This window comes from Camellia sinensis, chromosome 3 (genome assembly GCF_055761805.1).
Source record: "Camellia sinensis isolate YWXY chromosome 3, ASM5576180v1, whole genome shotgun sequence".
Taxonomy (NCBI): Eukaryota; Viridiplantae; Streptophyta; class Magnoliopsida; order Ericales; family Theaceae; genus Camellia; species Camellia sinensis.
In genome coordinates, this window is record NC_138963.1 from 212,218,925 (window position 1) to 212,291,013 (window position 72,089).

At 35.7% G+C, this 72,089-nt stretch overlaps 2 protein-coding genes and 1 long non-coding RNA gene across 7 annotated transcripts in view; all 3 read right to left on the minus strand.

The window, feature by feature from the left end:
- Nucleotides 1-34,750: 34,750 nt before the first annotated feature.
- Nucleotides 34,751-37,741, minus strand: LOC114319604 (zinc finger protein GAI-ASSOCIATED FACTOR 1). 2 transcript variants are annotated; one of them, XM_028266628.2, is made up of 4 exons: nucleotides 37,113-37,741; nucleotides 36,646-37,042; nucleotides 36,343-36,542; nucleotides 34,751-35,699 (listed from the first exon to the last, which is right to left on the minus strand). In XM_028266628.2, exons 1-4 carry the CDS (start codon nucleotides 37,246-37,248, stop codon nucleotides 34,870-34,872), a joined length of 1,563 nt encoding a protein of 520 aa, XP_028122429.2. In that variant the 5' UTR covers nucleotides 37,249-37,741; the 3' UTR covers nucleotides 34,751-34,869. The 2 variants fall into 2 exon arrangements, with proteins under 2 accessions (XP_028122429.2, XP_028122430.2); XM_028266629.2 differs by having other exon boundaries at nucleotides 34,751-35,696; nucleotides 37,113-37,736.
- A 17,590-nt stretch (nucleotides 37,742-55,331) lies between these two features.
- On the minus strand, nucleotides 55,332-56,375 carry LOC145821271 (uncharacterized). The gene is made up of 2 exons (XR_014363296.1): nucleotides 56,201-56,375; nucleotides 55,332-55,635 (listed from the first exon to the last, which is right to left on the minus strand). It is a non-coding gene; the product is annotated as an uncharacterized LOC145821271 (long non-coding RNA).
- A 9,872-nt stretch (nucleotides 56,376-66,247) lies between these two features.
- The window catches only part of LOC114319605 (alpha-1,6-mannosyl-glycoprotein 2-beta-N-acetylglucosaminyltransferase), a 12,703-nt gene continuing 6,861 nt past the window's right edge, over nucleotides 66,248-72,089 (minus strand). For all 4 annotated transcript variants that reach the window (XM_082922175.1, XM_082922177.1, XM_082922174.1 and 1 more), the window contains 5 exons: nucleotides 70,897-70,990; nucleotides 69,727-69,799; nucleotides 68,172-68,345; nucleotides 67,951-68,073; nucleotides 66,248-66,897 (listed from right to left, as the gene is read on the minus strand). In XM_082922175.1, coding sequence (XP_082778301.1) covers nucleotides 66,736-66,897; nucleotides 67,951-68,073; nucleotides 68,172-68,345; nucleotides 69,727-69,799; nucleotides 70,897-70,990 — 626 coding nt within the window. In that variant the 3' untranslated portion in view covers nucleotides 66,248-66,735. The remainder of the gene's footprint in view (nucleotides 66,898-67,950; nucleotides 68,074-68,171; nucleotides 68,346-69,726; nucleotides 69,800-70,896; nucleotides 70,991-72,089) is intronic.

A 72,089-nucleotide genomic window follows, 5' to 3' on the forward strand; every position in this document is an offset into this window, starting at 1 on the left:
GAGAGATAAGAAGAGATTAAGGAGAGATTGAAGGCTATAGCTTGAATTGATCAAAGAATGTGCAAGTACCTAGCTAATTGAAGACTCTAGGTAAGGATTTAAGACTTAATTATGACTTTTAACCATCGAGTAGATCATTTCAAGAAGAATTTGTGATTATGTACAAGAGTTGGACCATAGATGATGAATTTAGAGTTAATTCATACATGCATGCTTAGTTTAGTTTAATTTCATCATTTTGAACATGATTCACATCATCCATGTTTGAATTATCATGTTTTGAACCTTGAATTCATAGTTTGAAAAGGGATTTCTTACATGCATGGAGCTTTTGAGCTCAATTTACAAGTTTCATGAGTTTTGGAGCAAAGAGACTGAAAAGTTTTGCATGCATGTACATTTTCTTACAAATTGAGCATGATTTCCATGAATCCTCTCTTGCATGTTTGAAATTCATCTTCATTCATCTTCATTTGGGGAAATCATCAAGTTTCAAGTTGTTTTGTGGTGTTTGATCATGTTTTGAGAAGTTTGATACAAGAAAAATTCATGCATGTTGTGTTCATAAACATTCTTGAAGTTTAAGTTGAAATTAGGAACTTTTGGCAAACCCTTGGGCCATGATTTTATGAAATGATCCTAAATTCTTCATGTTTTACAAGTTTACTATGTTATTTCAAGTTTTGGGGCCCAAGAGATGTGTTTTGAAGGTTAGAATTTGAGTTTTGAGCTTGAAGGTGCAATCTGGAAATTCCAGAATTTGCATCTACGCTCAAGCGTGGGAGTTCACGCTCGAGCGACCAATCTGAGTGCGTGCACTCCGCTCGAGCGACCAAAAGTCTGCTCGAGCGTGAATTGAAAGCTCCTAAAAGTTTCATGTCTTTTATAGATCGCTCGAGCGAAGGAATGTGCGCTCGAGCGACCATTCACATTTTGCATGTCCGCTCGAGCGAGGAAAGCTACGCTCGAGTGTACACCTTATTTTCAGAAATTTTGCCTAAGTGTTCCAAGGCATGTTTTGGCATCCTCATTGCATCTTAGGCATTCCTAAGCCTTAATTAAACCATAGTAATGAGGTTATGGATTAGAAACACACTAAGGAAAGAATGTACTAAGTTCCAAGACTGCAAGTGTAGACGTCCTCGAACGTGCCGGAAGGGAATCCCATTTTGTTTATTTGGGCTCACTACAGTTCAGGACTTAATGTCACGGTCCTGTATCTAATCTCACAGAGTGCAATACAAGACCGATGAATCATCAAAGAGTCCAAATCCGGCAAATCGTTTTGAAAAACTGATTTTTAGAAAGAAGTGCCAAACATGGACTGCTTTGCCAGATACAGAATCGCCACCTAAATATTTTATTTTGGGGGAATTTAGGAAACCCTGACTCGTGCCTAAGGCCACGTGTCCGTCATCACCAAAGTTGCCTCGGCTCGGGAACTTGGGTACGATTGGAGAAGGTCAGCTATGAGCACCCCCGCTCGCCCGATCAAAGATCGGCTACTACTAAACATGATATCTTGTTTTTGAAAACACATGTGTTCTTATTCCTGTTAATTAGCTAGAATTACTATGTGATGCGCACAGCAAAACAAGTATAGACTAGATCGCCTAATTTGGAACAACGCATTGCATATCCGTTTGTTCGGAAAAATGGTTTGAGTTTTGCTACTCGCAAGTAGGCTAAAATACGGATTTCAATGAATCGTCCCAATTCAAGCAATCCAATCTTCACCCACAGGTATTCAGGCAGTTACATCACATACGCAAATAGCCTCATGGAAAGCATACTGTCATGGCAACACTCACACACATGCAAGGATGCTAAAGCGTAAATGTTTACCTAGTACTCCAAGCCAAAACAGAAACTAGTTAGTAATCAAATGCATGATCCTAGTTCATGTTAAGATGGCTAATGCAACACATGCAAAATGCAACTAGAAATAGGCTCGGCTATTCTAAGATGTCATGTGAAATGCAACTTGATACATGTATTCAAATTGGAATTGAAATACAATGTAGTTAGCATGATGCGCCAAGCCCAGTGCATGCAATACGAATGAATGTGTGCAAACATGTTATCATAAGTATGCTAATTGAAACGTGCCCTAAAACTAACCATTGTAAGCGGTTAAATAAAAGGGAGAAAGACGTGGGGTTAGAAGACATGTATCACACACACACACGCTTATTACATAATTTGCCTTCTCTCGAAGGGACCGAAAGAATAATACAAATTAACTAACTAACAAGCTAATTAATTATTACACAACACTTAACTAATTAAATGAATTAATTAAGCTAAGAAAGCAGTAAAGAGGCCTCGGGAAGAGGGATGAATGCATGCATGTTCGGTTTCACTCGGAAATCCATTGCCATACTCATGCCGCCTCTGTTTACACTGCTCTGCACTTCTGAAAATTGCACAAGTCTCCAGAATGTTTCTGAACCACCTTCTGAGCACTGTGGAAGGTCACCGGCCAAAAGGCAAGGCCACCAGCCATGGGAAACTGGTCATCGACCATGTGTGAGGCTCTCAGCCAACAATTCATAGCCGGCCGGCACTGAAGATAGCCGACCAGCCATCTCTTCCTGCAGAATCCTGTTTTGCTACAGCAGAAGGCAAACAGAGCATGGTAATGCATTTTCAAAGCAATGTTTGCACAACCACCCTCCTTATCATGTTTAAGACTCAAAGGAGTATGGTTTTTGACCCTCGGACCATCAATCACGCATTTTAATGCATGATGGCCAAAAAAGCCAAGTGTGCAACTCAATATGGAATGAAATGCACAAAACACATAAAGGGCCCCAACCTCTATCATGATTGATCAAGAGGCAAGAGATGCACACACAATGCAATGCAACCTAGGCAAGCAAGCAAGCAAGCATGCAAATAGCTCAAGTGTGCAACAAATCTAATGCAACATGAGCATGTTAACATGCAATATGCAATAGGCGTACAACCTAAACATGTGGGCATGTATAGCATGCAACAACATGCAAAATGAAACAAGCATGCAACAACATGGTGAGATGGACTTACACTAACATGGGTAGCTCTCAAGCATGCCAAAATCAGTGGCCAAATGTATTGGGATAGTGGCTCGGAATGCACAAAGATGAAGCTCATGCAATGGTCCATAAATGAGGCATACAAGTACAACTCTCAAACGCATTTAAAGAGTGATAAATGCATGTGCATGACCATGAAACATGGACTAAAATTACACTACAAATGATGCCAAATCATTGAAATAGGCCAAGTAATGCATACTAAATGACTCAATACACAAAGCTTACAAGCAAGATTGAACCAAAGCTATGCAAAACAAGTCATGGGTGACCAAGACAACCAAAATCAGACCTCAAGCATACCAAAACATAGATAAAATCTTCTTGAAGTCAAGCCAAAAGCATGCTAAAAAGACATGTCACAACATGACGCATGTTAGGCTATTTCATGGGATTGCATGGCAAGTGTATGGAGCATGCAAGGGCTAACCAAACCAAACCTAAACAAAGGTATGACATGATAAAATAAGCCTAAGAACATGCTGAAATGGACACAACATAGGCTAAAATGAGATGCTACTTCAAGGAGCATACAAAGCTAGTGTGTGTGATTTATACTACAAGTGTATGAGGCATGCAAGGGCCAACCAAACCAAGCAAAAACAGATCTAAGGCCTGTTAAAACTACACCAAAAATCTACTAAGATGGCCCAAAAACAAGCTAGAAACACATGCTCAAACATGAGACATACAAGACTAGTTTGCAAAATTTACACTACAAGTGTATAAACCATGCATGGAATGACCAAGATGGGCAAAAATAGTGGCATATGATAGAAAAATAACCACAAATATCAGCTAAGACATGGCCAACATGAACTTAACAAAGGTGCTCACATATGAGGCAAATATGACAAGTATTGAAGACAACAAGGAGAGGGGATGGACCTCAAAACACCACCCCCGCCACTGAAATCCCTCTGGATTTTAGTGGTGAGAAGGCCAATACAAGGTGGTCCCGAAGCTCACAAAAAGGCACAAAAATGAGGCCAAATAAGGCCGAAGAGGGGGTAAACAATCCCAAACACAAAAGTGATCTTAAACAAACTTCAAAAGCATGCAAAAACAGAACTTTTATCAGTTATAAGTTAAGCTCAAAACAGCATGCAAGATAGGCTAAAAGTGTGTGCAAAAATGGGGTATAAAGAGGGTAGTTCTCACCCTTGATGCACAGCTGCAAAACCAGCAGGTTCTTGGGCCAAGAACCAACTCTTTAACCTCTGAAAATGACCTCCAAGAACCTTAGATGAATGGTGGAGGTGTGTGGCTATGAGGTGTGGTGTAATAGGCCAAGAACTAGACCCTTTGAACCTAAAATATAGAGATATAAAGAGAGATATATCTTGGAGCGTTAAACAAATTTTTGGAACCTCTCTAAAGGAGAGGGAGGCCCTCTCTTATAGAGAAACAAGAGGGTTCAAGCTTCTTGGAGAAGCTAAAGAGGTTCAAGCTTCTTCAAGAAGCTAAAAAGGTTCAAGCTTCTTGGAGAAGCTAAAAAGGTTCAAACGGTTCAAGCTTCCTCAAGAAGCTAAAACAAAGGTTCAAAAGGTTCAAGCTTCCTCAAAAAGCTTAAAACAAGGGTTCAAAAGGTTCAAGCTCCCTCAAGAAGCTAAAACAAATGGTGCAAATCCTTCATACACGTGTATGGAGGGCAGGGTCTGTGCCACCTGGCACTAAATATCTGCATAAAGCAGATGAATAGGGTTCGACCAGCAGAAAAGGCCGATCGACCAACACAAAGGGCCGGCCGACTAAATACATTGCCGACCGGCCATCACTCTTGGCTGGTAGCAATAAAACAGGGCCGGTGGCCTCAGGCTATGGCCGGTGATGTGTGGGGATAGCCAACAAGCCATTTCCCGCTCTCAAGTGCAAAGACCACAAGTCCTTAGTCCAACCAAGCACAAAACAAATAAGTCAAGAGATCTTGAGGCAAGGCGCACGACCGAGACCTTCGAGAATTCAAGACGAACACGAACATGGATGATCATCGAGTGTTAAAACGATGACGTCCAAATCTTGAGGACGGTCAAAAATGGGGTGTCTACAGCAAGTGTGTGTGTTTTAGGCAATTTGATAAGAAAGAATAAGAACTAGTGTAATGTAAGCTAAACCGTGTTGGCCGTGTACATGTGTAATGATAAGACATGCTTGTGTTATGTATTTTGTGATTGTAGGTCAAGACTCGAGGGTTGATTGACCATTGCAGGAAACCACTGTGAGTAACGTTATTGTAAAGATACGTTCATATGAATTACGTTCCAAATGAAATATGATAGGTTCTGATTTCTGAAATGATATCTGTTTTCGTGAACGAACATTCCATGTTTGAAATCTATTATGGCATCTATAGATAGTCCCAAGTCATGGGGGACGGCATGAAAATATGGGTCCATGACATACATGTGATTATGAGATCTCGTTAGCCACTTCATTGTGGTGATATGTGTTTAATCGGTATCCAGAATCGATTACTCTAGTCGGAAGACGTTCTGTGATGTGTTCTATGGGATGTACCATTATTATGTTCTGATATGAAAATGATTATGCTCTGGTCTATTTTCTGCTTATGATATATTCGGATTTCGTTTACTAACCCTTTTACCTTAATGTTATTCATTGGGCTTTAGCTCATTGTGTGTATATATATATAGGTGAACATTCTGGAGCCCGTGCCTGAAGGCTTTTGTCTGGATCTGTGTTCTGTTGTCAGCCAACCCTTGCGCCTCACGTGGAGGTTCCTGGAGTGTCTCAAGTGTTTAAGTTATGTTGTTTCTGTATATCTTAGACTGGTTTGTTCTGTTGGCTGTACTTAAGATACTCTATGTGTGTGGGTATAATGTATGAATGACTTTTGATTATGTATATAAAGTTTTTAAATATTCCGTTTCATATAAGTCAACACAGCTCATTGGACAATTGTATTTATGTATTAGCTTCCGCTAGCCCCTTAATTTTGTTACTCTGTTTAGAGGCCTTCGGTAATCCAAGGATTACTGGCCGGTTACGATGCTAAACCTATAGGGGTGGGTTTGGGTTGTGACAATCTATCAACAATAACCCAAATTGAGTCCATATCTTTACTGGAGCGAGGTAAACCAACAGTGAAATCTATAGTGATATGTTCCCATTTTCACTCCGGTATTGGTAAGGGTTGCAATAAGCCTGCGGGTCGTTGATGTTCAGCTTTAACTTTTTGGTAATGAAGACATTTCGATACAAAATCAGCGATCTCTTTCTTCATTCCCGGCCACCAGAAATTCAGTTTCAAGTCTTGGTACATTTTCGTATTTCCTAGATGGATAGACAATTTCGAATTGTGGCCCTCTTGCAGAATTCTTCTTTTCAGCTCAGAATCATTCGGTACACACAACCTTCCCTGGAATTTCAACACATTGTTCTCAAATTTAAATCTGGCCTCGGTTTGAACTCCCGTTCATTAATGACCTTTTTCAAAAAGTCATCATGTTGCTGTTTCTCTTTAATCTCCTCAATCAGTGCCGGTTGAGCAGAAATAACGACTAAGGTTCCACCTTGTTCACGCAAAACAAGTTCAACCTCAAATTTTTCAAGGTCACATAGCAATTATTTCTGCCCGATAAGTAAATAGGCTAAATTTCCAACTGATTTCCAACTCAGTGCATCGGCAACGGTGTTAGCTTTCCCCGGATGGTACAAAATTTGCAAGTCGTAATCTTTTATCAGTTCTAACCATCTCCGCTGCCTCATGTTCAATTCTTTCTCTGTGAAGAAATATTTCAAGCTCTTGTGATCTGTATACACTTCACATGTTGCCCCATAAAGGTAGTGACGCCAGATTTTCAATGCAAACATTACTACAGCAAGTTCTAAGTCGTGGGTCGGATAATTTTTCTCATGCGGTCTCAGTTGTCGAGAAGCATATGCAATAAGTTTACCATTCTGCATTAAGACACATCCCAAACCCTTATAAGAAGCATCACTAAAAACAGTAAATCCATCCGTACCTGAGGGTAAGGTGAGAATCGGTGCAGTCACAAGTCGAGTCTTTAACTCTTGAAAGGCTGATTCTCTCTGATCGGCCCAGTCAAATGATATCTCCTTTTGAGTCAACTGAGTCAATGGTAGGGCAATTTTGGAGAAGTCTTTCACAAACCTTCAGTAGTACCCGGCTAAGCCTAGGAAGCTTCGAACTTCAGTAACATTAGTCGGTCTAGGCCAATTCACCACTGCTTCAATTTTCTGCGGGTCAACTGTAATGCCATCCTTACTAATCACATATCCCAAAAACATAACATTATTAAGCCAAAATTCACACTTCGTCAGTTTTGCATATAGTTTCTGTTCTCTTAAGGTCTATAAGGCAATGTTCAAATGACGTTCATGTTCTTCCTTGCTTTTGGAATAAATCAAAATGTCATCTATGAATACAACTACAAATTCATCGAGGAATGGTTTGAAAATTCTATTCATAAGGTCCACAAATGCAGCAGGTGCATTAGTAACTCCGAAAGACATAACAAGGAATTCGTAATGTCCATACCGCGTTCGAAAGGCAGTCTTTTCAATGTCCTTTGGTTTGACTTTCAACTGGTGGTATCCGGATCTAAGGTCAATTTTAGAAAAGACTTGAGCACCCTGTAACTGGTCAAACAAATCGTCAATTCGAGGCAATGGATATTTGTTTTTCACTGTTACCTTGTTCAGTTCACGGTAGTCAATGTAGAGTCTCAATGAGCTGTCTTTCTTCTTTACAAACAAAACTAGAGCGCCCCATGGCGAAGTACTAGGCCTGATGAACTTCTTATCTAACAGTTCCTACAGCTGAATTTTCAATTCTTTCAGTTCGGTAGGTGCCATTCTGTACGGAGCTTTGGAAACTAGTTGTGTACCCGGAATCACATCAATGGTGAACTCAATGTTCCTATCAATCAAATCCCTTGGCAAATCATCTGAAAAAACATCTGGGAATCCTCTGACTATAGGAATACTGTCCACATTAGCTTTAGCATCAGTAGGTACAGTCAATATGCAACACAAATACCCTTTACACCCCTTTTTAATCAGTTTAAATGTTTTCATGGATGAAATTAGGTATGGGGGAGGTACTACACCCATTCCACTAAACACAAATTCAGGCAATCTAGGTGGACGGAAAACAACTTGTTTTGTTACACAGTCTATGGTAGCATGATATTTTGTTAACCAGTCAATTCCCAATATTACATCAAAATGGTCGATGTTCAAAGGCAGTAAATCAATATACAAATGCACATCTCCAACAATAATCTCACATGCAGGGTACATATAAGAACAAGTCATGGATTCCCCAACGGGTGAAGATACAACTAACAAATAGTTCATGGGTTCCAATGGTCTATTCAATTTCTGTGAAAAAGCATGCGAAACATATGAATGCATAGACCCTGAATCAATCAGAACATAAGCATTTTGAGCACAGATTGAGAGTATACCTGACACAACGGTCTCGGTATTCTGCACATCTCCAGGTACGAGTGCAAATACCCGGCCTTGCCTTACAGGCTCCTTTCCAGTAGCTCTGGGGTTGGGTTTCGGTGGAGCAGTTGATGCTACGGCGCTAGCTGTAGCTTTACTATTGCCTTGAGAAGTGGAAGGGCAATCTTTGACCATGTGGCCCACCTTGCCACACCTGTAACAAGCACTAGAGATTTTATAGCATACCCCTTTGTGTCTCTTGCCACACTCTGAACAGGGCGGTATGGAATTGTTACCCTGGCTAGAACTGTTTGAAGACCCAGTGTTTTGCTTCTTGTTCAATGAATTGTTCCGGCCTTTCTTAAACTTAAAGCCCCGTCGCTTACCGCGCCACTCAGTTGCTGGTGTTTCAGTCTGTTTCAATGCTTCAATATTCGACTCGGCCATTATTGCTCGGTCAAGAACATCCACATACTTAAGTAATTTTAGGACGTTGATTCGGTCCAGTATCTCGACATTAAGCCCGCCCTCAAACTTTCTGGCCTTTTTATGATCTGTATCCACCATGTGTGGTGCATATCGGGCAAGTTCAGTAAACTTTGATTCATACTCTGGTACTGCCATGGTACCCTGCTTTAACTGTTCAAATTCAATTACTTTACGATCCCTGACACACTGAGGAAAATATTTCTCAAAGAAGGCTCCCTTAAACTGAGCCCAAGTCATAACATTGTCGGTGTCACGAAAAAGCATCCACCACCGTCTGGCCTCTTCCTGTAAAGTAAAGGTAGCCAGCAATACCTTGTGTGCCTCAGAACACGGAAACACTTCAAACAACTTCTCCGTTTCTAGCACCCATGCTTCGGCCTTTAATGGTTCCAGGCCTCCTTGGAAGAATGGTGGTTTCATTTTGCTGAACTTCTGTGTCAAAGAAATTATGTCATCATTAACATTTGGTTCCGACTGTACAGGAGGAGGTGGGGGCTGTTGGTTCTGTTGCTGTCTTAAAGCTTCAGTCAACAGTTCAACTGTTCTTTCTAATCTTGCCATTCTGGCATCACATGATTCTATTTCATCGGCATTCCTTGCATTGTCCATTTCACTATATGCAATACAGTAATAATAAACATAGGAATTGCTTACTTAAACACATTAGCACATTAGTACATATATTCATGCCATGGCCACACACACTTTTTCAATGCTTATGCAATGCCTTAATCACTTCTCTAGGACATCCTAAAGCTCATTGGACACGTGTGTGCGGTATAACTCGTGGTATGATATCGCTCTGATACCACTCTGTCACGACCCAAATCCGTCCCTATGGGTTTAGCACCATAACCGGCCAGTAATCGGTGATTACCAAAGGCCTGCTTAACAGTAAAGACAGTTATACAGAGTAAGGGGCTGGCGGAAGCCAAAACAGTAAATAAAAGGTGTCCAATGAGTTGTGACATTCTGAATGCAAAAAGACTTTCCTGAACATATTCACATTCATAAGCAAAACATATATACACCATATGTACAAGCATTCAGGTTAGGGACCAAATCCCTACCACAACAGTACAGTGCAAGTCTTAACATTTATTACAGAACAAATGCAAGAGGGGAAATCTAAAACGGCCCAAAGCAGCCATGGCTTGAAACGACTTGGAACCTCGCAGCGAGGCACAACGGTTGGCTTGACAAAACGAGAGCTAACCCGACACTCCTAGCTCCGGTCCAGTGCCTGGATACCTACATATATATATAAACAGTGAGCTAAAGCCCAGTGAATAACAGTTGTGTAAAGTGGTTAAGAATGAATGTCCTTTCAGTAATAAACAGTCATATTAGTCATTTAGAAACCATAGCAGTCATATGTGGTACATCCAATAGCAAAACAGTACAGTAGGTCTTAACAGATCGAACAGTCAGTTGATGGCCATCATAACAGTAAACAGTAGTGGTTCCAAACATGGGAACCGACAAAGATCTCTGTGACAGTAGCAGTAACAGTGCAGTAACAGTAAATTGCTATGGATGCCACGGTTGCAGTTTACAAATAGGACAAACATTCATTCATTAAACCATAACGATTCAGTATGCAGAACAGTTGATCATTCAGAAAAATAATCATAATTGGACATATCTTTACAACATTGTTATTCACAGAATACTGGGCTATAAGTAGCTAATGAGCGTCCTCGAATGCCAACCCTACACAATTACAGAATGAACACACACTAAGTTACACACTTAGGAATCAACAACTTAGTCCCTATCTTGACTCGGTGTGGTTCTACATCAATAACCTCATTAAGATGCCTTAAACTAGGCCTAGGAATGCCTAGGATGAAATGAGGATGCAAAGATGTACTTTAAAATACTTTTCAAAATTTTCAGAGAATAGGGGTCTCGCTCGAGCGTGGATTTCTACGCTCGAGCGGACATGCAGACAAAGGAGCTCTGCTCGAACATGACTTCCTTCACTCGAGCGGACTGTAAACTCCATGAAAAGTATTGGATGCATGCAATTCACGCTCGACGGATGCTTGACCTCCGCTCGAGTGTGAGACTCAAGTCCTCGCTCGAGTGTGAACTCTCTCGCTCGAGCGGACTGTAAAACACAAGAACTTTTGGATACATGCATTTCACGCTCGAGCGCAACTTTTCACACTCGAGCGGAAGTGCACGACTCAGAGGGTATGCTCGAGCGTGAAGTCCTACCCTCGAGCGTGGGTCCAAAATCTGGAATTTTCAGACTCATCCCCAAGCACAAAACTCAAGCATTTAAGCCTCAAACTCGATCCTTTTGGACTAATTTTCTGGAAAAACACTTTAAACCCATAATATAACATGTTTTATAAATCAATTTTACAATCAAAGCCTAAAGGTGAGTCAATTAAACACCAATTTCGAAGAAGTTTTCATGAATTATGTAAAAACATAACATGCATGAACTCTTATGAACTCTAGTGCTCTAAAACTTGATCAAATGCAAGATTAAGCTCAAGAACAAAGTGAATTCAAGGGCCTCAACTGAAATATACACATGCATGGAAGAAATTCATGCTAAACAACCTCAAAATACAAGAACATATACATGCATGCATGAATTCACCTTCAACCTCAACTCCTCAAACCAATTCTTGACTTTAAACTCTAAATTACCATGGACCATGCAAGATACAACTCAAATTCACAAATGAGAGGGTGAAATCTCTACCTTAGGTCTTGAATTCAAGGTATAAAAGCTCAATTTTGCAAATGCTCTTCAATTCTGCTAAAATTTCCAAGCAAAGCTCTTGATGAACTCTATTTTCTCCTACCTCTCTCTCTCCCACAGTTTGGCCTAAGAAAAGGATGAGATGGTGGTGCAACAATTGATATGAATCACACTCCAAACAAAGCTTCTAAAGTGGCCCACTAAGTGGCAATTTGGTAAATAACTTGAACTAATGCGATTCAACATTATTTAATCTAATTTGATCATTCCAAATCAATTTTAAATTAAACCTACCATAAAATCACAGAAATTCTAACTAGCATAAAATACCAATCAATTTCTGAATCGGCCGCCGATAAGGCCTCCAATTCGCTATTCAAAATTAAAACATGAACTGGTCAATTAAGTAATCAAACATATAGAAATGCGTTTAAAACAGCATACTCATGCAATCAATTCGGAATTTCAGTCAGATCAATCACTTATCATGCTTAATCACAGATTAGCACTAATTAGAGGTGAGGGTTGTCACACATAATATGATCAAATTCACCCACAAGGTTCACATTATTCCGTAATAACAAAATTCACATACAAAACAGAATTGAGAGACAAACAAGCACAGAATCCCAAATTAAATCCAAACACCCCAAAGAAAACATGAAAATCAGGTCTTTAATAAATAAATTTTGAATATTACTAACTAAAAAGAAAACATTAAGTCCAACATCCAAATAGATATCTGCAAAAGAATTCACCTCAAATCAAATTTACCTACAAATCAAATCTCAATTAAATCCAAAAATAAAACTAACTAGACCACTTCAACCAAACCCATTTTTTGCAATCAACACCAAATTAAATTAAACAAATCATAACAACCCTAGAGCAAGATTCAAAAAGGGGGAAATAGAGAAAGGGGGACAGAGAGGGAGAGAAAGTGGCTAAGGTATATAGAGCGAGAAACATAGAGAAATACATACCGTGAGTGAAAGAGAGAGAGACCGAGAGTGAGAGAGTACCAGTGAGGCGAGCGATGATTACGATGGTGAGCGGCGTTGGTGGTCTGAGCTACACTGAGGTGATGTGATGTAGGGTGAGGTTTGGTGGTCAAATATGTGTGAGAAAAAGAACCGATTGCTGTATCTGCTTCTATAGGGGCCAATATATTTTTATTTCCCTCTAAAATATTTAGCAACTAAACCATTTATTGATGAGAAAATTATTTCTTCACCAAAGATAAAAATATTGGCCACAAAAATAGTTTTGTCACTAAATGATATTAAAATATTAAAAATTATTGGTGACAAAAATATATTCGTCATTAATAATTTTATAATTGGTGACCGATTTTCTCCTCACCAAAAGTCTTAAAATTTTGACACCCCCCGAAAAAATTAGTAGGAAAATCTTCGGTGACAAAAATATATATAAATAATGACCAAAAATAATTTCGTACCTAATTTTTTTATTATGTATTTAGATTGGTGACAAAATTTTATTTTTGTCTCTAAAAATGGTATATTTGGAGACGAAATATTATTTTCGTCATTAAAAGGTACGTATTTCGTGACAAAATTTATTTTCGTCATTAGTCTTCGTCTCTAAAGGCTATTTTTGTTATGGTGAAGTGTTGGAAGGAGGAGGAGAAAGATGAAGATTTATCGAAATGAAATTAATAGGAACAAAAGGCGGAGGTTGAGATGGGATAGAAGGAGAAAGAGACTGAAATGGATCAGACTGTGTTGGTCTAGAACAAGTCTAATATAGCGATCCTGATTTAGACCCGACCCATTTATTGCCTTTAAATCTGGGAAACCATATCCATAGCGGTCGTTCTTCTTTCTTTTCATGTTTGGTTTTGCTTCTAGGGTCGACACCATGGGCTCTTGGGGTTAACACCACCTTACTGTCTTACTCTTAGTGTCTCTACTGGTTTTTGGAGTCGACATTAGTCTTCCTAAGGTCAACACCACCTCGTTGTTGTGTGTTGGGTGTGGCTACTGATTTTTGGGGTCGATATTACGAGTTTGGGGGTCGATCATCTTATCTATTGCAAACACCACTACCTTGGGTGTCAACCCCTGCGACTTATTTCCAGAATTTGGGTTAGGCTTGGGCCCTACTTTTGGGGGTTTTTGACTTATTATTTTCATTGACTTTAGGGTTATTATTCTACCACTATAAATAGGCCTCAAACACACTTTTCTCATTTATTTCTTCTCTCTCTCTCTGTCTCTCTCTTGAAACTTAACTTTTCTCACATAGATCTTCAGATCTACGTAGTTAGAGACATCTTTTCACCTTAGTCCTTTGAGAAAGGTTGTAGATCTCATCAAGGACTTTCTTTTGATCCAAGAGTTTCGTGGTTTCGTTGACTTTGAGTTTTCCCGAGTTTTTCTCTTCATTTCTTGAGGTAAAGATTACTTTGACTATTTTTATGATTTTTAACTTAGTTATTTGTCTCTCTAAACAAGATTGTGATTTGGGGATTTTTGGATAAAAATCTAGGGTTTTGGTTTTGAAATCAAAAGAGGGATTTTTCAAAATGGGTTCTTGTATATGGTTATGGCCTTATAAAAATGGTTGGGTTGTGATAAATGGTGAATTTTATCCATGGAAATTAATTTTTAAAGAAATGGGGGTTTTCGCCCTAAATTCTGAAAAATTAATTTTTGTAAAGAGAAATGGAATTGATGCTGGTTTTATGGAATTAGAACAATGATGATGATGGGAATGGAGTTGGATATGAGTTATCACTCCTAATTGGAAATGTTGGAAAGTATATATGTGCTGAAATTTATTATATGTTTAGAGATATCTATTTTGGACTATTAGTGGAGGATAGTTATGATTATTATAGAAATTGCATGAGAACTAAGTAAATCAAAACTAATTTTCTCATCCATTATATTGAGCATTGTAACATATTTAACACACTGAAAATGGTTATTGTTTTGAGAAAAAATGGTGAATACCTTGGTGAATATGGGTAGGAGTGTAGTTGTGGTATTATGTTGGCCTAAGTGTACTTGGTGAAAGTTTAAAAATCTACGCAGTTAGGTGTCAAACTTTCTGATTAATATCGGTAAAAATGACAATTTAGTAGTGCTTATAGCCTATTTGCAGACACATCCTAGAGATTCCCAGTGTTGTATCCACTATCCTGTTTTCTCTTGAAAATGAATTGAGTGCATGAATTGTGATATAAACTTGGCATTGCATGGTTTTGAAAAGAGATATAAAATATTTTGACACGAGCATTACAAATGCATTCACCTTATAACTCTATTAAGATTCATACACTGTGTTAAAGTATCTTTATTGTGCTTTGGCTCACCCTATTTGGAAAAACCATTTTCAGGTGTTGATGATATGCCTCCGCTAAGGCAATAGCTTGGGAGGATTTGGAACAAGAGCTTCATTTTGTTTATTTGTTATATTTGTTTTGTACAAGCCTAAGGCTTTATTTGTATTGAGTTTAATCTCACTTTTGTTGTAACCAAGTATTATCTTGGAAAGTTGTAAGCCTTTAGAGTATTTCTTATTTGTTTTAAATCTTATTTCATATCTTTAATATGTAACACGTGCTATAAATTCAGGGTTAGGACTTATGAATGTATAACTGCATGTGCTACCTTTTATACCACGGAATTATATGAAATAAAAGGTCACTTATTTCATAAAACTATATTTACACATTGTTATTATTTATTAATATTGTAGATAGTTTATTGTAATTATTTTGGGGCGTTACATTTAAACTATGGCAGAATAAGGTTGGGGAAAAAAAAGCAGATATGGATCAAAAGGTAGTTAAGGAAAAGACTGAACTGGGGTAGAAGTAGACTATTCTGATATACTCAGTATACTGAAAAAAAAAGCCTAGAGAAAGTAGGAAAAAGACTAGACTAGGACAGAGAGGTATGGGCCAAAGGAGCTTACCAAACGAAAGCTTGTAAGTCAGACAAATAAGATATATGAGAGCCAGAAACAGAAGATGCAAAGGGGAAAATGGACTCTTCAAATCTGAAATGCCTAGAAAGAAGAATATGACCTATAAGAGGATTTAAACACCTATAACCCTTAACAGTAGGATGATAACCAAGAAAGACATGAGGTATGGATTTAGGGGCTAATTTGTAAAAAGAATATGGTTTAAGCCATAGGAAACAAAGACAACCAAAGACTTTTAAGAGAGAATAGTCAGGTGGTTGATGGAAAAGTTTCTCAAAATGAGAACAATTAGAAATGGCAACACTAGGCAATTGATTAATTAAAAAGGTAGCAACAGCCACAACATCAAACCAGAATATAAGGGGCATAACAGACTGATTTAGAAGTACAATTGCAGTCTCAGTGATATGAAGATGTTTCCTTTCTGCGAGACCATTTTGAGATGGTGTATGGGGACAAATGGATAAGAAGACTGATACTGAATGTCATGTGTAGTCATAAACTTGGTTATGGAATGATTACGAAATTCTCTACCTCCATCAGATCTCACTAATTTGAGAGAGTAACCAAATTGTTTTTCAACAAACACTTTAAATTCAGTAAATTTGGCATATACTTCACTTTTATAAACCAAAGGATAAAGCCATGTAAATCGACTAAAATCATCAATAAGCACAACATAATACTTGTAACTAGAGGAAGAACAAACAAGAGGGCCCCAAAAATCTGTGTGTATTAAAGCTAGTGGTTAATCAACAGTAGAACTAGAAAGTTTAAATGGTAATCGATGAGATTTAAACGTAGCATAATCAACACTAGAAATGGGAGTTTTATTAGAAGATAACGACAAACACTTCTTCAGCAATTGAAACTTAAAAATAGATGAATGTCCTAATTTTTTGTGCTATGTATTAGCAGAAACAACAGAGGAGACAGTAGAATTATGCAAAACATAACGGGAAGCATGTGGTGAAGTAGACAATGAATGAACAGGAAAATGATATAAGCCATTAGTATGATATCCTTTATGTAAAATAGGCTTGGAAAGATTGTTCTGAATAGAAAAGGAAGATTTATCAAAAATAATGGAGCAATTATCATCTTTAGCTCGTTGTTGAACATAAACTAGATTAGAATAAATAGAAGTCACATGCAACACTTTATTCAAACGAAAAGAATGGTGAGGAGTAGAAGTATGCCTTGACCAGTATGATGAATGGTAAGAGAAGAACCATTACCAATGGTGACCTAGTCAGAACCAAAGTATGGCTGATAGGAAGTTAGGTGATGCAAATCATGAGTAATATGATCTGATGTTGTAGAGTTAATAAACCAAGGTGGAGAACCATGAGAAACAGCCTCATCAGAAGTAGAGGCAACAAAAGCTCGAGATATATGAGGAGCAAAAAAAGATTGAGAGGAAGATAATTGCAGAGAAGATTGTGATGGTTGAAATTAAGCATTCAACCAATGCCAACATTCAAGAGCTGAATGATTATGTTTACCACAAATTTGACAAATTATAGCAAAACCAAACTTTCCTCAACCTTGAGAAGATTGAAATCTACCACGAAAGTAAGCAGATCTACCAAAAATAGGCCTATGGCCTCTAGAATATCCTTTTGATTCTTGGCGAGAGAAACCTTTACTAGAGTGTAGACACTCCATTTTTTACCGTCATCAAGACTTGGTTGTGCTTGCAGGTACATCCAACCACAAGTTCGATTGTTCGTCGAGTACTCGACTTTCGCGACGGAATGTCACAGGTTTGAACTATCCAAACCCTATATCCTTTCTGCCCCATTTTTAGACCATGTGTTAGCCCTTTCTTCATGCTTCTTTTGAGGCATTGCCGGCCACTGTTTGGCACTGCTGGCCATGCACTTTACCCTGCCTGTTATTGGTGAAGCCTGCCGGCCATCAATGAGGCACTGTCGGCCACCTCTGATGGCCTGCAGAGCCCTTTGTTTCAGTAGATTTCACGCCAGATCTTTTGAGCCAGCTGGTTCTCACTCATCCCTTCTCCATGTACGTGTATGGAGGGATGAGGCCCTTTCCAAGCTTGTTTAACAAGCTTGGCTTTGCATTTCTCTATATAAGGAGAGCCTCTCCCTCCCTTACAGAGATTCAGCATATTTTGAAGAGATATATCTCTATATATATATATATTTTTCATTCTCTCTCTATATTGTTGTTGGTTTTGTGCCTTAAAGTCTATTTTCCTCTCACTTTTGCACTACAACACATAGTGATACACCACCACCTTTGGGCTGAGGTTCTTAAGAGTGTTGTTTGAGCTCTGAAAATTGGTTTTTGACCCCTGAAGTTGCTGGTTTCGAAGTTGAGCTTCAAGGGTGAGTATATTCCCCTTTTTAGCATTTATTTGTATCTCATTTTGGCCATCCTTGCATATTGTTTTAGGCCTTTCTTTCAACTAAAAATTTTTTTGTATCTAAGTGCTTTTGTTGATTGTTTAAGGCCTCTTTGGTGTTTAGGGTGTTTAACCCTCTTGTGTGCCTTGTTTGGCCTTGTTTTGTGCCATGCCTTAAGGCCTTTGAGTTAGTCTTTGTTTGACCTTTTAGCCACTGAAATCCAATGGATTTTCAATGGTAGGCATGTGGTTTTGAGGCCTCAAATCAGAGGGGGTGATCCCCTCTCTTTTTGTTTTTGTTTGCTTGAGTTATTGGCCTATCAAAGGAGCATGTATCCCTTTACTTTGGAGGCTTAGTTCAGGCACTTTTTTGGTGACTTTTAGGACCTGCCTTAACTCTGTCTAAAGCTGGTTTGGTTGTCTCTTGAGTGGCTCATGTACTTGTAGTGCAAATCTTGCTTACTAGCCTTGTATGCATGTTATTTTGGCTCATCATTCTAGCATATTTTGGCTATGCTCTAGCATGATTTTATTCATATTTTGGGCTGTTCTAGGAATGTTTTGGGCTGCCATGGTCATATGACTCATGTTTAGTATAGCTATAGAGCAAATGCTTTGACTAGCCTTGAGTTTTAAGGGAGCTTACATGCTTAACTTGTGATGTTTGCATGCTTTAGCATCTTTTGAAGTGTTATATCAGTGCATATTTCATGGTCATACACTCGCCTTTGTCATGCTTTCAATGCCTTGAAGAGTCAGTGTTTATGCCTCATGGATAGATCATTGTGTATACCTCTACACTTAGGTCTTTGGGATGCCATCTCAGTAGGTTTTTGGGCTTATTTTGACATGATGTAACTCTATTTTATGTTGTCCAAGTCAAGCCATGTTTGGTTTTAATAGGTGTAGAGTAATACCCCTTTGTAGCCTTGCATGCTCCATGTTTTCGGCCTTTTGTTCTAGCGTGTAATGGCTAGGTTCAAGCATGTTTTTAGACTCACCTTGACCTGCCTTTGGGACTGTTTTTGATGCCCTTGCCCCTTTGAGGCTTGCTTTGCATGGCCATGGCTTAAGTTCCTTTGCTAGTTTCGAGCTTTGAGCTCTCTTGCTTACTATGTCTGTCTCGCCAGGGTGGTTTGGCACCATTATATGCAGGTTTTCAGAACTTATGGTGCTCTCACATATCCGCCATGTCACTCTTTAAGTGTGTTTAGGAGTCGCATCTCTGTGCTTTGATCCTTGAGCCAATTGACATGCATGTTTACCTTGCCTTTTCATGCTTTTCATATCATCATTTCAGCACTAATGGCCACTGATTTGGGGCATGACTGAGGTTTACCCCTTTTGGTTTAAGTCCATTTGGCATGTTCACTTGCATGTTGCTTATATGCTTATTTTGCTTTGCATTGAGTATGCATATCCCAAACGTTGCTAAATTATCCTTGTAGCATTGCATTGTGCATGCATGCATTAACATTGTTCGCATATCATTAGCTTTGTTAAGTTAATCATATTACATTGCATTGAGTATGCCATGTAGTTGCATGTTTGCATGCTTAAGTCATATTGCATGTTTACCATGCTTGTGTTGCATTGTTGTTTGGATTAAGTATTAATCCGAGTACGAGAAACGAGGGACGTTTCATACTTCGAGTGATGAAACGTGCCTCAATTTTCGGTCGCTGACGCTCTTGATCATGCATGATAGAGTTCTAGGCATTTATGTATTTCTTGTGCATTCATTTTACATTGATTTGCACAAGTTGAATATTTGGCCATCATGCATCGAGATGCGTGATTGATGGTCTTGGATCTGATTATGTCTCTCTCTTGATGTTTCGAGGTGATATTGGGTGGCATAGTGCGTACATATCCTTGGGAGACCCTCCATTTCCTTTGTTTTGTGCTCTGTTGCAGCTTGGTGTCACAGCACACCAGTGGCCGGCAGCCTCTCATCCTTGGCTGGCACCCCCTCATCCTTGGCCGGCAGTGTGCACTCTTGGCCGGCTGGGTGGTCGGCAGAAGCTCCTCATGGTCGGTAAGCCACTGGTGCACTCCCCAGCATGTTTTTGGTAAGATCCAGCAGCTAGTTCTCAAGGACACCTTGAAGACAGAGCCTCTAAAGAGCATTTGGAGAGCTTTTGAGACGGGAACCGAGCATGCATCTTCTACTTCTTCGAGCAGAGCTGGGGCATTTTATTTTAAATGCTTTACTTGTTAGTTAGCTTTAATTTGTAATTTAATTAGTTAATTTGTTAATTAATTAAGTGTTGTAATAATTAGTAAGTAGATTGCTTATTATTCAATTTGGTTGTGTAATAATTAATTTGATTGTTAGTTAGTCAATTAGTTGGTTTGTATTATTTATTCGGACCCTCCGTCGAGAGGGCGAATTTTGTAATAAGTGTGCGTGCGTGTGTGCATGTCTTCCAACCCCGCGTCTTTCTCCCTTTTACTTACCCGCTTTCAACGGTTAGTTTAGGGCATTTTTTCAATTAGCATACTTATGCTTCGCATGTTTGCATCCATTCATTTGTCTTGCATACACCGGGCTCGGCGCATCACACTAATTGCATTGTATTTCAATTTCAAGTTGAATACATGTATCGAATTGTTGCATTTCATATGCCATCTTAGAATAGCCGAGCCTATTTTAGATGCATTTTCGCATGTGTTGCATTAGCCATCTTAACATGAACTAGGATCATGCATTGATTACTAACTAGTTCTTTGTTTTGGCTCGAAGTACACTGTGAGTGTTTACGCTTTAGCATACCGCATGTGTGTTATTGTTCGCCATGAAAGCATGCTTACCATGAGGCTAACTGCTTATGTGATATAACTACCTAAATGCCTGTGAATGAAGGTTGGATTACTTAAATTGGAACAATTCATTGAAATCCTTGATTTAGCCTATTTGCGAGTAGCAAACTTCAAACTGTTTTCAAACAAACAAATATGCAATATTTTGTTCCAACTTAGGCGATCTAGTCTATACTTGTATGTTGTGCGCATCACATAGTAATTCTAGGCTTAATAACCGAAATAAGAGCACATGTGTTTTCAAAAACAAGATATCATGCTTAGTACAGGCCGATCCATTAATCGGGCGAGCGGGGGTGCTCATTGAGTGACCTTCCCCTCTCGTACCCAAGTTCCCGAGTTGAGGCAACTTTGGTGATGACGGACACGTGGCCTTAGGCACAAGTCAGGGTTTCCTAAATTTCCCCCAAAACAAAATATTTAGGTGGCGACTCTGTATCTGGCAAAGCAGTCCATATTTGGCACTTCTTTATAAAAATCAGTTTTCCAAAACGATTTGTCAGATTTGGACTCTTTGGTGATTTATCGGTCTAGCATTGCACTTTGCAAGGTTAGATTCAGAACCATGACATTGAGTCCGAACTGTAGTAGTCCAATGAACAAAACGGGATTTTCTCGAGATGTGCGGGCGCGTCTACAATATGCATGAAAGCCTTTTAAAGAACTAGACTAATTCAATGTAGCATAAGCAACAGTTAAATCAGATGTGTACTTTAGTTTCCCTTTAATGTGAATGGCTTCAGAACACAATAAGTAAGAGAGTTCTTCCATTGAAATACTCTCTAATCGAGTGCGAATAGCTATTTTAACAACATCATATTCACTAGGAAGTCCATTCAAAGCTATAGGAACAACATTTTCATCATCAACATAAGAAAAAGCTAGACTTAATTAATCAGCAATACTCTTTATCTGGCTCAAATAAATTTCCATAGGCTCTGTTTTCTTCAAAATTGAACTCAATCTGTTTTTAAGATGATGGATATGCGGTTGTGATAATGATGTGAATTTCTTATCAAGAAACTGACAAACTTAAGTACTAGTTTGAAGATGAATCACAGATGTGAAGATAACAGGAGATAATGTAGCTGTAATACAACTCAATAGATGAGCATCTAACGACCGCCATTGAAAAGCCTCAGGATTTGGAACTTCGACTCTAGATGAGTTGCGAATCTTCTCGCTAGGTGTAGACACCCCATTTTTGACCGTCCTTAAGACTTGGACGTCATCATTTGAACACTCAGTGATCATCCCTGTTCGTTTTCGTCTTGAGTTCCCGGAGGTCTCGGCTACGCGCCCTACCTCAGGATCTCTCGACTCGACTGTTTTGTGTCTGGTTTTGCACCAAACACTTGTTGTTTTGCTTCTGAGGGTGAGAAGTAGCTTGTAGGCCATCCCCACTCCTCACCGGCCATGGCTTGAGGCCACCGGCCTTGTATCCTTGCCACCGGCCATTAGTGATGGTCGGTCGGCACTATTGATGGTCGGTCGGCTACTGTTTTTGATCAATCGGCCACTTTTCCTGGCCGAGACCTTTTCTTGAGGGAGCTTGCCCCTTTTGAACCTTTTTTTAGCTTCTTGAGGAAGCTTGAACCTTTTTAGCTTCTCCAAGAAGCTTGAACCTTTTTAGCTTCTCCAACAAGCTTGACCCTTTTTTTAGCTTCTTAAGGAAGCTTGAACCTTTTTAGCTTCTCCAAGAAGCTTGACCCTTTTTTAGCTTCTCCAAGAAGCTTAAACCTCTTGTCCCATTTGTCTAGCTTCTCCAAGAAGCTTGGCCCTTTTGCTCCAAGCTTCTAAGAGAAGCATAGCTTTTTTGCTCGAAGCTTCTAAGAGAAGCTTTGCCCCTTTGGTTTCTCTATAAAAAGAGGGCCTCTCCTCCCCTTTAGAGGGTTAGAAAAAGCTGATATATATCACATATATATCACTCCCTCTCTATATCTCCCTCTCTCTCTACATTTGGGTGGGTTAGAGGGTCCAAAAGGGTCTTGTTCTTGGCCTATTGCACACCACTTCATAGCCACACACCTCCATCATCACTTGGAGGTTCTTGGAGCTTGTTTTCAGAGGTTGAGGGTTGCATTTTTGGGTCTAAAGGCTGCTGGTTCTTGCTGGTCTTCAAAGGTAACCCCTTTTCCCTTTTTATTCCCCGTTTTTGCACACTCATTTAGCCTGTCTTGCTTGCTGATTTGGGCTTTGTGTATAACATAAAAAAGTTCTGTTTTTTTTTTTTTTTAAGATACTTCATTAAGGTCACTTTTGTGTTTGGGGTCGTTTACCCCCTCTTAGGCCTTGTTTGGCCCCATTTTGTGCTTTTTTTGGTGAGCTTCAGGACCACTTTGTTTGGGCCTCCTCACCACTGAAATCTTGAGGAATTTCAGTGGTGAGGATGGTGGTTTAAGGTCCTAAGAAGGAGAGGGCCATCCCCTCTCCTTATTGTCTTGTTTACTTGCATTTTTGGCCTTACAAAGGAGCCCATATTTGCATGCCTTCAAAGCTTGGTTCAGGCCATTTTTGGGGACTTTTAGGACTTGGCTAGACCCTATCTAGGGCTGGTTTGGTCCCCTTGGGTGTCCCTCTTGCATGTGAAGAACAACCCCTTGCATGGCTTTTCAAAGGAGCACCTCATTCTTGCATGTATTGGACATATTTCAGTGGGTATTTGGTCATATTTTGGCATGCCTTAGATCTGTTTTTGCTTGGTTTAATGGTCCCTTGCATGCACCTTATACTTGCCTTGCATTCCTTTATTTTGCCTAGAAAGGCATCTTGCATTTGGACCACCATGCTTGCATGTTTTGGCTTAGCTTTGTGAAGTTTTTAGTCATGTTTTAACATGTTTAAGTTCTTTTTGGTGTCGTTTTGGTCATGCTTGCCATGCTTTGTATAGCCTCTTTGCATTCTAGCTTGTTAGCCTTGGGTGTGTGGGTCACTAGCATGCTTTACTTGGCTTGTTCTCATGATTTGGCATCATTGGAGACCATATTTCAGTCCATGTTCCATGCTTGCGTACTTGCATTTTCCATACCTTTCATGCTTTGGAGAGTTGATGGCTTACGCTCCATGTTTAGGCCTTTGTGCATGCATGCTTGTGTGTGTGTTTTCATGCCTTTGTTGCATCATTTTGGCCGCTGATTTTGGCATGCTTGAGAGCTACCTATATTGGTTTAAGTCCATTTTTGCATGATGTTGCGTGCTTGTCTTGCATATTGTAACATCCTTGCTCCATTTTGCATGATTGTTGCATGCTATACATATTCACATGTTCATGTTGCATTCTTAACTTCCATGCCTACGTTGCATAGCATTTTGCATGCATGCCTTGCATCTTGAATCACCATGATAGAGGTAGGGCTTTATGTGTTTATTTGGTTTGCATGTCTTTGAAATCAAAATGCACAACTTGGTTTTTTGGGCCATCACGCATTGAAACGCGCGATTGGTGGTCCGAGAATCGAGTACCATCCCCCTTTGACTCATAAACATGATAAGGGGTGTGTTGGTGCACACATTTGCTTGAAATGCATTGCCATGCCATGTTTTGCCCTCTGCCGCTGTCAAAACAAGTTCTGCAGGAAGCTTTGGCCGGCCGGCCATCTATACTGCCGACCGGCCATCCATTGTTGGCCGATGGATTTACAGATGGTCGATGACCATCCGGACATGGCCGGTGGTGTTCTGTCTTAGCCGATGGTGTTCCACAGTGTCCATAGAGTGGTCCCTGAGACTTGTGCAATTTTCAGAGGAGCAGAGCAGGAAAAACAGAGGCAAACTTGTGCATGGCATTGGATTTCTGAGCAAACCCGAGCACGCGCGCATTGGATCCTCTTCCTGAAGCCTTTACTGCTTTCCATAGTTTAGTTAATTTGTTAATTAATTAAGTGGTCTGTAATAATTAATTTGTATATTCTTTTGGTCCCTCCGGGTGAGGGCTAACTTGTAATAAGTGTGGGTGCGTGTGTGCATGTCTTCCAACTCCCGCTTCTTTCTCTTTTTTACTTATCTGCTTTTGATGGTTAGTATTAGGTCATATTTGATTTAGCATACCTTATGCTATGCATGCGTGCATCCATACATTTGTCTTGCATGCACCGGGCTCGGCGCATCATACTAACTGCATTGTATTTCAATTCCAAGTTGAATACGTGTTAGTTGTAGCATCATCATATGTCATCCATAGATCAGCCGAGCCTATTATAGCTGCATCTTGCATGTGTTGCATTAGCCATCTTAACATGAACTAGGATCATGCATATGATTACTAACTAGTTTCTGTTTTGGCTTGGAGTACTCAGTGAGCATTTATGTTTTAGCATCCTTGCATGCGTGTGAGTGTTGCCATGACAGCATTCTTACCATGAGGCTACTTGCTTATGTGATATAACTGTTTGAATGCCTGTGGGTGGAGGTTGAATTACCTAAATTGGAATAATGTATTAAAACTGTGAGTTGTAAGCCCACTAGATAGTGGAAAACCATCTTTTCTAAAAGCCCACTCGAGGGTGGCAAAACCTGCATTTTAGCTTACTTGCGAGTAGCAAACCATCTTCAAACGAATATGCAATGTTTTGTTCCAATTTAGGCGATTTGGTCTATACTTGTTTGCTACACGCATAACATAGTAATTCTAGGCTAATAAATGGAATAAGAACACATAACGTTTTTAAAACTGGATATCATGGTTAGTAGAGGCCGATCTTCGGATCGGGCGAGAGGGGGTGCTCATAGCTGACCTTCCCCAATCGTACCCAAGCTCCCGAACCGAGGCAACTTTGGTGATGACAGACACGTGGCCTTTGGCACCGAGTCAGGGATTCCTAAATTTTCCAAAATAAAATATTTAGGTGGCGACTCTGTATCTGGCAAAGCAGTCTATGTTTGGCACTTCTTTTTCAAAAAATCTGTTTCTCAAAACGATTTGCCGGATTTGGACTCTTTGGTTCAGATTAAGAACCGTGACAATTCGAGAGTCCGAATTGTAGTGAGCCCAAGATGAACAGAACGGGACTCGTCCTCCCGGGGCGTTCGGGGACGTCTACACTAGGGCAAGGAAAAGATCCATCAACAATTTCCAAAAGATCTATTCCTCGAAGAATTTTTTGCAATTGCCCTTTTCCAAACTATAAAATTTGTACCATCTAATTTCACTAGGACGAGTGAACTTAGATTTGAAATCAGCATACTCAGATTCGAAGGAATCATTGAAACATATGATGCTGGGAATGAAGATAGGGACATCATTGCAGCTAGCTCATTGGAGCTTATTCTAGCTCTGATACCATGAAGAAATATTGAACTAATTCTATCATCTTGATTAAAGAATCACACCACACATTACAATCAGTCTTTATACAAGTCTAACAGAATCCTAACTCTCGAACTAACCAACAGCTCAGTAAACAAACTTAGTTACATCTGATATACTAGCATACTACTACAGTGTATAGCTCATGATACTCCTGCTTTGTTTAATGCCTGAGATGATGCATTACATGTGATCTCTTTCTTATCATTTCCTACTATTTCTTTTTCGAGCAAATTACACTAACAGTTCCTATAGTTTGGGGTTCGTGTCATTTTAATTCCTGACTTTTCAATTGTGACGCATTTAACCCTAAATTTTGAATTTTGTTCTAAATAGGAACAATTGAATATACCATTACTTAATTTCAAGGGCAAAGTCGTCAATTTGATAAAATATAAACTAATTTAACAAAGTAAATGTCAATAAAATATTTTTGAATTTTTAAAAATTATTTCTACCCATCAAAGATAAAATTATGTAAAATTGATAAATCTTTTACACATTTATTTATTTATTTTTACCAAATTAATTTTTACTATGTGTTTGGATAATGATCATGTAATGGATGATTGTTTTTCTTTTCATTAAATTAGTTTCTATTTTTTTAAAACTCAAATATGGCGATAATTTTGATATTATTATTAAACCAATCCATTAAATCAAAAATTCCAAAACTAAAAATATTTCATATATTAAATATATTAATTACACGTTAAAAGCCTAACAACCACACATTACATGATCATCATCTAAACACATAATAAAAAATTAATTTGGTAAAATAAATAAATACATAAATGCGTAAAAGATTTATCAATTTTACATAATTTTATCTTTGGCGGGTAGAAATAATTTTAAAATTTCAAAAATATTTTTTTGACATTTATTTTTATCAAATTAGTTTATATTTTATCAAATTGACTACTTTGCCCTTGGAATTGATCAATAATATCTTTAATTGTCTTTGTTTGGAATAAGATTCAAAATTCAGGATCAAATGTGTCAGAATTGAAAAGCCAAGAATCAAAGTGACACGAGCCCCAAACTATAGAAACTGTTAATGTAATTCGCCCTTTTTTTTTCCCCTATCATCATGACTACATTATACAATTTTCCATCATTAAATTCTACCTATACATATTCTTGTTGAGTGATATGATATACTAACATAAATTTTATATAAAATTTACAAATACAATAATATAGCTTAAAGGCGACATTTCACTTTAAAACAAAACACCTATAAATATGATTTATATTTACAATAATATCACTTTCACAACATTTTTGTGATATTTTTTGTATAAATATTTATATATGAATATAATTTTTTTTATTTCCACAATTATATCTAGATTATAGATCAATTTAATCTAGATATATTTAAAAAGTATAAAATTTGTACAAAAAATTTTATAAAAAAAAAATCATTGAATACAACAAAATAAGATAATGTATTGAATTTTTATATTTTTATTTTTTGTATTTGGAAAATTGAAAAAAATATTTTCACAAAATATTATACTTCTTAAATATATCTAGATTAGGTATATCTAAAAAAAAATTAAAAAAATTGCTTAAAATATTAAAAAAATTCAATGAAAAAAAAAATACAAAATACAAAATTTTAATTTTTAGTGTGAATTAAACCAAAGAAGATGATTGTTATTTCCTCTGAAATGAACAAAATATATGCATTATTTTATATATATAAAGGCTAAGGGCAAATATGTCATTTTAATATGACAGTGATAAATGTAATTTTTTAAATATGAGTGTATTAAATAGAAATCTCAGGAGGTGTCAGTATAATTTACTTTTTTTATATAAATTTTTAACTATTTTATAAGCTACAAATATAAGAAGTCAAAAAAAAAATTACATTTTATGATTAAAAAAATGGGAAAATTACACATCAGTGAAAAATTTAGAAAAATTTACAGATTAGCGAAAGACTTTATAAATTCAATTATTAATGTTTATAAACTTTACCATTAATTTAAAAATATTTTTGAAAAGATGGGTAGAGTTGTAATTCTCTCTGCAAAAAAAATTAATGTGATATTTGACTTTTTAGTTTATGACAAATGTTTAAAGTAGTGCTAGAAACTCTAAAAATTCTATTAAAGTTTTTACCAAATGTTTCACATGGTGTAGGGCCCACACAATGTGGATCCCAAGTGGGTCCCACACCCATGTGCAGTGGTAGAGCCAGAAAATTAAATTAGAGGGGCACTTATTAATTACAATATCTAAAATTTTTACAAAAATATTTCATGCAAGTTTTTACGATTGATTTTAAGAAGAATCAAAAAAATAATATTATTTGTAACTAGTGTATCATGGACAATACAAAAAAAATATGGATATAAGTCTTAAAATAAATTATATATTGATAAATTATTTTTTTATACAAAATTTGATGAAAAATTCAATATAATGATAGTACCACGTCATTATTGGTATGTGATATCACCCACTAATAATAAGTAAACATATAAAGAGTAAAGCTCACATGTCAAATATAACTAACAATTCAATAAATTTCATATTTTTATAGTGAGATTACTTATACTTGCATGTCATTAATAATAACATCACCGTTATATTCACAAAATTTCATAAAATTTTCATAAATAATATGATTTATAGTAATCTTTTCATTTTCAATCAAAACAACCATTATTATTCTCATAATTTTTCAAATGTCATTGGCATTTCACTCTAATAATATCTTTATAATTTTTTTATTTAAAATATTTTCTTTATGTTTGTAAAATAAAAAAATATAAAAAATCCCGAAATCCATGAAGGACACGTGACTTCCTTGGTTCCTCATTCCCTCCGCCAATGTCTATGTGAGACATTTGATAAAAATTTTAAAATTTCTAATATTTTTGAATAGTTTAATATCTTTTTAATTTTTTAATCATATATATATATATATATATATATTTTTGTGTTACCAAACGAGATTTTAACCAATATTACTAGTGATGTTATGATTCATAATTAATAATTGTGTACCATAGCCTTTTTCAAGTAAAGAGAACTCGCCTTTTTTCCTAAAATGGGAGATGACAATTTGGTTTGCAGTATGGGCTTCCACTAGGCTAAATTTACCCTGGTGATTTTTTTATTATTTTTTTATTTTTTTACAAATGAGATCTTTCCAAAATATTTATAAATTCCTAAAATAATTTATAATTTTAATTATTAAAACTGATAAAATTTATCATTATTTTTTATAAAAAAAATTCCACTGAATTACATTATTATTATTATTATGTTGGCCGCAACAAACATTCAATTAAAAAAAATAATATATAAATTTATTTTTTAAACTCATTTTTTAAGCCCAATAATATACAAGTGATATAATTTATTCAGAAAATACTATAGTGTCCAAATTTTATACCAAATAAACAATCAAATATCTCACGTGGGTGAATGATCCACAAAATTACAGACTCCACACGAGACATTTAGTCATTTATTTGGTAGAAAAATTGATATCCCTAGCACTAGCCAATTGATTAATGAATAGAAAAGACATACGACAGAGTATTTTCTTACATATACTAATTGATTACTACATCATTAAATTTAAAAAATAAATTTAATTTTTTGACTTAAATAAGAATACACTTCAATTAAATCTCGGAGGCAGACCCACGAGTCACCTGTACATGAGTTGTTATTTGGTGACATTAATGTTATTGTTTCACTTGTTACTTGTCAAATTGAAAACTCAAAAAATAAATAAATAAATAAATAAATAAAAATAATATATAAACTCACATTTTAGACCCAATAAATTGTAAATGAAATAAATAATTAACTAATAATTAAAGAAAATATAAAAAAAATTACTTTAAATATTCTAAGGGTAAATTACACTTTGCACCCTTACATTTTGTACTAAATCTCACTTTGACCCCTATACATGAAATCAAGACAGTTAATCCCCTGCACTTCTGGTAAAATTCTAATTTAGTCCTTACATATAAAAATTGTGACAGTCAACCCCCTATACTTTTGGTAAAATCTCACTTTGATCCCTATACAAGTGTCAATGTTCCATTTCTGTAACTCAATTATTAAAATCTTTAACAAATTCTAATTATTGATAAGAATGTGACTATGATATCAGGATAAGAAAGGAAAATCATTAACATTTTCACCAATATAATTTTATCCCAAAATTTACATCAAAATATGATTGTATTAAGTTAAAACAAAACACAGATTGTGAACAATTAAGAAGATAAACTAAGGTTTTGCATAAATTACAATCACAAAACTCTATTTTTCATGGTATCATAGTCTTCTATTTATTCATCTTTCTTTCTCTTTGATTTCTTTCTCGCATATTTTTGTATTTCAAAAACTTTGCTTTCTTGTCTTTTCGTTCCAATTTTTACCATACAAATATATATATATATATATATTTATTGTATATAACTTTCATGTGTTTATCACATAGAACAAAGTGTATTTAATTAGAAATATAGATAATTTTCCTATCTTACCCGTCATTTTGTAATCACATTTTTGTTACATAACTGAATTTTGTTAAAGACTTAAAAATGAAATAACATAAGAGAGACATTGACACTTGTGTAGGGATTAAAGTGGGATTTGAGTAAAAGTTGAGAGAGTTGACTGTCACAATTTCATGTGTAGAGACTAAAGTGAAATTTGATCAAAAGTACAGAATATAAACTGTCATGATTTCATGTGTAGGGACTAAAGTAAAATTTGGTGTAAAGCACAGGCGTGCAAAATGTAATTTATCCATATTCTAATTGATTATCACATTAATAAATCTAATTTCTAAACTAGAATAGCAATAAAAATATATATATATATAAAATCATACTATTTTAATCAATAAATTAAGGATTCGTTTGGCATTGGCTTTTTTAGCCAACTTTTTTTATGTTGAGACATTTTTAGCCTAACTTTTTTTAGTCTCGCTTGATTTTTGTTTTGAAATTTTTTTTACTTCTGTAAGAGAAAAAAGTATAACGATTTTGGATAAAAAGTAATATTTTATTTTATTAATTTATATAATCTATTTTTTCTTTTTGTGATTATTTAGTTCCAAAATGTTAGCCAAACCATGACTAAGAATTTGTATCAAATAATTATTTTCTTGAACATTGAAATAAAACTATTTGTTTTATTTGGTGTAGCTGTTAAAATAAATTATACATTATAATTTAACAGATTATAGATTATGACTTTAATCAGAAACTGTTAATCTGTTTGATGTAGCTGTTGGATTATAGATTTAAATTGCTGGCTAGTGTTTGTTAAATAAGCTGTAAAATAATCTTTTCAATTAACTTTTATTTTTTGTTATTTACTACTTGTTTATATTTCTCATAAAAAAATTATTATTATTATTTATAGTCCATTTGGATCTTTTTTATTAAAAAAAAATTTAAAAAAATTAAGAATATAATCATAAATTAACATATCCATAACAAAAACTAATAATCAGAAATAATAGTGAGCAACTTCTTAAAATCATTTTTTTTTAGCAATGATAGAGACCCCCTCCAATCACCACCCCACAACTCCCATAGACACGTGGCGGGTGGTGATTGAAGGAGCAGGAAAAAAAGAAAAAAGAAAAAGAAAATGTAACCAATGAGAAAGAGAGGGGGTCAAAGGGGTGGAGAGAAAGGGGGCATGAAACATTTTTGTTTTTTAAATTAAATAAACTATTAAAATTAAAAATTATTTAAAATAAATTTAATCAAACAGTACAAAAATAACTTTTTTAAAACTACAAGCTATAAATTCGCTCAAACAAACACCCTTAGTGGTCCTTGTTTAGCGTAGACGGAAAATGAGGGAGAGCACTAATTAGTGCTACCACTAATGATGTAGTAGTGAACCCCATTAAGAATGATTTGATGTTTTGATCTTGGTGTTACATTTTTTTTTTTTATTAAGGCCTAATTTGGGAAGACTAAATAAGTGCACTTTTTGATTTTTTTTGTATTATGTGTAGAAAAAGTAGAGAGGGGATGTTGATGATGTGACCCAAAAAAGATAAAAAAATGAAATAAGTGCACTTTTTTCTTTGTAGCCAAACTTGGCCTAAGTGCCACGTCATTAATGATTTTTTAGAACTCTAAAATTAGTGGTCTCTATTATTATTGACCCACCTAACTTAAGAAATTTACTTTTTATCCATGTGACTTGTTTATCTTTATCTACTTGTTGGAATAGGAAAGGCAATTATGTAAATTCACACTTCACATTTTGCAAACTTTTCAAATGTGTTCCAGCTTTTTTTTTAAAAAAAAATAGTGAGAGCATTAATTAGTACTGCCACTAATGATGTGACAGTAAAATTCACTATAAATGATTTAATATTTTGACCTTGATATTATATTTTTTTTATTAAATATCATGTCATTAATAATCTTTTTAAAATTTCAAAATCAGTGACTTCTATCATTTTTATTTTTTTTTCTTTGACTTATCTGGGTGTGTTTTTGGCTGCGAAACGCAGCTTTTTTGGCTGTTGCCAAAAGACCACTGACATTTGAGCTGTCTCCCAATCACGTTGAGCTAGCCAAGCTGCTTCCCTAACTCAGGTCTTTAGCCATCGGAGCTACAAAGCTCGTTTCATTTTGATTTTTTAGGGAAAAAATTGAGATTAAAATAATATGATAAAAATATAATTTGAGTGAATTTAATTTGTATTTTGAGATAAATTTTAAAAAAAAAAAATTGAAAGAGAGTTTAATTTTTTTAAAAAAAATTTGTTTGGTTATATATTTTAAAAATAATTTTGAAATTTTAAAATTTGAGATGATTTAATATTTTATTATAATTAAGTAGATATATATAAGAAAAAATGATTGAAAAAGAGAGAGGAAAGAAAAAAAATAATTGATTGATTTATAATAGAGAAATAATTTTAAAATTTTTTTAAGAAAATTTATAACCAAACATGCTTTTGAAAAAAATTTTCCAAAAATATTTTAAAACAGAAACCAAACGCACCTAATATCACTCAAATAAAATTATTGTAATCAAAATAAAATGATGTACTAAAATAACACTGTTATTTTAACACATACCAAATAAATTCTCATTACTAGTAAAAATTTATTAGAATAATTACATTAAATAATTATCCTTTTATAAATATCATTTGGCATTTTTTATCTAATGTACAGTAGTAATATATTGCAAAACACCTCCAAAATTCAGGCCACTCATTTAATACAAAATAATTTTAATTATAATAATATATAACAAGTAATAAAAAATATATTGAAAAAATATAAAAAATTTATAAAATCCATTAAAATTCATAAAACAATATATTAAATTTAATAATAAATGTTTCAAGATTGACATATCTTATCATTTTCTTGTGTCGTACGCCCATTTGTCACCAGACCCATAATGAATATAAATAAACCTCCAATTTCAATGTAAATACAAACTTTTTTTAAAGGGCAAATTACCTATACCCCTCGAAGTTTGGCTAAATTACAAATATCTCTGAGATTTGAGAAATTACGAATTCCTCCCTAAATGTTATATTTGCATAAGAAATTAGGGGATAATTTGTTATGAAATATAAACCTCAAGGAGCAAATTGTTATGAAAATACAAACCTCAAAGGACGAGATGTAATTTCCAAAACCTCAAGAATATCTGTAATTTAGCCAAACCTCGAGAGATATATGTAATTTGCCCTTTTTAAAAAAAATCTTTGCCTAAAAGCTAAAAAATGGTATGCGCATACAGGATGTTTTGAAAAATTAGTAAAAAATTGACTTTTTATTTTTTTTTAACTTACTTTGTCTTTTTATAAGTAAATTATATGAGAGATAATGTGATCTAAAATTGATAAAAAATTTGAAACTGACTTTTTACTAACTTTTCAAAAGAGCACACGGTAACATTTCCCCTTAAATATGGACAACATATATCATATAAAAATAACTGATATACAAATCCACATTTTATACTCGTTTTCTATATTTATGTATAAATAATATGATTAATTAATAATTAAAAATATATAAAAGAGAATATTATCTTAAATATTCTAAGGAACAATTTAAAAAATTAGTTAAAAGTTAACTTTTAATACATTTTGAAATCCGTCACTTCTCAAAAATAAAAAATAAAAAAAAATAAAAATCAATTTTTAATCAACTTTTCAAATCACCCTTAATTAATTATTACATCATTATACTTGAGGATAAATCTAATTTTTAAACTTGAATAAGAAATGCTCATCCTAGAAAGTTGTGTATCAATTCTTGTAATCACTGCCTCATCGAGTAGCAGGAATCCATGTAGTGAAAGTTGAAACCCTTTTTAACATTATTTTTTTATATATATATATAATAAAAAAAAAAAAAAAACTGCGCATGTCCATCAGTTTCAAATTAAAAATCGTTTATCTGCCTTGGTATTTGGTAGCTAGGAAATTGCCCATGAAATCAGAACAAAAGCAACGCCTCCGTAAAGCAATCTCTCCCATAACTAAAAACTTCAAAAAAGAAATAAATTGGCTCAACAAATTTAAAGCCTCAAAAGATAAAATACATGAATATATATATTATAGACATATCAAAACAAAATAGTTCTCTCCAACTAAAAAACCCAGAGAGAGATGATAAACTAAGATAAAAGAGTTACACTAGAGAAGAGATGATGGCTTACTTTCAGATGAACCTTTCCAAGATTCTTCGGCCGAGGAATTCACTCCTCCAAATGAAGCCGCTGCCGCAACATCAAGCCCACCTCCAAGGGAAGTGAACAAAGCCGAGAAGCCAGCAGTGGAGGCTCCACCAGCTCCAATCCCCAGGCCAAGAAGATCAAGCGTGGTCGGCTTGTTCCCATAGAAGGACGGTGGGCCCATGATCAAATTAGTCAAACCGGAGGCGGCTCCATCGGTGTGGAGCCCTAGCCCTAGGCCAGCAGCTACCGATGACTTGCTCTCTGGCTTCACCACCACATGGCTGTTGTTCCATTGCCTAGCTGTTGCCGTGTCTTGATTGTCTACTGAAGATTGTAATTCCAAACCAAGCCCTCGAAGGAATGAGGAACTCGACCCTGTTGCCCCCATTTGTGCTGCTTTTTGAAGCAATGCAGTGGCTGATAAAGCAGCGGGTTGTTGAGTCGGAGTGTATTGGCGATGGTGGGATTGACTAGTGGTTGGAAATAGGGAGGAGGGATTGTTGTTGGAGAGATAGAGGGAAGAGGAGAGAGAGAGGGACATGGGTTGTTCTGTTTGGTGGTGCTCTGGACCAGCCATAGCACAGAGCATATCGGAGAATGAAGATGGTGATTGCGAAGGTTGTGAAACTCCTGACGGTGTTGATGATGCAAATATACTTGCAAACACACTGCTGTTACTGCAATTTGCACCATTACCGCTTGAGCTGGAGGAACCGCTGGCTGTTGCGATGGTTAAGTTGGCCGCCACCGGTTGCTGCGGTGGTATTCCGGAGGGGTTTTCCGGCGCTTCTGCCACAGGAAACAAACATCAAATTAAAAAAGAACAGAAAAAAGAAATACTAAGTAGTAAAAGCTTAGAGATTGATTATTAACCAAGCTTTTCATAACGGACTTTTTGTTACTTGTAAAGTTTGAATACATAAACTACTTGAAGTTAGAAAACTTTAGGAAGTAAAAGCAGATGCAATCATGGAGTCCTTTCTTTCTATCTCACTCCAAACTCTCTTTTTAATTCCTTTTTCCACTTTCGATTTTTGAGCTCCTTTATCAATTGCGATTTCCGACTGTTCATCCATCGACCAAAATATATTAATTAATTAATAATAATAACCAATAAACTTGGACAAGAGACGAAGGTCATACATACTATGAAAACCTATACTATTTCTCGCCCTTATCTCTAACCTATATAGCTAATCTCTAGATGAAAACAAGGTCAGTAATCGACAAAATCGGAGGCTATAACAAACAATAACGCCAAAGCATCACATGAAAACAGCGTTCCAAAGAATCCAAAAATATATAATTTAAGAAAAGAAAAAAAAAAAAGAGAGGAAGACTTAGGTGATTTGATTCAATCCCAAAAACAGTGTGTCTCATGACTTCCTTGTTTTGGACTACACAATTTCGACAATGTATTAGATTACGTTACCTGAGCTTTGAATGGACAGAACAGGAGAGAGAACACCAGTGGATGGAGTGAGAGGAGGTGGAGGTGGACTAGAAGACGACAAAGCAACACTCTCAACCTTCAACATTTCCTCTGAATTAGCGATAGCCAGGGGTTGGGCTCTGGCACTCTCTTGCGCCAACGCATCGCAAAACGCTCGGTGCGTGAAGAAACTATCCCTCCTGAGAAAAATAAAAAATAAAATAAAATAAAATAAAAAACACTTTTCCTTCACTTTCTCAGTAACCAAACACTCAAAAAAGTGGAAGTAAGTATATTTCAGACCTGGAAAACAAAGTTCCACAATCGCATCTGTACTCCCTGGTGCCACAAGTCTTCAAGTGAGCCTTCCAATCCGACTGTACAGCATACTTCTTCGAGCACCGCTCGCACTTCCATTTTTTCTCGCCGTGCTTTCTGCAAAAATGCTTCTTTATGCCGGTGAGATCGCCGAGCGCTCTCCTCGGATCGTGATGAATGCAAGTCGGCTCAGGACAGACGTAGACTCTCTTCCGTATCTCCTTCCCCGTTCGCTGCCGCAGCTTCCACGGCAAGTTATGTCCTCGGCGATGAAGTTGCAGATTCTGGTCTCGCTGAAAGCCTTTGTTGCAGATCTCGCACACGAATCGGTTCGTTGCCATTAGAGTTTTCGGCGACAAAGCTAATACCTCCGCATCTGGATCTGTATCATTATATTTAATTAGACGTTTACACAATTTAGAGAGATGAGTTTGGGATTGATACAAACTTACCAGGCATTCCAGGGAGATTTCTCTTCTTCTTCAGTACTGGTGGTGTAGTAGCCATTTGATTGCCAGACGAAGATACACTCGCTTCTCCAGAAGCTGCAGAAACAGCCACTGTTGATGAATTTTCCAACTCAACCATGACGATGATGACTTCTTCAAAACCCTAAGCTCATATATTAATAATTCAGCTCACTTCGCTTTCGAATCAACTCTTTTCCACAACCAAGAATCAAGAACTTAGATTTTGCTTACTCGAGCAGAAATCCGAAATTTTGTTCCCAAAATACAGAAAAGCTAATCAACTGCGAGTACTGTAGTATTCTGCTTACGATTCTCAAAATTCTTTTGCCGGAAAATCAGAATTTTCCTAGAAAACGACCAAATCAAGAAAGGAAAGTGCCAGAAAATCGTCCACTGCGGCAGCTTCTGTTGACTGAAGATGAGTGAGAACGGCCGAACGGTTCAGTCTAGGGTCAAGACTCGTGACCGGAGCACTAAGGTCGGGTACGGCGTCAGTATCACTTCTAGAGAGAGAGGATAGGATTTTGGTAATGGAAAATGGTACTATTAAAAAAAGGTTATAGTGGCGGCAGTAAACCATGGTTTGATTTCGAACCTCTAAAATTAACCATAGTTAAAGGTGCATCTTGAATCCCAAGTTATGAACCCAAGACTACGTTGCAAACTCTGACCGTCCACGTGTCATCAGTGGCTGGTTGGCGACACTTGTCGGAAGAAGTCTACAGTCGGTCTAAGCGGTGGTTTGTCGTTTAGTGAACCTAAGTAATGCTATACATTGCGGTTGTTGTGTTTCTTTTTAGGTTTTTTAAATGGGTGAATTACGTGCAAAATATTCATAAACATTATAAATATTAATAATTATAATTATAATTGTTTTTTTATTTTTTTTAAATAATTTAAAAATTTTTATTGATAAATCTCATTTACAATTGTTCTAATCAAAGAAGTTCATAGTCTCCGTTTGGAAAGTGGGTTGACTTTTTGACTTTTTAACTTTTTTGACTATACGAGCCTGGGCTCAAAAGCTTGGTTTGGGAAGGGCATTTGGTTTTTTGGCTTTTTTGATTTTTTTGTGAGAGAAGAATGTAATGATTATGGGGTTGGATGTGATGTTTTGTCTGTTGTGGCTCATGAGCCTATTTTGTCTTTTATGGCTCATTGAGCCAAAAAAGCCCAATGAGCCCTTGCCAAACCAACCATAAGAAATTTCTTAACTCATTCAGTCTCATATATGTATACTTTTATTCTATGAAGTCATTTTTCTTGATTTACACTATTTTCTTAGACTCTTATACCCTTATACTAGTTTGTACATTAATTGGTACATAAAACATTATTCTTAATTTTTGGTGTGTAATATATATCAACAATAAATAATGGTGCGTAGCTAATTTATTTTTTTAGAATGAAGATATAGGCAATATGAATGGTCATAGGAACTACAAATACATAATGACAATCAACATTAAGGCCAAGTTTGGAAAATTGCAAATAATCCATCTTTTTATCTTTTTTTCATCACATCACCTCTCTACTTTTCTGCACATCTTTTTTGTAAAAAAATAAAAAATACACTTATTTAAGTCATCCCAAACAACCCCTAAATATCAACATTAATAGGGTATGAGAGATTGGAAGTGTTTTGGCCTTCTTACCTCAAATAGGACATAATAGAATAGTCAAAAAAAATATGAATTTGATGGAATAAAACTCTTAGAAATCGTTTGGGAAGATGAGTTTGTGGTTTTTTTGGCTATTTCAGCCACAAAAGACAAAATAAGTTATTTTAGCCACAACAAATAAAATATCACATCTAACCTATAATGATTACACTCTTTTCTCACAAAAAAAAGTCAAAAAAGTCAAAAAATCATTCCCAAACCAAGCTTTTTAGCCCAGGCTAAAATAGTCAAAAAATCAAAAAACTAAAAAGTCAACCCACTTCCCAAACGGAGGCGTAGTGTAACGCTCCAACCCTTCACATGTGGTCGATATTGTCCAATTTGGACCATGCCCGCACGGATTTATTCTTCCCAGTGGATCACCCATCTCAGAATTAGGGAAAAGGCTTCGATACTATATAAGGATCTAAATTTTTACTTTTATAACCTAAAAACTCTTCCTCCATTCCCAATGTAGGACACCGGGACTTTACACTTAAAAAAGAGAATTTATCAAAGAGGCTCCAATAATTTATTTGTTTCCACTTATATGTAATCCTGTTTTTTTATTTGAGCAATGCTGCTGCCTATTTGGCAATTTGTAGTTTAAAAAAAAAATATTTTTTTTAAACCTATTGAAGTAATAAAAAAAATATTTAAAAAAAATTAAATTATATTCAAGAAAAAGAAAAAGAGAAAATTGAAGAAAATTAAAAAAATATATATTCTAAAAATAATTTCATTGAGCAATTACTTTCTAATCACACCCCTTCTCCATTCTTTCTGGTTGTCGCCAATTCTCACCTCCATCAGTCCTGCGACTTAATCAACATAGATGATGAGATTTGTTAAATTAATAAAATAATAATTGTGGGGATATATTTTTGAGTACCGACACGTGGCAAAGTGACGCCGACGTGTCAGCCGAGGTCCCACGTGTCAGGGTCATGACGCCGAGGTGATCTCGGGTAAGCCGAGGTTATCTCTGAAAATATCGGAATCCGAGATAATCGGATAAAAGATAAGGGACAAGAGTCCTAGAATAAAGAGGAGACTTAGCCGAGATAAGGATAAAGCTCTTAGGGAGTTTATCTTTATCTCTGAAGGAGTCCAAAGTAAGTACTGAACAAGAATCCATAGAAGTCAGGCTTCTATTGAGATTGGGATTGAGGTAACTATAAAATAGAGGCACCCCCGTGGGTCTAAGGTACGCAATTTTATGCTTTTGATACTCAAGCTTATGAGGTTAGCACTTGATTTATCTTTGAGAGATATACTGACTTGATCGTCGAAGTGCCCCCGGGTGGACGAACCACCGCCGAAATCTTCTCTTTCTATTGTAGGTCAGCCAGGTGTCATCTATTCTACCGGTGCTCTCCAACTGGTTACTAAGCGGGCAGTGTGGTCAGAAAATCACTCACACAATTTGGCGCCGTCTGTGGGAACAAAAGTAGAATAGATGGCCAGTAACGGACAGAAGGAAAAGATTGGGGACGACACTCCTACTAGGAGTAAGAGACCTATTGACCTTGATGGTGAAGAAGAAAGGTCGAACGCAGAAACTCGTGACCAGAATCACGGAGCGAAAAACGTCGGCCAGACTAGCAACGTACCAAAGAAACCTGATCAAAGCAGGTACTACAACGAAGACGACCTCCAGGTTTGGAAGGATAGGTGCCTACGGAGGGACGAAGAGGTAAAAGAGATGGCAAACAAATTGGCAGACCTACAGTCGGTCGTCAATTTCATGATGCAAAATAACGTCATGCAGCCACCATTCCCACTGCAGGACACGCCGATTCCAGCGGCCAATACACAAAAGGGAGGGCAGAAAACAATCCCCATAGCCCCTCAGCACAACGGAAATGACAGACAATCTCACCGACCTTCTAGGGAGGTCGGACGAAGATGATCAAGAAGAGAAGAATCACGGAGGACGCATCACACAAGGGAGGCAGACCCCAAAGGACATCGGCATGTTCAGGGGTAGGCATTGTGCTTCGACACAACTCACGGAGAAGGGTCGAAAAGGGCTCACCACGAGGCCGAGAGTAGTATACCGAAAAGACTAAAGTCAAAGGATAGCCGAGCTTCTGGGCGGAGCAAAGAAGACTTAAGAGATTACCTCAAAAGGAAGCAACAGAATGCCTATGCCGAGGTAACCTCCCCAAATAAGCTGAGGACACCATTCTCGGTGGAATTAGACAGGTTTGCGGCGCCGAAGAGATTCAGTATGCTGAGGTTTTAAATATACGATGAAAAGTCAGACCCCAACTTCCACGTTGGACTATAATTGAACTCAATGGCATTGTATAGTGGAAACGAGCCGTTGCTCTGCAAAGTGTTCCTCTAATCCTTCGGGGAGATTACATCAGATTGGTTCCACAAACTACCGAAGGGAAGCGTGAAGACTTGGGAAGGCTTGGCCGAGATGTTTGTGGCCAGGCTTGTGACAAACAAGCTGCAGCCATTAAGGGTGGACGCATTGATGGCTTTGAAGGTCAGCAAGGATGAAGGCCTTAGGGCCTATGCAAAAAGATACTATAAGGTGTTCAATTGAATACCCGAATGTAATCAAAAGGTGGCAGTCGTATCTTTCAAGAACGGCTTGAAAGACAACTGCCCACTACGAAAGTCTTTGGCAAAGACATTGCCAAAAAGTATGGAGGAGCTCATGGCAAGAATCGAGAAGTATGCCAGAGCCGAAGAAGACACGTCGGGAACTAGGGAGATAAAATAGAAGAAAGGAAATGGCTCACCGAAGCGAGGCCGAGGTAACAATGGAACGAGCAGGCAAGAGGCAGAACTGAGAGCCACACAAGCAGTAACAACTGTGTTCTGAATCCCAATTCCCAAAGTCCTAGATCAAATTCGGAACCAACCCTATTTCAGAATGCCAGAGATGACTCCAGGAGAGTTCATGGGAAGAAACATTGGTAGGCATTGTGCCTACCACAATGAAGATGGGCATACAACCCAAGGTTGTAGAGCCCTGAAAATATATTTGGAAGACCTGGTGAGACAATGACATCTGAGAGACCTTGTCGATGAAACCAGGACAAAGGAAGAACGGGCAAGGTTGCCTCAGGCACTAGCAGCCCCACCCCCCCAGCACAGCAGCCGCAGGTAGGAAGACCTCAGGTAATCAACGTAATCCACTCGAAGGTCAACGAAAACGAAATCCGATGAGAGACCCAGAAAGTAAAGCACCTGCAACATGTCTACCAAGTCGGGGAGAAAAGACATCGGGCAGAAAAGTACCAGGGACCAATGATAACCTTTACTGAAGCCGACCTAGAGATGGTCCAGCATCCGCACAATGATGCCATGGTAGTATCCCTCCAGGTTGGGGAGTGCCAAGTGAAACGCATCCTGATTGACCAAGGTAGCTCCTGTGACATCATGTACGTCCGATATTACAAGGAGCTTGGCCTTCACCCAGATGATATGGAACAATCCAATGGCCCAATGGTTGGGTTCAATGGAACGCTGACATAGCCACTGGGAATAGTAAGCTTGGAGGTGCAGGCTGGCACCAGGAAGATCAAGACAGAATTCACCATCATCCACACACCCTCCCCTTACAACATCATTTTGGAAAGGCCTTGGCTGCATGCAATGGGGGCAGTTCCCTCAACATTGCATCAACTATTGTGATTCCCAACAGAGCATGGGATAGAGAAAGTCAGAGACGATCAACTACAGGCGAAGAATTGCTCCATGGCAGCAATAAAATCTACCTGCAGCATACGAGAGCCAGAAAAGACAGAAATTGAAGATGAGGACGTGGAAGTCTTAGAAGACGTCGGCAAGGAGCCCGCCGAGAAGAACGAAGAGGCACTGAAAAAAATCCTCGTCCAGGATGGGGATGAAGAACGCTTCTTTCTTCTCGGCTCGGGCTTGGCCGAAAAAGAGAAAAAAGAGTTAGAAACTTTTTTGAGAGCAAATATTGAGGTGTTCGCTTGGACACCTTACGAAATGCCTGGCATTGACCCCAAGGTCACTTGCCACAAACTGAATGTTGACAGATCGGCCAAACCTGTAATTCAACGAGCCAGAAGACCAACGTTGATGCACGTCGAAGCAGTAGAGGAAGAAGTAGACAGACTTCTAGAGGCCAGGGCCATTAGAGAAATACACTACCCAACATGGCTATCCAATACAGTGGTGGTAAAGAAGAAGAGCGGTAAATGGAGGGTCTGCGTGGACTTTACCAGCCTCAACAAAACCTGTCCCAAAAATAGCTTTCCTCTACCCAAGATTAACCAGCTAGTAGATGCCACTTCAGGGCATGGAAGAATGAACTTCCTAGATGCCTATAGGGGGTACCATCAGATAGCCATGTACCCCCCAGATGAAGAGAAGACCGCGTTCATCACCCCAAAAGGCCTGTACTGTTACAGAGTAATGCCTTTCGGGTTGAAAAACGCAGGAGCAACTTACCAAAGGCTGGTAACCAAAATGTTCATACACCTAATTGGCCAAACAGTAGAAGTCTACATCGACGACATGGTCGTTAAGACCAAGGAGCTAAAGAGTCATCTTTCCGATCTAAAAGCAGTCTTTAAAATCCTTAAAACATATCGGCTCCGACTCAATGCATCGAAGTGTGCATTTGGAGTTGGATCTGGTAAGTTTTTAGGATACCTGGTGACTATAAAGGGCATCGAGGCCAACCTAGATCAAATCAAAGCCATCCTAGAGTTGAAGAGTCCGACGTCGGCAAAACAGGTACAGATGCTAACTGGAGGGGCCGCAGCCCTAAACAGATTCATCAGCAGAAGCTCAGATAAGTGCAGACCTTTCTTCAACTTGGTGAAGAAAGCCACAAACTTCTTGTGGACAGAAGAATGCGAAGTCGCTTTGGCCGACCTGAAGAAGTACTTGACCACAGCTCCAGTTCTTTCAAATCCAGAACCAGGGGAGGAGCTGTTTCTGTACTAAGCCGTTTCAGAACATGCAATAAGTACAGTACTAATTCGAGAAAAAAAATGGGAGCAAAACGCTGTTTACTATGTAAGCAAAACCCTAGCCGATGTAGAAACGAGGTATCTACCCTTAGAGAAATTGGCACTAGCTTTAGTAATGGCTTCAAAGAAGTTGAACCATTACTTCCAGACCCATAAAATTGTGGTGCTAACAGAGCACCCCTTGAAGTCCTTACTGCAACAAGGAGACCTGACAGGAAGAATAGCCAGGTGGGTAGTCACCCTAGGCTAGTATGACTTGGAGTACAGGCCAAGGACAGCAATCAAAGGCCAGGTTCTGGCCGACTTCGTGGCTGAGTTCACACCAGAATCCATCGAATATCGGGCTCCGTTGAGCCAGGATGAGCAATATCCAATCAAGCAAGGAGAAGCCCAGGCAAAGGCAAAAGAACAAAAGGAAGAAGAAAAACTCAGACCCTGCAACATTTACATCGGCGACTCCTTTCAACTGTTCGTTGATGGAAGTTCAAACCGAAAAGGAGCGGGGGCATGAGTAGTATTGATATCCCCAGATGGGCAGGTACTAGAACAGTCAATTCGTTTGGGGTTCAAGGCCTCAAACAATGAAGCAGAGTATGAAGCACGCATTGTAGGACTGAAGTTGGCAGCAACAGTGCAAGCAAATGAGGTAATAGTTTTTTGTGATTCACAACTAATAGTTAACCAAACAACAGGCGAGTTTGCAGCCCGAGATGAACGAATGTCGGCCTACTCAAAGGAAGTTATCAAACTGTCAGCCTTGTTTTAGAACTGCCGACTACTTCAGGTAAGCCGAGATGATAACAGCCACGCCGATGCGTTGGCCAACTTAGCTAGTGCAGTACAACCTGGAAAAGCAAGGATAATAATGATTGACTACCTGTCGGGCCCGAGCATTGAACCAGCAACCACAGAGCATGAAGCAATGTGCGTAGACTTGGGACCAAGCTAGATGGACGCAATTGTTGCGTTCCTGAAAGAAGGAAAATTGCCAGACGACCGCAAGGAGGCACACAAGATCAGATTGAAGTCGGCAAGATTCAGTCTAACAGTAGAGGGACACCTCTACAGAAGATCCTTCACTGGACCCCTTTTAAGGTGCGTACACCCTTTGCAGGTTGAAGATTTTTTATACGAAATCCATGAAGGAATTTGTAGAAGCCACGTTGGGGGCAGATCACTAGCTCACAGGGCCATTACCTAAGGGTATTGGTGGCCTTACGTGCAAAAAGATGCAGAAGCCTATGTGAAGAAGTGTGAATAATGCCAAAAGTTTGCACCTTTGATACACCAGCCAGCTGTTGACCTGAACCCTGTATCCAGTCCTTGGCCATTTGCCCAATGGGTCATGGATCTCGTTGGCCAATTACCCCAAGCAACTGGACAAAGAAAGTACTTGCTGGTAGCAACAGATTACTTCACAAAATGGATAGAAGCAGAACCTTTTGCCAAGATCCGAGATGTGGATATCAAGAACTTCATATGGAGAAACATCATCACCAAATTTGGGATTCCGAGAGCAATTGTTGCAGACAATGGAACTCAATTTGACAGCAAGCTAATCAAAAACTTTGTGCAAAGTTCAAGATCAAAAACTACTTTTCAACTTCAAGCTTTCCACAAAGCAATGGACAAGCAGAAGCATCTAACAAAGTAATTTTGGATGGAATAAAGAAGAGGCTGCAGGCAGCCAAAGGCAAGTGGGTAGACGAATTGCCCAATGTACTCTGGGCATATCGGACTACGCAGAAAAGATCAACAGGAGAATCCCCCTTCGCCATGGCTTATGGCACAGAAGCAGTCATTCCGCTGGAGATTGGTATCCCAGGAATCAGAACCCAGGGAGTAGAAAATGGGACTAATGATGTACTCTTAGCCCCAGATCTGGATCTTTTAGAAGAAAGAAGAGAGAAAGCTGCAATCCAGCTTACAGCATACCAGCAGCAACTTGCAAAAGCTTATAACAAGAAGATCAATCCAAGAGAGTTTCAAGTCGGTGACCTAGTCCTAAGGAAATTCGTCGGCAATAAGACGGATCCTAGAGAAGGCAAGCTTGGCCCAAATTGGAAAGAACCCTACGGAATCATCTCGGTACTGGGTAATGGGGCATATCGGCTTGAAGATAATGAGGGCAAAGAGTTGCCAAGACCTTGGAACACTTGTAACTTGAAATTTTTCTATCATTAGAATTTATTTGTTCCTTTGCCATCTGCCGAAGTAAATAAATAAAGATTCAGTTCTCTTTTCAAGATACTTGACATTGTCTCTAGAATACATGCATAATGAGAACCCAAGTGGAACTCAGGTTCACATTAGAGGGCAGAGAGAAGAAGAATATGTTTAACACTTGTTGAAATTTGTGGACAATTTACAAGTTAAGTTAAACCGAAATTATTTGTTTAACACTTGTTGAAATTTGTGGACAATTTACAAGTTAAGTTAAACCGAAATCATTTGTTTAACACTTGTTGAAATTTGTGGACAATTTACAAGTTGAGTTAAACCAAAATCATTTGTTTAAAACTTGTTGAAATTTTTGGACAATTTACAAGTTGAAGTTAAGCAGAAGTCATTTGTTTAATACTTGTTAAAATTTGTGGACAATTTACAAGTTGAGTTAAACCGAAATCATTTGTTTAACACTTGTTGAAATTTGTGGACAATTTACAAGTTAAGTTAAACCGAAATCATTTGTGTAACACTTGTTGAAATTTGTGGACAATTTACAAGTTAAGTTAAACCAGAATCATTTGTTTAACACTTGTTGAAATTTGTGGACAACTTACAAGTTAAGTTAAACCGAAATCATTTGTTTAACACTTGTTGAAATTTTTGGACAATTTACAAGTTGAAGTTAAGTAGAAGTCATTTGTTTAATACTTGTTAAAATTTGTGGACAATTTACAAGTTGAGTTAAACCGAAATCATTTGTTTAACACTTGTTGAAATTTGTGGACAATTTACAAGTTAAGTTAAACCGAAATCATTTGTTTAACACTTGTTGAAATTTGTGGACAATTTACAAGTTAAGTTAAACCAGAATCATTTGTTTAACACTGGTTGAAATTTGTGGACAATTTACAAGTTGAATTAAACCAGTATGATGTTCAACACTTGTTAAAAGTTTACAAGTTAAGTTAAACCGAAAAGATTGTCTATCCGAGGTATGTCACCCCGAGAATATTGCACAGAGAAGGAAGAATATGTTAAAGACATACAGAATATTCTAAGTATAGAATCACACAAAAGCAGTCAAAGGAAGATAGTGGTACATGCAAAAGTTGCATTAGCATTCAACAAAGAGAAAGAAACATCGGCCATACGGACGGCTTACATTGTTTCAAAAACAAAGTACAAAAGAAAAGACATGGAAATTAAGACTCCTCAGCATCGGCAATAGGCTCGGTTTGGACCTCGGAAGGCTGTTGAGAAGCCACCTCGGCCGCCTTTTCTACCACAAGCTCTGCATCAATTTCTTGCAAAGTTTCCTCAGCACTCTTCTCGGCAATGGTGACATCGGCTGATGTCTTCTCGGAACTAGCATCTTTTCAGACCTCCTCATTCTCCTTATCTTGAGTCAAGTCTAGGACTTGCTCATTCTAAAGAGGGGACTTGGCCCCATCAGCATCCTTGGATTTTCTCACTAAGGCCTCATCATCATCCTCATCCTCATCACCATCCTCAAACTCAGATTCGCCGATGTCTTGACTTGGAGGTGGAGATGGAGGGAATGGAAGAGGAATGAGGTCGGCATTTTTGAAAGGCGAGTCCTCGGGGACATTGAGCTTCTTTAGAAGAGACATCCAACTAAGGCTGAAACCCTTGTTGCATGCCTGCTTCACTTGAAGTTTATAAGCCTCCGTGACATCGGCCATGCCTTGAGCGTATGCCTTATCGTCGGCATCCTTAATTTCAACCTCTTTGGTGGCTAAGGCTTTTTGAAGCTCTTTTTCTGCTTGGGCCATCTTTTCATCGGCCTCTTTTCTTTGGGCCTCAGAGACCTTCCTGATGGCCTCGGCAGATTCAGCCTTTTCTTCGGCATCAGTTTGGGCTTTGATGGCGGCCTCAGCTTGGTCTTCCAACTTCTTCATTTTTGATTGTAAGCTTTTGTTGGTTTTTTGAAGAGAAGAGAACTCCCTCTTCATATCGACCAGCTTCTACTGATTTTCGAAAGACTAAACAAAAAAAGAGTGGGCATGCTGGATGGCCTGAAGAAAACACAGGGTAAAAGTTATTACAAAAATTTCTAAGTATGAAAAAGAAAAGAAAAAAATGCCAGATGAAAGACACTTACTTGAACAGAGCGTTGAAGCATCAACGCATAGTTTTCGTATTCGCTCAACTCGGCGTTTCGCTTCAGATCGCCTGGTAACAGTAGAGCAGTGCTGAGTGTAACGCCGACATTAATATCCTCAGCACTATCATTTACCATGACTGGCTTATCCTCTAAAGTAATTTCAGGGGCTCAGGGGGCAGCAGGCTTCTTAGATCCCGAAGTTGTAGCGGAGGATGACTTCGGCTTTTTGGATTTTGGAGATTCTGATGGTTGGGCTTCAGAGCGCCTCTTCCCAGTAGAGGGTTGAGGTTTGTCACTCTTAGCCAACTTTGAAATAGGCAAGGTGTCTTCAGACTCAACCTGAGTTACCTTAGCCTTTGGTTGAGCCTTCTTTATTCTTTTCAGCTTCGATGGAGGTTGGGTTTGTGCTGGTTGATCGTCAACAGATGATGGAATGCTGGCCAGAAGATTTTTTGCAACTGGTTTTGGGTGACCCATCTCGGCAGTAGAAACTGTTCGGCGTCGTCGGCGGCGGCGTTGTGATATTGGAATCAAGTATGGAGCTGAGTTTGATGGCTGATTAGCTGGATCGGAAGTTGACCCTTGATCTGTCCGAGATGTGGACGCAGTCTGTGGAGTTGTAGCAGATGGTGGAGAAAGGCTTTTTTTCTTCCTCCTAGGGACGTCGGGCAAAGCAGACCTGTATGTTGGAATAAAGTTGAGGAGCAGAGGCGCCTTTCGTTTGTGAATTAGCAAGTTCAGAAGTTTTTCAAATCCTTGCTGGGATAGAAGGATTGGCGAAAATTTTTTGGTGGCTGAGGAAGAACTGCAAAGATAAAAACAGTACATACATTAGAACAAGAATATTGAGCAATTTGTGCAAGAAGATAAAAAGAAACTTATGAAGGGTGACCCTTACTAGCTCTTTCCCCCAAAACAGTTCGGCTTAAGGAATAAAGATGGAGGTCATCGTTTGGCTGAAACTCCCAATTGCCCGAGACGATGAAGTAATCGTCTCCAGCTCCCTTGTTGGAGTCTGGGAGGTCGGCTACGATTTTATATTCGGTGGATCTCGACTTGAGGTAATAGACATAGTCCGTGTCTTTTCTAAGGCAACACATGGTATAACAGTACTGAAAATCGGCAAGTGTAATCCTGGCATTCTCTTGTTTGACTAAAGCTATGGTACCAGTAATAACTCGGTAAGAATTGATGGCGAGTTGCATTGGGTTCAACTTATAGAAGTGAAGGATTTGACGGAAAAAATGGTCAAGTGGAAACCAAAGTCCACACTCAATAAAGGCAACCACAGGGAAGGACATGGAGTTGTCTGTAGGCATGATGGAGTCATCATCCCTAGCCAACCTCAGATTGACATCAGTTGAGATCTCAAACTCTTGCCTAAAAAAGTCTAGCTTAGAAGGGGTGTCTATCCGATGTTTCCACATACCCATGATATCGGGATAACTAAAGGTATTGGATTTCAAAAAGAAGATGTATCAAAAAAAGGGTTATTAGGACCTCGGTAAAAACCTAGGTTTGAGCTGGTGCAGAAATTTGTAAGGGATGTTTCAGTTTTGCCCTAAAATGTGGGTTCTACAAACAAATCCCAAACCTAAAACTATGAAGATGAAGATCAAAGGCACAGATTAGGAAAAGACACAAAAAACAGAAAGCAAGAACGGAGTTTCAGAATCAAAGACAGATATGGTTTATCAAGAGCATAAAGAATACAAGAAATACAGGGCCAAGATTAGTGGCAAAAATACAGGGAAGTGGTGAAACAGTGCGTGTGTTCAAGATATGGGCAAGGGCCAAACCATGGAATAAACGCATTCAGATTCACAAATTGAACATTCGAATAAAGTACTAATAACAACAAGTTCTAGAAAAACAATCACGAACTGAAATAAGAAGGAACAGTTGCTTACCAGAAAAAATAAAGCCGGTGTAGGGATTGCCGAAGTCAGATGATGGTTACAGAAGTAACAAGACGGTGGAAGCTTCACCGGGAGGAAGAATGAGGGCCGTTGTAGAGCTTGAGGTCTGGAACAATGGAAGAAATGAGAAAAGCTAGAGAGAGAAAAGGTTTTTTAGAAATGAGAATAAGGTGAAAGGGAAAAATCGAAGAGATGTTTTGTTAAAAATGAAAATGGCGGCAAAAAGTAATCAATACGCCTAGAAGAATGTATGCGTCAGACGGCGCACGTGAAAGAGAGACGGCTTACGGGCGCGTCACAAGTACGAACCAGTAAGAAGGAAACGCGTGGTTAAAAACGGTTGAATTATGGTGTATGACAGCTCATACGCGTGAAAGGGTTCTTGAAGTTCTTGTTCTTCAACAAAGACATGTCGGCCAAAATAATGATATTGGCTGAGATACTGAAAACTGACGTACTGAAAAAACAGAGTGATATAGGTTCCATCACTTCAGAATACCGAGGTAATAAAACCTAGGGGGCAGTTGTGGGGATATATTTTTGAGTACTAACACGTGGCAAGGTGACGCCGACGTGATCTCGGGTAAGTCGAGGTTATCTCCGAAGATATTGGAATCCGAGATAATCGGATAAAAGATAAAGGACAAGAGTCTTAGAATAAAGAGGAGACTTAGCCAAGATAAGGATAAATCTCTTAGGGAGTTTATCTTTATCTCTAAAGAAGTCCAAAATAAGTACTGAACAGGAATCCATAGAAGTCAGGCTTCTATTGAGATTAGGATTGAGGTAACTATAAAAGAGAGGTACCCCCGTGGGTCTAAGGTACGTAATTTTATGCTTTTGATACTCAAGCTTATGAGTTTAGCACTTGATTTATCTTTGAGAGATATACTGACTTGATCGTCGGAGTGCCCTCGGGTGGACGAACCACTGCTGGAATCTTCTCTTTCTGTTGTAGGTCAGCCAGGTGCCACCTATTCTGCCGGTGCTCTCCAGCTGGTTACTAAGCGGGCAGTGTGGTCAGAAAATCACTCACACAATAATCTATAAAAATAATAGTAAATAAATTTGATATTTGGTTTTTCAGGAATTTTTTTGTATTTAGTGTTGTTGGGGCAATCCCACATCGCCTGGGAGGAACACTTGCAACCAACTTATAAGCGTACTGGCCCCCTCCACCTTGTAAGAGGCCTTTTAAAGTCGTGAGGCCGACAGGCGTCGTTTCGCCACCTCGCCAGAGCGGACAATATCTTACCGGGGCGCGAGAAGCCAGTCACGTCAGTTTGGTGGCCTATGCAGGTTGTCCGGTAAACTCTCCTGCTGTTCGTGGCCTAGTCCGCTGGGGGGTTATGTTGGGGCAATCCCACATCGCCTGGGAGGGACACTTGCAACCAACTTATAAGCATATTGTCCCCCTCCACCTTGTAAGAGGCCTTTTAAAGCCGTGAGGCCGACGGACGTCGTTTCACCACCTCGCCAGAGCGGCCAATATCGTACCGGAGCGCGAGAAGCCAGCCACGTCAGTTTGATGGCCCATGCAGGTCGTCCGGCAAACTCTCCTGCTGTTCACGGCCCAATCCGCTGGGGGGTTATGTTGGGGCAATCCCACATCGTCTGGGAGAGACACTTGCAACCAACTTATAAGCGTACTGGCCCCCTCCACCTTATAAGAGGCCTTTTAAAGCCGTGAGGCCGACGAGCGTCGTTTCGCCACCTCGCCAGAGCGGACAATATCTTACCGGGGCGCGAGAAGCCAGTCACGTTAGTTTGGTGGCCCATGCAGGTCATCTGGCAAACTCTCCCGCTGTTCACAGCCCAGTCCGCTGGGGGTTATGTTGGGGCAATCTCACATTGCCTGGGAGGGACACTTGCAACCAATTTATAAGTATACTGGCTCCCTCCACCTTGTAAGAGGCCTTTTAAAGTCGTGAGGCCGACGGGCGTCGTTTCGCCACCTCGCCAGAGCGGACAATATCTTACCGAGGCGCGAGAAGCCAGTTACGTCAGTTTGGTGGCCCATGCAGGTCGTTCAGCAAACTCTCCTGCTGTTCGCGGCCCAGTCCGCTGGGGGGTTTTGTCGGGGCAACCCCACATCGCTTGGGAGGGACACTTGCAACCAACTTATAAGTGTACTGGCCCCCTCCACCTTGTAAGAGGCCTTTTAAAGCCGTGAGGCTGACGGGTGTCGTTTCGCCACATCGCCAGAGCAGACAATATCTTACCGGGACGCGAGAAGCCAGTCACATCAGTTTGGTGGCCCATGCAGGTCATCCAGCAAACTCTCTCGTTGTTCGTGGCCCAGTCCGCTGGAGGGTTATGTTAGGGCAATCCTACATCGCCTGGGAGGGACACTTGCAACCAACTTATAAGCGTACTGTCCCCCTCCACCTTGTAAGAGGCCTTTTAAAGCCGTGAGGCCAACGGACGTCGTTTCGCCACCTCGCCAGAGCGGACAATATTTTATCGGGGCGCAAGAAGCCAGCCACGTGAAGTGTGTTAAATAATAAAAAATGACTTTTTTTAATCTAGATATGAAAATGTAGTCTATCAAGTTGTTCTACATTGGCAATTTTTTTTTTATATATAAATTAAATATTTACATTTTATTACTTATTAAACATTGAAATAGATTCTTTTGCTTGGATCTAAAATTGGATTTATAAATAAGTGAAACAATTTAAATTATTAATTCACAAAAAAGTGTCAATGTAATGAACATCTGCTCCTCAAAATATGTTGCAGAGGAGCTTGCCCCAAGTAATAATATGATATTCCTATCCCAATAATGTTACACTTATTATATTTTTTAAGAAAATTTATAAATCAGTTGCATTTTTTAAAAATAATTGTATATTTATGAAAAAAGTTTATGAACTTAATAATTAAAATTTATAAAGTTTATCATTAATCTGACTTTTTTTTCAAACACACTGATTGATTTGTTATTTTCTCAATTTATATCATATTATACTTTTTAAAAAATATATACTAATTTGTTATTTTTTTTATATTATATTATACTCTCTCTCTCTCTTTCTCTTTTATGTAAGATATTCTAGGGGAGAATGCACGCATCAAATTAAGTTCTTACAAGTCCGAAGAAGCTTGTCAAAACATGATTTATTCCTTACAGTAGGTGACATCAAGAGTTTGAATTTTTGCTGTGAAGAAAGTTTTACCTAAAACTATAAAGGAAACAAACTTTCAAATTTCAAGCTTCATCTATTTAGGATGTTTTGAAAAATTGGTTAAAAGTTAATTTTAAAATTTTTTATCATTTTGTGAATAAAAAATAGGGAAAATCGGTTTAAGGTCCCTATCCAACTTTTAGTAATGGATTAGGTCCACAATGTGTTCTTTTGTAGCCTAAGGTCCCTCAATGTTATTTTAGAGTGTAAAATACCTGTCTTACCCTTGTTTATAATATACGTTGTTTTCAATTTGGCAGCTAAAGATCATATTGATATTTTGTGGGAGATTACGTGAGGATGAATTTGACGATTCAGATTTTTGTGGAGATTTTCTAGGGTTTTGTAGGTGTTGAAATCCTGTTCGTTGTTTGTAGGTGTTGAAATCCTGTACGAGTTGAAATCATGTTCGTTGTTTGTAGGTGTTGATTGATCGTGTAGGAGTTGAAATCTGGTTCATTGTGTTTGATTTGATTTCATGTGGAGTTGAAATAGATAAGTTTTCAATTTTTGATTTGATTTGATCGTGTAGGTGTTGAATTAGGTTTTTGTTTTTAGTTTTGATCAATGTGAGAGAGACGAACTCAGTGTTGTTCTTTTTGATTTTTGAAGTTAATTTTTCATTATCTATTATTGATGAATTTTCGATGGAGTTGATTTTGATTTTTGGAGTTGCTTTTTCATTCTCTGTCAACATGGTTATGAGTTCCTTTTTGGTGCTCTGTTTTTCTGCGTTTTGTGCTCTGTTTTTTGTTCACTTTGCATTTTTTGTGTAGTGCAGAGAAAATTGCAGGTTTGTTACTATAATTGAACTCAAATCACAGAGAAAATTGTAAACTTGTAGTGCAGTGAAAATCACAGAGAAAATTGTAAGTAGGCAGAGAAATTTACAGACGTAGCAATAGAGCAGTAAATGTTTTGTTTTTTTTTAAAATTTTTTTTGAATTAAGTGTTTTGTGAACATAACAGATTTTCTCTGTGATTTTTTTATGTGCTTGTGTTTAATATATTTTTGTCTCTTGATGTTAATGTGTTTTTGTTTTTGTTATATTGAAAGTGAATATAAGTTCACAAATTTCTCTGGACTTTTCTTTGTAGTCCAGAGAAAATCATATGATTGTATTACAAATGATAAGTATTACAAATTTCTCTGGACTTATATGTTGTGTTTTTATATGTTTGCACTTTTCAAAGTTTTCTGATATGTTTTCTTTGCACTTTTCATTTTTTTTTTTTTTGCACTATTCATGGTTCTGGACTTTTCTTTGTAGTATAGAGAAAATCATAGGTTTGTTATTATAATCCAATGAAAATGACAGAGAAAATGTTAAGCTTGTAGTTGAGTGAAAATCACCCTTGAAGTTGGTGTCTTGATCTTGATGCTTATTGGTTCTTCAAGGTAGCAACAGAGAAAATTACAGAGAAAATTACCTTGACAGAGAAAATTACCTTGTAATCCCAGAGAAAATTACAAGGTAGCAATGATTACACAACAGAGAAAATTACAAGGTAGCAACATAAACATGACAGAGAAAATTACACGACAGAGAAATTTTGAGGAAATGGTGCATTGAACAAAATAAATATGCCATAGAAAATTAGACACAAGACATAAACATAAGTTCACAAATTTCTCTGGACTTTTCTTTGTAGTCCAGAGAAAATCATATGATTGTATTACAAATGATAAGTATTACAAATTTCTCTGGACTTATATGTTGTGTTTTTATATGTTTGTACTTTTCAAAGTTTTCTGATATGTTTTCTTTGCACTTTTCATTTTTTTTTTTTGCACTATTCATGTTTCTGGACTTTTCTTTGTAGTATAGAGAAAATCATAGGTTTGTTATTATAATCCAATGAAAATGACAGAGAAAATGTTAAGCTTGTAGTTGAGTGAAAATCACCCTTGAAGTTGGTGTCTTGATCTTGATGCTTATTGGTTCTTCAAGGTAGCAACAGAGAAAATTACAGAGAAAATTACCTTGACAGAGAAAATTACCTTGTAATCCCAGAGAAAATTACAAGGTAGCATTGAACAAAATAAATATGCCATAGAAAATTAGACACAAGACATAAACATAATGTGGCCAGAGAAAATTATAAATGCTGCCAAAGAAAATTAGACACACAAGTAAGAAAAGTAATTTGGCCAGAGAAAATTATAAATGCCAGAGAAAATTAGCCACACCAATAGAGTAGTAGCAAGCCAGAGAAATTTACAAAAACAAGAACACAAGAAGCTTCAATAAGAAGCCCCAAATGTACAGAAAGCAGTTCAATTTTGACAGTTGGAAGGAAAGCAACCCATCATCAGTTGGAAGCAAAGAAATTCTGGACTTCGCAGGAATTTCTCTGGATTCAACCCAGAGAAATTTCAAATTTCTCTGGTCCAGAATTTCTCTGGAACGATAAAACTCTGATTTTATCAATTTGTCATTGGTTTTGCTGCTGCTGATTCAATCACAATTTCCTGCACAAACAAATTAATAGTTCTTCTATGAGTTTGTGATAGATTTTCTTTAAACTTAATGGTATGAATTTCTCTGGGTTGAATCCAGAGAAAATTCAAATTTCTCTGGATTACTTTAAGCCTTCCTCTACTGCTGCCTCTTCCTCAAGCTTCTTTTTCCAATATTCTTCAAGTAGGGGTCCAAATATTGCTTTTCCAGAAAAAACTCCAATTCTACTAAACCCAAAAAATCAAAAGACGTTATATTCAACACTCAGAGAAATTTTGAACCTGAAGATGTTATATTCAACACTGGATATATATATATATATATATATGTGCTGACATTGTATATATATATATGTATGTATCATATATATATATATATGTTTGCAACCATAGATAAGATAACCAAGAGTGACTGTTTGATTATGGTTGCAAATGGTCTTAATTGATTAATTATCATATATATACTAGTCAAGACAGTAAGCAACAAATTGTATATATATATATATATATATATGTATGTATCATATATATATACATCTATTAAATTTTTTTGAAAAGAAAAAATAATAATGCATACATGTCGAAGAAGATCTGGAGTCGAGAATCGAAGCTCTGATCAATGACTTGAGACCAATACTCGTAAAGCTCATCTCTGCTGATCTTGTCAACATTCAACTCATTTGAAGATGAACAGACGTAGGGTATTTTGGTCCAAGAAATTGATAAAATGCGTGGGTATTTTGGTTAGGGACCTGAGACAGTATTATATTTTTTAATGTCCTTTATGCAGAAAATTGTTATTATTAGGGAGCTTAAAAAAAAAAACCCTAAAAAATATGAGAAATAATTTGATCCAAAATAAATTAAAAATCAAAAATTAATTTTTAACCAACTTTCGAAAGTGTCCATTAATATCATTAGTTTTATCACCGATATATGTTTTTGATACAATTAAATTCACATGTTGAATAATATAATACAGTACTATAGTGAAAATGGAGGATAAACTCAACTCATACCCCCCTTTGACATGGAAATACCAAGTTAAAATAGTTACAAAAAGATAAAATAAATTAAAAAATTAATAAGATAAACTTTTATATTTAAATTATAATTATTTTATTTTTTTCTTAAAAAAATTAAAAAAATCCAAATTTTTTTAATCCAAAATTAAAATAATAAAATATTAAAAATCAATCCACTCCCCCATACAAAAACTTCAATAGTAGAAGACCATAAGGACGGAGGCGTGGACAAAATTGTTTTTTGTCGGCATACAACGGTGGACTGGCTTTCTCGTGAACGTGATTAGTATTATTTAAGAAAATGTTTTGCTGTTGGGAACCAGCTGTTTTTATTTTATTTTATTTTATTTTATTTACTTACCGAACTCTCCCTCCTCTCCCCTCTTTTTATGACAAATTCGTAGTCAAAACAATATACCTTCGCTTATAAGGATACCAATTTTGGTAACTTCAAATAATGACAAATTTTTTTTTTTTTTTTTTGGTATGCATCATTTATTGGAAGTTTGTAATTATTCTTCTTAACTTGGACAATCTCATTATTAAAATTGAAAAATAACAATTTCATTAATGGAGTTATGAATTCAAAATATAATGGCATACTATTTATGTCTTTCTTGACAAACGAAAAATTGTAATGTATATTTGAAGCAAATCATTATTTGTTTTTTAATTATTTAATAATATTGAGCCAATGATTTATTCAAAACAATATTTTGAGTGAGATTTTAGATTCGAATCTAAAAAGATATGTTAGTATATATTAGTCCCGTTTGTGTAGCTGTTAGAACAAATTATAGATTATAATTTAACAGATTATAAATTATGACTTTAATCAGAAGCTGTTAATTTGTTTGGTGTAACTATTAAATTATAGATTTAAGTTACTGAGTAGTGTTTGTTAAATAAGTCGTGAAATAATTTTTTCAATTAATTTTTATTTTTTATTATTCACTACTTGTCTATATTTCTCATAAAAAAATAATAATAATAATTTATAATTCATTTAGGTCTTTTTCTATTTAAAAAAAATAAAAATAAAAAAATCTAAGAGTATAACCGTAAATTAATATATCCACATCAGAAACTGATAATCAGAAGTAAGTGGTGAGTAGTTTCTCAAAATCAGTTTTTTCAAGTTAAAATAAATTGTTCGAAATAAGTTTAACCAAACAGTCTAAAATAGCTTTTCTAAAACTAAAAGTTATAAGTTGGCTAAAAAAAGCTCAAACAAACACCCTCATTATAATTTAACTATTAATATATTAATCGCTATTTTGTGAAACACAAAAATATTTATTGAAAACACCATATATATAATGTTGTATGATACTCTAAAATTATTAATTAATTACTAGTTTTAAAAGTCTATAAATAATTCAAATTGTGAACGGACTGAGTAATTAGTTGGTCAGTTTTAATTTAAAAGCTAACGATTTGGAAATATAAAATGAATATCAAGTTTTCATGTTTAATTATGACTTTTTAGTTAATTTTTTACTATACAAGTAAAAAACAAAAACTATTTTTAACAAGATTCATTTTTATTTAACAATTGTTAAAAAAGTTACTCTTTTTTTTTTTTCTTCAAATTTTGTTGTCTTCAATACTTTAAAAAAAAAAATCTATACTAGAAAGATATAACAAGTATTTTAACAATAAATGAAAAAATTACTAAAGACAAATATTGTTAATAATAATAAATCACATCAACTTGCTTAAGCTTGTTCAATAAAAAATAAAAATAAACTAGAACTTTTTAGCATTTGTTAATTACATCAATTTTTTTAATAATAATTTTTAAAATTTTAATATGTATATACTTAAAAAAATGCAAAATCCAACCTTCTTATGAGGTGTTATTGGTAACTTGCGTCTTGAACATGAGGTCCACACGGTTGTACACCATTTTTTTACACGTCTTGTAAGCCACTATCTTTGACCACGAATTTGTAAAACCCCAAATACAATTTTAAAATTTTTTTCATATAAAAATAAAAAAAAATTAAAAAGTAAAAATTAAAAAAATAATATCAAACTTACAAAAGCATAATTGATATATGCACTCACTTATATTTTTATGAATTTATAATTATTTTTTTTACTTCCCATTTTTTTGATATTACTTCTATAAAAATCTACTTATCTTTAAACTCAGACAATTATAATTCCATAATTCTAAGAGCATTCACACCAACTTCTTCAAAATTTTAGTTAAATTAAAATTATTTTACTATTTTAACTAGTCACCTCTTAGCACTTACTACATCAAACTTTCTATTCTAATTTATTCTTATTAAAATATTATTTTTTATTGTATTTTTTAGTCTTTCTTTTTTTATTAAATTTATAAGTTACTAGCCAAACTGTGTGGGTGATTTTTCTTACCACACTACCAACTCAGTTATTTAGTTAGAGAGTATATGCAAAATAGATGACACCTGACTGATCTGTAACAGAAAGAGAAGATTTCGGCGGTGGTTCGTCCACCCTGGACACTCTGACGATCAAGTCAGTATATCTGTCAAAGATAATTAATAGTGCTAAACTCACTGTTTAGAATATAAATTGCGTACCTTAAACCCATCGGGTACCTTTCTTTTATAGCCAACACAATCCTAGTCCCAATAGAAGCCTAGTACTTAAGATTACTGCTAATCCTGGACTCCTAGTAGGATTAGGATAAACTCTCTAAGAGTTTTATCTTTACTCAAACTGAAGTCTTCTCCTATTCTAGGACTCTTGTCCCTTATCCGCTTATCCCTGATTTCGGTATTCTCGCAAATAACCTCGGCTTAGCCGAGATCATCTCAGCATCATGACCAGGACATGTGATACATCGACTGACACTTCGGTGTCACTTCGGCCACGTGTTGTCATTCAAAAATTATGTCCCCACACAAACAATTCTTAAAAAATGTAAAAAAAAAAAATGTCGTTGACCGGTCGGCCTTCCGAACGGATATCCAATAATACTAATTTAGCGATGAACAATACCTCGCTTATTGTGGCGAGATATTGTAGCAAACATAAATTTTGGTGATCTACAAACGAGTTTGATGAAGTTGATTTTTTTGAAGTTTATTAGCTAAAAAATGGTTTTAAAGAGCTTGATGAGGATGCTCTAACAATTCTTTTAAAATTTTGTTTCCTATAAATTTTGTCAAGAAATCCTTTTATAATTCCATAATTCTAATACAACTTTAGATGCACCTTAGTTAGATGTATCTAAAAAGTAAAAAATTTGTGAAAAAATATTTTAAAAAAATTAATAAATATATAAAAATACAAAAAAAAATGTATTGAATTCTCATTTTTTTATATTTTTATATTTTTGGTATTTAGTAAATTTTTAAAAGATTTTTTTCACAATTTTTTTTTTACTTTTTAGGTATATTTATGGTAGGTATGTCCACACAAATTAAAAAAATTACTTAAAACATTAATAAAATTCAGTAAAAATAAAAATAATACGAAAATAAGAAAGTAAAATTTTCTAAAAAATGTTTTTAGAAAACTTTAACTTAAGCAAATGATTATCTTCCTTGCTCTTAAAAAAAGAAAAAAAAGGACAGCATAATTGTGGCAACAGAATTATAAATTAATAAACATGAAACAAAAATAATTATCTAGAACTCGTTTCAATTACCTAAAATATTTAAAAGTTTATTTCCCCGGGGGGGGGGGCACGAACAAGTTTCATTTGATTTTAGATTTTTGGTTAAAAAAACACAAAAAGATAAATAGACTACATAAGTTAATAAGATAAAATGTCACATTCAAATCATAATCATTACGCTTTTTTCTCACAAAAATTAAAAAAAAAAACCAAAAAAAATAAAACCAAACAAGACTAAAAAAATCCCAACACAAAAAAATTATTGATAAAAGTCAATACCAAACGAAGACTATACAAAAGTATCCACATTAGTCCCAATAACTTAATTTTTAATATAATTAGTGAATTATGAAAATGTTGTTCCATCCGTCTCAACAAACTAATTCAGTGGTTAGTTATTATTTATATTTGTTACAGTAACTCAATAAATTTATTGAGTCACCATTTATTGGCTATTTAATAATTTATTATTTTTTTTGATAGATTTGGGAACTTTCTTTAAGTATCATTGGAAGAATGGATAATAAAATAATTCTTTAGTATAATAAAATTAGAATAAAAAATCGGATGGTGTATTTAAAAATAGAGTTATACAAAGGGTTTGACTTTTTTCAGGTCCATAATTGGATTGAAGAGTGATGTTGGGTCTGTGGAAGCTCACTATCCGTCTCATTTCGATAATCTAAATTGTTTAATGTGTAAAACTCATCAATTGCTATATGTGTATAAAAAATCGTCTTGATCGGACAACGATAATTACGTGATTAAATCAATTTTGCATAAGAAAAATTTGACGGTGAAAAAATAAAAGATTTACATTTGATGAATTATTAATAAAATATTATTTCAATTTGGAAAAAAATAAATAAATCTTGTTTCAATTGGCACAGACCATCTGTCAATCTTGTTTCATTTAACTTGTTTTTTAGTGTACAAAAATTTTCAAAAAGTAATGGACAAAACACATTACCAATGAATTAATTACATTATTTCTGTGTTAGTTTTTTTTTTCTTGCTTCCACGTAAATAAAACTACAAGGAACAGTTTGGTTGTCTAGAGCATCTCTCTGTTGGCTTCGACATTATTTGTTTGAATGTAATCTACAAGGAACATCTATTTTTATTTTTTTCACAAATTCATAAAACCAAACAAAATTTTAATTAATTTTTATATGTGAAAATTAAAATAAATGTTTCCAAACAAATGTTTTTAATTTTTTGGAGATACAGATACAATTTTCAATTAAATAAAAATTTTAATTAATTTTAATATAGCACACTTTCATAAATTTCATTAATTAATTCATTTTAATTTATTGCAAACACTTGTTTGTACCAAAAGTCGGAGAGATTGCGTTGAATAGCCACGTGGGAATTCTGCTTTAATATGTAAGCGGTAATATAAATGGTGGCCACGTGGACATTAACAAATATATACAATTATCAATAGAGGTAATTTGGTCAATTCACATTTCACTATCATTTCAAATACATTTTTCACTACAACAATCCCTAAAAAATCAATCACATCTTTCTAAACACACAAATCAAAAAAACCTACTTTCCAAATACTCACCATATGAAAAGTAATGGTTGAGACTCCCATCTTCACAAGACCCATAAAAAATTTCTACAAATCTAAACGACTTATGATGTGAATCTTACACATATATAAATAAATTCTATATATATATATATATATAGAGCGTCAAAATCACTTTAGAGATGCCAGAGTCATCCTCGTATGCGTCCCAAACATTCCCCTCAGATAAAATAGAAACGAAAATTTTAAATTGTAATTCAATTCAAAACTTATTGAGCCCAACGTAGATACTCTACGATATGATTGATATACATAATTTGGCTCTGACATTTTTCATGCAGGGTACCATGAAGTAAATCCATTATTCCTCCCCTTTTAAAATGTTTGTTATTTATTTTATTTTTTATTATCTTAAAATATTAATTTCTTTTTAAAAATTAAAAATTAAGGTAATATAAATTTTTTATTTTATCCTTATTTTAAATTTGTTAATAATTTTTTAAAGTGTAACAATTATACTACTAAAAGATAATTTTAAAAAATCAATATTTTTAAAATGTAATAATTGTACTATAAAAAAAACTTTTTAAAAAAGACTATGCTTTGAAACAAAAGAATTTGTTTGTAATGTGGGTTTTTGTTTATTTATTACCTTTTTTCCTTTTCTTTTTTTATGTCTTTCAAAAGCTACTAATCATCAATGCCAAAACATTTGACTTTGTGATTCTCCTTTTCCTTTTTAAAAAAAAAAATAAACTTTAATCTAAGGTTGTGGCAAACTTTAAAAGATTGCACGACCACATGACATGCTTTATAAAAAATAAAAAATTGAGTTGGGGGTATCAATTGAAAATGTATTTCTTTAATTCTATCTCACTCTTCAGTTCTGTTTAGTTTGTTTTTTAGAATTTAACTTTTTTTTAAATTAACAACTAAAAGTATGAAAAAAATAATAAATAAAAAAAGTTATCATTTTCATATGATTTTATATTTTTTTGGTGGTGAAAATAACTTTTTAAAATTTTGAAGGTGAAAATAATTTTTTTAAATTTGAAAATAATATTTTGGTGTTTGTTTTGCTGAACTAATTTTTCAATTTTTATTTTTTAAATTTAGAACAAATAGAGTCTCATGTTTTGGGTATTAGGTGGTTGCATAGCATGTAACTTCAATAAACTATTAAATTTAAGATTGGTCGATTGGTAATGATAAAAGAATAAAATATAAGGTTTTAAATTTGAGTCACTGAAAGTTTATTTGGTTATTAATTTTAAGATCTTGAGATCAATCGAGATACACATAAATAGAGAATCAATTATAAATATATATATATATAATCAATAACCTACGCTAAATAATTTTACAATAATATTTGAAGGTTTTAATTTAAGAGCTCTAATAGAGTTCTAATGGTGAATCCCACATGATGATATGATATTTTGATTTTTTTTTTCTCCTTTGTCCCTAAAACTCATGTTAGAACTCTAGTGTTAGAGTTTTCTATCACTACCCATAATTTTATAAAAATTGGGTGTAGATGCCCTAGTAATTAAAGATAATGCCAACAAAGGATGATTTGAAAATGCATGAATGGCATACAGTTCAATATTCAAGCTTTAATTAATGGCTTTGCCGACCAACCAAAATGGATTAGATTCGGATATCATTTCCATTCTTGAGTACTGACTATGACACCACCCCCTGAGAATAAAATAAATAAATAAAAGTTTCCACTTTTACTCTGTTATTAAAAAGGACTCTGTTCCCACGATGACATGACAACTTGTGTTCTTGTTTTGGTGCATCTAATGTAATAATCTCTGGTCTTCTATATGAATGTTTTGCTTCTTCCCATTTGTGTGTTTGTGTGTGAGACAATAATGCAAAATGTATTCTCGTGCGTCTCCATTTTTGGTGTTTGGAGACGGAGAAAAACAGGAGAAAGAAAGTGAAGTAAAATATTCACATGTTAAGAATTTGATCATTTTCTTTCGCCGCAAGTTCCTCCATATCTCTTCACTATTTTATAAGAAAAAATAGTGCCTCTCTTATTTTAAAACTCCCTCAATCTTAAAATTTTACATTTGCATCGTATAAAAAGTGATAAAATTTTAAAATTGAGGAGTCTGTTTGGCAAAGACTTTTTTTTTTTTTTGTTTTGTAGGATAAAATCCACAAAATGACAAAATAGACTAAAATAGTCAATAAGACAAAATGTCACATCAAACCATAATTATTTTATTTTTTTTTCTCACAAACATTACATCTAACTATAAAAAAAATCTAACTATCTTTCTAAACACAAAAAATTTAACTCATTAAAATAGCCAAAAACTAAGATAGTCTACTAAAAAAACTTCCTAAACACTCACTAAATGTACAAGTATAAAATAGGGACAAAATGTAATTGACCCTATTTTATATGTTGAATTAATAGAGGAATTTGTGGCAAAAACAACTTACACCAAAAACCCAAAATTTTCTCATGTATGTGTTATACTTCAACTTCATCATGAAAGCCTCGAATGTACAAATAATATAAAAAAATATATTCAATAATGAGTTGAGGGAGAGCATGTGCAATGTAACTAACTCTAAAATAAAAATTTGAGCTTGTGGCTGATTACACATTCAAAAAAATACTTATATCCTAAGATGTAAAATGGAGAAGAGACAGCTGTAACGATGGTGAAAGAGGCCCCACACCACAGCAATGAGCGAAATGTGCAAAAGCAACTGGGCGAGATCCAGTAGTCATTATTTAGTGGTCTTATTGTTGCTCAAAACTTCAACAAAAAAAAAATCTGAATTTTATTATTTTAATCAATAAATATCAAATTAAAACATTATATGACATTATTCCAATAACAAAAAAATAATTTCTCCACATCCAGGGTCCAAAAAAAGAAAAGTCATAGAAGTGATCATGACCACTTTGATTAACTTTCTTTTCTTTTTTTTTTCTGATTCCCATAGCCAACAAAGGTGTACCATGCCTTTTGAATCTCCGCACCGACCCTTTTTAGACTTTATGATAAAGGGTACGTTCTTTTTAAAGGCGTAGCTAGCTCACATATTATTTGTTCATTTTTATTTTCTAATCAAAAAATTTTTAAATTAAAATCTCAATAGAAATCAATATAGCTATATCAAAACGTAAAACTAATTGTCTTCTTTTCATATCCATTAATTTTTATTTAATTATTGATATCTAAATAACTGACTTTTATTCAATAATTAATATGGACAAAATTATGTGAAATGAGAAAAAAAGTGATGGAAAACGACCAAGAGGGACCATCATAGCCCATGGGAAAACTATCGTCAACGGCAACTCGATTCGTGTTGGTGTGTGCTTTTCGGGTGGGGAGAGCAGCAGCACCCAAAAGGATTCTATTTTGAATAATACCATACCAACTTGACTTTTATATAAAAATATGTTTTTAAAAATATATATACATATAGTCTTTTTACAGAATCACTACTCACCTATTATTCTTTTATTTTAAGTCAGAACAATTTTTATTAAAAAAAATATCATTGTTACATCATTCTATTTAAATTTTATGTATAAATTTTTTGTTTGTAAATCATTTTTATTCTAATTTTAGATCGAAAGCCTCAAGTGAAAAAAATTATCAAAAATATTTAATATACAATATTACTTTTTTTTCAACACAAAATAATGTAATCATAAAATTGAGTATATTTTTTATTGCATTAATTCACTAAAATTAATAAAAACTACTATATGAGTAAGGCATATAAAATTATGTTCAATAAGACTAAGGGGTTGGTCTAGGACTGACATGCTCTTTCACCTAAGATCAATTATCTGTAATGACCATTACAGTATGTAGCTTCCCTGTTCACCTCTCCTTTTCAACTCTTAAACGTTATGCTTGATACTGTTTTATGATACAAAAAGTACCTATGATAGATTTGATGTTAAAAATATCAAGCAATGTCTTTCCCTATATATATATATATATATGATTCGATAAGTAGCTACAAATCATCTTCTACCAAATTATGCAGTTTGGTTTTTCTTATTTTTATCGACCCTGGACACTACAAAAAAGTTGCTAAGTTTAGCTAAACATCAAACTTTTCAAATGATACTTCAAACGCAACTCGGTTTAATCTATAGAACTAAATATATTTACAAGCTTATAAATTTCTTCAATTTTGAATGACTAAAACTATCACTAGGACTTGAGCCAAAAATTGAGCTAAGAATGAGCAATTCTATTACATCCTCTTTAAATTTGTTGTTCAATTCACAAAATATCTAAAATTTTCTAACAATAGAACCCATCCATCTTCCCTGAATTTTTGGACAGTGTTCTTGTTGTAGACACAAGATGCATTGAAAGAATATAACCTTGAGGCTCATGTTGCAAAGCTAGACAAACATAATACAAACTAAAAACTGTATTGCACTATAAAATTGGACAACATTTGATAAAACTCAACAAAAAAAACTGTTTCTACAATTTTGTCATGTAGTTAAAGCATTTTTAGGGTTCAATGTGTGTGTTAAAAATGGCATTCTTCAAAGAATGAGATACTTCTGGGATTAAAACGCTAGTACTTGCCCAAAAAGACTCTTGCTATAAAACTGTACATGCTCAAGGGATCAAAAAGTATCTTTTTCTTCTCTATTTTTTAACTTCCCCCCAAACCCCCCATACAATTGCATGTACATCACAACTAAGTGGGTATGATATTACCATGTGTCGATGCATATTAAGAATACAAAAGCAGATTTGGATACTAAGCAAACACAGTTGCAAAAACACGGGCAAAACTCACAAGAACTCTAAAATATGGACTATATCCCAGTGAGAGCACTCTATTTGACAAACAGACCCCATTTTTATCTCCCCCATACCTTCATAGTCAAATTGGTAATGACTGACCTATTAGGATCGGCATGTCCTGAAGATTTCACTCCTCATTACGTCTATTGGCATGTGTTCATGAGTGTAACGCTCGGGGCCAAGATACATCCCTGTCTTTTCCAAAAGAGAGACACTTTCACCCCTACCAAATTTTGAAGCATAGAGTTTGAGGTACTCAATGTCCTAATCAAGCAATAATAGACCAAAAACAAAAAAAAAATGCATCAGCATTCAGAACATGCATACATAGGTCGGAATTACAAAAAGAAAAAAAAAAAAAAATCTAACACCCTGTACAAGCAGCAGTAGCAATCATGGCAACAAGACTGAGATTATAAATTTCATGCAGTTATTGAATTTTGCAATAATTTATTCAGGAAAAAAGTTTAAGTTTTGGTGATTCAGGGTATGTTTGGTTCATGGATTTGGATATGGATTTAAAAGGGAAAAGGGAAAAGGGAAAGGAAAAAAGTGGATGAAATGTGAATGATGTATAGCTACATTTCACACACCTTTCACATACTTTTTTCCTACCACTTTCCATATCCCTACCAAAATCCATAATCCAAACACAACATGAATGTTTCTCAATACAGATTTGACAAAGTAAGAACTAATATATCAATGGGTAACCCACTGGGGGAACACAGGTCAGAAAACTTAAAGAGCAGCTGTAGTGATATTAATACTAACTTGAACAACTCAGGAAATTGCATCCCAAGAAAGGAAATCACATTTGTGTATGTAGTTCTTGGAATTATTTTGCAACTATAGTAACGACATAGTGTCAAGTTCAAAGAAATTTGTGACAATAATGGCAGCAAAAGCACTCTCCCATATGGGAACACTAGACATCTAAGATGAATGGGTGTCGTGTCCGTGTCCGTGTCCGACAAGGCACCGCGGGACACACGTGTCCACATGCCTGACACACCACGTGGCATGTCAATTTTTTAATTATTATTTTTTTGTAGGACACATTGGGGATACTTGATGGACACATCGTTTATAATTCTAGAAAGCTGATTTGATGAAAATATAGAGGAAATAAATAGAAAAATAAAAATACACCCACATATACATTGTGCTTCTCATATCTATGTATCCTAAATATATATAAATTGTTTGTGTCCAAATTTTTGGAGAATCGTTATGTTTTGTACTCGTGTCCATGCTTCTTAGCTAGAGATGGATGAGCTAAGAAAAGAAAGCCTCCAAATTGGTATGAAACTATACCTGCAGGCCACTCAGAAGTCGCTCTAGTCTAAGTGAGGCAACTGGATTATGTGAAGATGAGAACACCTCACCAGGGTAAAACAAGACACCATCACCTGGGGGAAGGCCACGCCTGAATCTAATCTGCTCACAGATAAATAATTCATTGTATAAATAACAATTGTCAATTTAAAAATTGCTCAAATAAACAGAGTAATGCACAAAATGAGACAAAGAAATACCTCTGCACTACCAACTGTTGCCTTCTCATAACAGTTGGCACCCCAGTACAGAAAACCTGTTCCCCCTTCTTTCCACACACGCCACATCACTGCACGGTGTTGTGTACCTCGCATTCCAAGGTGCCAGTTAGGATGAGGATCAGATGGTCCCATGCACACATACGTCCACCATTCCTGTAGAAAAATATTGTATGCAATTTTTAATTGTTCTCAAAAAAAAAAAAAAATTCTCAAAATGGAGAGGGGATAACAATAAATATGAGACATGCAACATCTCACACGTACACAAACAAAAATATATGCAACATCTCACCCGTACACAAGCAAAAATATATGCAACATCTCACACATTCAATCTTCAGAAAACTAAAAGGCCATCCAAGAAAAGAAAACTTCAATGATATAATGCTCTAATTTATCACCAGTATGCAGAAAACATACTATGCCTTTCAGATGGCATGATCTGGACCCAATTTAGAACACGAGGTTTCAATGGCCAACTAATGAATTTACCAATAAATGCAAAACACTCTAGCATTAAAACCACTCTTTCCAATTGTTCTTAAGACACCAAGAAAGCAACTGCAAGATCAAATACATAAAAGAGGTAGCAAGATCCTCAAACGAAGAATGCTGCTTGCAAGGTTACAACCAGGTTAGAAAGGGGTGTGAGCATTTGGCACCACATACGGCAGGTCAGAAAAGGTAAAATACTTAGAAACTAATCAAATATTACATGTTAAGCAAATTAAAGGTCTCAACAACTAAAATTAGATGATCCAACTTAAATTAAATGATCTACTATTCAAAAAACTAAATCAACCATCTCATATTAGCTTGTCTAGTTGCTAGTGGCAATTTCTTATGTAAAGTAATGCTTCTTCCACTTGCCAAGTAAAACTGCCATTTCCTTGTAAGGATGGAAGGCAAAAATGGGTGAAGACGATGTTCAAGCTCAAAGGGGGACTTGACTAGAACCCAAGTCTCTATTCCATCCCTAACAAGCTTTGCTGACAGAGCTAGAGACATTTTCTAGTACATGTTCTATTTATGTTTTGGTAATAGGCACATTATATTCCAAAAAAGCTTGTAGTTACCAAATTCCAAGGTGGTCATAACACCACTTAAGGTTGAGATACTTATGAACAAAGAGCCATGATGCAGATAAATCTATTTGAGTAAATTCATTTAAACAAGTCTGTAAACAAAATTTGTTGTCATGTTTGATCATGCAATAACATTAACATCATGCAATCACAAAGTTTCATACAAAACGAGTTGTAGAGAATTGTTACAAATTGGTCCAGTTCTTAATAATTTCCCCCAGATATAGACTTTGGATTCAAATGATCAAATTTGTTTACTACCCACAGTTCCTACTTCCTAGAGCATCGATAAATGACTAATTAATATTTGTGCCATAAAATTTATTCTTGTATTTGAAGAAGAATAATGAATTCAAGTAAATATAAATTATAATACCTAACAATCAAGAAATTCCTTCAGCAACATTATAACTTCAGAGCCAAGGGCAGATACCATAATAATAATTTACCTCGCGATTTTCTGGTTGAAGTTCAGCAATAATATCCTTTGCCAGATCCTCTCGGTTACCAAGCACCCATTCACTGCAAAGATGAGGGGGGAATTTTTTTTTTAAAAAAAAAGTGGCTTTGACATGGCAGAACATTTCTGATATATTTTCAGCTTATCCACGTAAACAAGCCAATCAGCTTGTTTGGTTTCGTTTTTCTAAAAACAGTTTTCAGAAAATTCTACTTTCTTATTTTTCGTATTTTTTTTATTTTTAATGAATATTTTTAATATTTTAAACAATTTTTTTTAATTTTTAGATATACCTAACATAAATATACCTAAAAAGTAAAAAATTTGTGAAAAAAACCTTTTAAAAATTCACTAAATACCAAAAATATAAAAAAAATACCAGAATTCAGTACATTTTTTTGAATTTTCATGTATTTATTAATTTTTTAAAATATTTTTTCACAATTTTTTTACTTTTTAGATACATTTAAGTAAGGTGCATCTAAAAAACTAAAAAAAATGTTTAAAATTTTAAAAATATTCACTAAAAACAAAAAAAGCACGAAAAACAAAAAATTTAGTTTTCAAAAAACTTAATTCAGAAAACTCAAACCAAACACACTGAATATTATTTTAGATCAACTTGTACAAATATAAAGTACACCAATTCTCACTTCTATTTCAAATGATAATTGAGTGGCTGCTAACTCTCACTTTTGACCCCATTTGTCTAGAATCAGAAATCAAACGGCACAGTCATTCTGATATGCTCCAGAATGAGAGCACTGTTTCTTTTAAGATTGACATTGCTCATTCTAACTACAGGATAAATTGCCAGTTCAGAAGCTTAATTCTGAGAATTTACATGAATCCCCCTCCTCCATAATTCTCAATTACTCAAATTTAACAATTTACAACCAGAAATGATAGGGAGATATGTGCAATTAACAATTTACAAAGAATAGCAAGTTCAGAAAGTTCAGTTCAGTCAGAAAACATGCAGTTCAGTGAGGATACAAAAACTCTAGTCTTGCACCAAAGAGTCATTTCCTAGCTCCTTTATAAGCAAATGTCTTCAGGTTTTTTACTTTTACTATTTTCCCTTTGCCACTGTGCAAAGGGGTGTTCTGGTGCCAATGCACCTTTTATGTGTACCTAAGAAAGCCATTGATATCAATACCTTGTGCAATATATTTGAGTATGAGGCCTTAGGAACTCCGGAACTTTCAAAAATGCCTCAAAATTATTAGATGCAAGGGGTGCATCACTTGGACCTGTATAAAATTAGAAAGCCATCTAAGAACAATGCCAGAATCAGACAACAACTAAGAAAAGTTATGATAATTACGAGAACAAATTAAAAAAATGATTTCCTTAAATAGTCATGAAAGTACAAGAACCATCAAATTAACAATCACTCAAAGCCACTACAGAGCTAAATCAAACAGCTTAATCTTGAAGTTTCAAGGCTATTAACAAGAATTGGTCCCGCTAACGAGAGAGAGTGGATGGGATTCAGACAACACTTTGTTTAGTCTTATTCTTATACTTGAACTTGCATTCTCAAACTTGACAGTAGACAGTATGAACTTTTACCTCACCATTGCATCAAGCAATAGACCCTAGTTTGGAAGCTTCAAGTAATGAAATTAGAAAATGTTTCAAGGTCCTGCCCAATTCTGTAATTTACTTGGTCCATCATACTACAGACATAATTTTGGGGATCAAGAAGATATTTAAATGCAATGATTATTAAGACTATAGTTGTTCCTCACTCTCAAAGTTTTCAATAGTGTTTCCCTTTCTTCACATCTTATCATCCTTTTCTCTTTAACCTTTTATTTTAAATATTTTTTACTCTTTATTGGAAGATAAAATCTATGCTTCTTTTGAATGCTATCTTACTCTGATATATGCCTTCAACCTTGGGGAAAATGTTCTCTCATCCAATGGTAGCATAATACTTATGCTCAAATTATAACAAATTTTTGGTTCACTTTCTAATAATTAGAATAGGATAAACATAAACAAGAGGTCTAGGGTTGCATAATTGGGGACTGTTCTGCTTCCCTATCACTATTCTTTTCCCTTAACTTTGCTTAATATTTTGGTCAAATCTGAGCAATCATGTGTTATTCCTTGACATTGAATGCTCAAGCAGAGATTGTAATATACTAGTATCAATATGCTACAATAAATTTATTAATTAAGAAACGGTGTTTTGGATGTTAACACTTGAAAAGAATTTTATGCATTACTATTTCTTTCTCGTTGTAATCTAATGACTGAAAACTTGTCCTGACTAGTATTTCTTTGTCGGGTGGGTGGGTGGGTGGGTAAGGGGAAGGGGGATTGAATTTTTCAAGATATTAG

Coding starts and splice junctions, on each gene's coding strand:
- LOC114319604 (XM_028266628.2), bottom strand. CDS start 37,248: ATGGTTGAGTTGGAAAATTCATCAACAGTGGCTGTTTCTGCAGCTTCT. Junction 36,543..36,645: donor TGTGGAACTTTGTTTTCCAG/GTCTGAAATATA, acceptor TATTTTTCTCAG/GAGGGATAGTTTCTTCACGC. Junction 35,700..36,342: donor TCTGTCCATTCAAAGCTCAG/GTAACGTAATCT, acceptor TTCCTGTGGCAG/AAGCGCCGGAAAACCCCTCC.